Here is a 69,401-nt window from a genome sequence, read left to right on the forward strand (position 1 = left end):
TGCCACTTTCTTGTGATGTAGGCGTTTGCGTGGGTAATTGGAATTCACCCGCTCCCAGTGATGTTGGCGCCTGCGGTAGGTCAAACTGCAACTGCATCGGTTGGACAAAAAAAAGTTACTTCATGGATGACGTTGGTGGTTTACATTCACGACCATTGGCGAGTGGAGAGTACGGGCAGTTAAAGATACACGTTCGGTCGCGGCCATCGAATCAATACACCTGTACGCTGCTGATAACAGCAAGGCTGGTATGGTTGCTGCTATCGAATGACACGTTGAATTCGCAACTGAAATTGATTGCCGATTTGAATACCATCGAGCGGGAGTTAGCAAACCGCGGAAACCAAAACCAACAGCACCGCTCGCACACCAACGGGTACTTCACAAGGGAAGCAAATAACCACCTGATTAAAATCCTCATTACAGAATTACCATGCCATGATTGTTGCGCATTCCATTAATTTACCGTAGGTGGTGGACGTCGAACGTGAACCTCACAGATGAAACGGTTGGGGTTCAGGGTGTAGTTCAGCGGCCACATCGCGGTGGCGACGGTAGGCAATATGGCAATAATTCGGTGGAATTTATTAGATCGAAACGCGTCGGACCTCGGCTGGAAAGCGGCATCCGGCGGTGTTCTTGAAAGGAGGATATGCACTACAAATCGCCCCAAGTGTATGCAAATGCAGTGCACCAACGCATCGATGGAGTGGCCACACATTGGCAACCAATATTCGTGCTTAATGAGCCGATTCATTAGCACCTATAAAGCATCAAGCAATCCGGGTTTGAGGGTGAGAGGTTTGTGTCAGTTCGTGCCCGCATTGGCCCGGGGATTGAAGGCACTGGCTAGGAACACATGTATAAGCAAACAAGCTATATGATGCGCTCCGTTTGTTGATTCCAGCAAGCTACCCAACCGACGGTTCGCTGAGATCAAATGTCGGTGTTCGGCCATCGCAATTAAGGCATTGATTTTAGCGCCATGAAACTGTGTAACACCTTCTCGCGTGATTAGTGCAAATCATCAACATCATCGACATCGCCATCGCCATCGCTCCCCTTTCATTTGCAATTGTGCTTCAAACATTGGACTCCACGTTGGAATGAATTAAATGCAAATTGTTTACATTTCCCCGGGGACGGGGCTTTCAGGAAAATGAGTCACCAATGGGCGGGACCCCCCGGGAAGGACCTATGTGGCATAAGCTCCGATCACATCGTCGTCCCTGCTAAACAACGGGCGATCATTGCTGCTCACTATCGTGCATGTTTATCGGCGCCATTTGCCACGGCCGAAATTACCGGTACCAATTTTAACGGCTCTGCAATAGGGAGGTTTTTTTTAATGGTCGTGAGGCGGTGCCAAAGCGGAAGCCTCCGGAAGTGCCTTCCGGTGTTCAGGGCGCGTTCGGTGCTGGGTGATTGCTAAGAGTGTTTCCCTTTTTATCACGTCGTTTGTATTTTACGACGGCATTTTAACTCTCCAAAACGACGACGACACCGGCGACCGTCGCTTATCGCCTGATGACACACACATATTGCGCTCGGCGCACGGCGTGGCTCAGGAAAATCAATGTCAAGGTAGTTGATCATGTAAATAGGAGGGGCAATGCGAACGCTCTTGGGAATCCTCTTGCGAAATGGGAAAATGGGAAACGAAACTCATCGCCGTTGGATCTCTACGTGTAATGGGCGTAATTTTCGTCTCACCGAGGTTAGATCAATTTTTACGATATTTCACACCATTTTGCGCTGGCATGATGATACGACACCGGAGAGGTTAACGTGCGCCGATGGTAGAGTCAAAGGTTAATGAAACATACGATTACTTGAATTACGTTGATGAGATGAGACGGCGCATTACCACTGGATCAATATTTCACGCAAATTCCTTCCACTTTAAGCAAGCGACAGTAGGAATGGTATTCAGTTCCCATAAACGTGCCACATGCCTGGATGTCATCTCGTGAGACGGGTGCTTAAAATTGTGCATTTTAATTGCTTCCATTTGTTAATAATCACGAAAACTTACATCGCATTTGTAATGTAAAAACGACAAATATTAGCCGTTCGACGAAAGTGCACATTTCGGTCTCCGCCAACCTCCATACACGCGAGCTGAGATTCCAAACAAACGGACGTTTATCAAAATACGATTCCCATGTTGACTGCTCCCGATCTGTCGGTGGAGCATTTTGTTTATTCAGACCGGTTTGATACGATCTCCATCCCTCGTATGCAGATGTGCGCTTTCACACGCGTACTCCCACCGCCTAGTAGTGTTGGCTTCCCGGTTGACGCATTTCCTGCGATGCACTGATGCTTGGTGCGACGGCTCATCCCACGAGGCACGAGTTTGAAATTCCAACGTGTCTAATTCTGGACTACGCACCGCGAAATCCAACCCAGAACGGTTTGCAGTTGATAGTTCGGCTTAAAATCTGGCGACACCGGTGTTATTATTTGGTTCATTAACATTTATTGCACGAATCGTGCAAAAGATTGTGAAAACGTGTCGAATTAGTGGAAGAAGGAGCACTCGATGGCAGTTAGTTTGAGCAGCAGTTAGTGAAGAAAAATCTTCCAATTAGTTGAGCCACTGAATTACCTATAGACCACACTGGTGCTTCAAGCTGAAGAAATTTATTTTTCCTCACACCACTACTCGTGTGGGCATTCTGAGGGAAAACGCAAACAGCTCTCTGGAACCGCCGACCCCCATCGAGCAACTCGGTCGGTGTTCTGATTGAGCGGGGTATGAGCGACTAATAGCACCGGTTCAGCATCATCCGGATTTTTGCGAAACCACTGGTGAGGAGAGGTGTCCAACCGGGGCAAGAAAAAACGGTTTCCCTTTAATCCACCGGAATGATGGCGAAGAGGACGGAGCCAAACGACAGCGTGCTGACAGGAAATACTTTGACATTTGACGCGGTGTCACCAACATCCGACGGCCGTCCGTTGGTAGCTGCGACGTTGGCCACTGGCTGAGCTAACGTTTCGGCGAATCTATGCGAAATGGACCTGTTTGGGTGTGATGTTGGCCTGTTCTCGTCGCATTTGCCCCGACTTTCAGGTCGATCGTCTGAGCGCACGTTAAATCCGCACAGTTTTATTGGAACGCTGCTATTTCGGGGCGAAGTTGATGAGCCGTAGTGGGTTTGGCTTCGGTGAGGTGGTTCTTGCGCGTTTTTGTCTGCCTGAGAAGATGCTGTTGAAATATTTCATCAGAAACCTGAGGTTTTAGGTGTATCTCGCACCTATGGAACTCGCTTCTGATATTATATAAACGTTTTGTTAAGGAAAAAATATAACATAATATAGCTTTACAGGAAATGAAACATGGGTGTGATGTAACATGAATCACTTTGTGGTGTTGATTTCCATGCCACGTTTTTGGCCCCACGTTCGATAAATTGTTTCCTACGCAAAGGGACGGATTTGTAAATGTTTAATCCAAATGTGGACGACACTAATGGATTCGAAGCGATTCGATTAATTATTAATTGAAATGTAAATTAATCTAGTTGTAAAAAGCTGTTTTTGGAAATAAATTGACTGAGTCCATCCAATACGAATGGCACACAGCAAAAACCGTTTTCTTCTATCGTGATGATGCAAATTTAGAATGTTTTACAACTGACTGATCGATTGTAACGTTCCGATTAACCTATGCGCATAAATTATGGCCAAACTACTCAGATCGAATCAAAGAGCGAACGCCGCCCTATCCGTGCGAGCATTGGAAGAAACTGCTTCATCTTCCGCCGATTACTTTCGATCGTAATAGTATGGCTTCAACCCTGTTAAGAGCTCATGCCTAGAGCTACCTCTCTATGCCTACTACCTACTATGCTGCGGTCAACGTGTCGCCAGGCGGACTTGTTACGAGAATTTATTGGCATCTAGATCTAGATGGCTGAAGAACCCTTTTTTATTCAGCATGTAACCAAATCACTAAATTTATAGTGAAATGTCCTCGTTGCTAAATTACGACGGTTAACTTTAACGAAAAGTCGCCGCCTGAGTAAGGTCTCCGAAGGGAGTCGTTATCTTTTTGATCCCAACTCCAAGGCACTTCGCGATGCAAACCCCTTCGGGAATGACCCTAATTATAAGGACTGAGGTTGATTTTGTGCCATCAACCAGCTTCTGATGCTGTTGTTTCACTCCTTCAATTATGGGCCAACAAAACGAATCGGAAATTCCTTCCTGGAAAAATTGCCGCAAAATTCATTAGCCTAAGTTGGTATTTTTATGTTAATTCAATCCGCTTATTAACCATACTGTGCCGGATCGCTCGACGGACGTTAAGCGTCGAGTTTTCCTAGTGGCCTCCCGGACCCGGCCATCGATGTCCGTACCAATCGTTGCCATGGCATTGAAGCGAATCATTTATGAGCGCCGCCGGCATCCTATCGACCGGGGCTAGACGAGCGTCTTTTTGCATATTTCGCGAAAAGAAAGCGGTCGTATTTCGGCAATATTCGGTTGAACGCATTCCAAGGCGTGCGCGTGGTATGGATCTTATCCCCAAAGGACCTCACCGGTCCACTCCCACGCTCTACCTCGGATCCTGTAGCAGCGAAGCGGAACGGCGGGACACGCGCGCGGTACAAGTGAAAATATCTTAAGCCTCTTGTGCCCGCTGTGGCTAGTGCGGTTGGCGTCCGAGTTTCGCTTGGGCGGAAACAAAATCAATTAATTTATCGCAGCTTGCGGAACACGCTTTTTGTGGCTTGCAGTGAACGCTACCGGGCTCTCCGCTGGCGGCTGCCGGGCGCGATCTGGTGGATGAAAAGCGATAAAATAGTGGTTGAATAATTTCCTCGTAAAGCTGACCTCGAAGGACCCCTGGTCTGGCGAAGGTGTCGTGACACGGGCCGCAAACCCGAAGCCGTATCCGGCGCTCTTCGTAGGGCGAGTTTGTGTTGTACACAAAATTGAGCAGCAAAGTGGAGGAGTTCATAAAAAATAAAGTTATGCTGTTCGGCGGAACGCACCGAGTCTTTCGTCAGCTGAGGTTAGGGTGGGTGTAAGGGGATATAGTTTTTTTTTAATTCTGTTCCAGCAAAACCAGCCGTCGTTGGAGCAGGTGAATATTAATCACAGTTTGAAATCACGATCGGAACGAAACATTTAAAAAACTCCCAACAACGTTTCCTCCTGGCAATGGGGCTTTTTTCGGTTTCTTGTAGGTTCGCATGCTTGCTCCAGTGTAGCAAAACCCCAAACCTAATGTGCTCCTGCCACTAAAATTGCTCCCTTCTATTTTGAACCGTTTCCATACCATACTCGAGGAGAAACCAAGGGCCGCCCTTGGAGTTCGTCCTGTGCACGCGTGTATGTAGGAGCGGTTTTGAAGGAGGTCCTGCCGCCAGCAAGAGACGAAGAGAGGAATATTCATGGCAACGGTTGGGCCGTAGTTTGGAATTAACTTGTTTGCATTTGGTGTCGCTGTCGTATGGATCATGAATATTTAAACTTTGTCTACCCATCGGCGAAGCGCGAAGCGAGGCGTGCACGGAAAAGTTGTCCATCCGGGAACGGGAAGAAAATATGCAACTAGCACCACCTTTGGCTCGCAGGCACGATGGAAGGACCTGCAAAGGAAAAAAAACCGAGCGAGAGAGACCGGATTTGTCCGGCGAGAAAAGTGGCCAAAATGGATGTACCACAACTGGCGGCATTGTTTTTACCTTACCTTCGCCGCGCTGATAGCGCTTTCCATGCTTGTGCCACCCAGAGTGGTCGTGGTCGTGGTTCGACCGTTTATTGAGTGCTTTTTTATCAGTGTTTTTCCCTCCAGGGTGATATACTACCGCACGCGGACCATCGCACACACAAGCGCACACGTATAATTTGCATTAAATACTAAGCGATTTTACAGGACATCAGGTTTACTGCGTCGAAACCATCGCAGAAGGTGGACACACGGGCCTTGACAGCGAGGACGGTGTGAATCGAGCTTATCCTCCACCGGTTGAGTGGCTCCGTTGGTGGAGTTGTGGGGACTCGAAATTTGCATCCAAATGAAATGCAATTATGGGGCAAAAGTTTTATTCGGCTCGACGACGCACGACAATATATCTATATATACACATATCGCCACGCGGGTTGGCCCACGGACGTTTTCTGGTCGTACGCACAGTAAATGAGATTTATTGACTTTTAACAGCATGGTTTTTTTTTGTGCTTCACGCTTTGCAACTCCATAGTGACCCGTGGAGAGTTGATAACGAAAATATTCGAATTATTCAAATGAATCTCGGTCGTGAGCTTTGGCGCGCCAAGAAAGCGCATTGACCTGAACCGACAAGCCGTTTAGGGCTTGCGAAATATGTAATTGACTTCGTTATGTTTCGATTCGACGTCGCTCGAAACCATGAAACGCGCACAGGTAATGAACACAGTTTTCCGCGAATAGTCTGCTGGAGCGGTGCAAATAACATTCGAGAGAAATATTTTGTCTATCTGGTTATTGTTTATCTGCAGTGCTTCGTCAGAAATTGTGGAAATCGACACCGATCGCTCCCCGGGATATAACCGGGCGAACCGTGGTACTGTAATCACCGGTTTTATCCGAGAAAAACAGGTTTTTTCTGGTTCCACAATAAATCCCACTTTTCGAGCAGCGGAGCAGCGAACGCGAAAAGTATACTGTTTTATGGGTATCATTTTCCACCGGTATGATTGTTTGCGGGAGAAAATAGACAACCTTCTGCTGGAGTGACTGGAAAGAGAGGCGCCCATCTACCCAACATCGCACGAGAGACGTGTCTGCTTCAGCAGAATGAAACCGATTCCACTGGATGAAATAATAATATCGTTTCCGTTGCTTTCCCATTTCGCTTCCTGATATCGGGAATGGTTTCATCGTTGCAAAATTGTCCTCCTTCGCTGTGCCAGCAATTGGGGGGCTCTGGATGCCGAGTTCGACATCCTTTCGTTTGACGTCGAAGGATGCTCGATGACATCTCGGGAACGAACGCTCCGTCAAAGTAATAATTTGTATTTTTATACCAATCCGCCAGCAAACCAACCGGCCAACCGTGGCAAAGGTAGCTAAATTGAGCTCCATAATTCAGTGCTTGCTCGGAAATGATACACAGATTTTTCGACCGACGTCCTAAAAAAGGACGCAGGCAAAACCCTCGGAAGGTCGTACCTTTGCAACCTTCCATAAATAACGCCCATTAAGCATTTTTACTGTAGAGATATATCTTCATTACGCGACAAATCCCAACCCCGTCCGGTCCGCCGTTCACGCCCGGCTTCCGGTGTGAGGTTATGTGTTTGCGCACGGTTTCAGGGTCATCCGGCAGGCCGAGGACTGCACAAGAGTTGCGGTCGAGTCAAATCCCAGAACATGGGACAAATAGCTGTCGTGCTGCTGAAACTGCTGCAGAGAGCAGAGCGCATAATGCAGCGGAAGTTTCGAAGCGCACTAGAGTGGAGGATGGTTTTTAGCGATTTGGGACCGTTTAGGACATGTCCGGTGATTTGGGATGTCAGAATCAAAGTTTGTTCACTCTCCCGCTCGCAGCTCGGTGCGGTTTGCGATCCTGTGAGGTATTTGTGGTAGAAGTGCTTGAAGTGATCATTTACAACATTCAATTTCTTCCTGGATGGATAGTCCGAGCTGACCTCAATCGGTTGGAAGTCATTAGACGCCTAGTCTCCCTCGCCAGTGGACTCTCGGCATTCTGGTCATGAGGGAACGAAAAGCAACAAGCAACTGACACCCTCGCAGAGCGCAAGCAATACACGCAGCGTGGTTGCAGCTTTGCGAAGAGGAGTCCTGTTTGCTCCTCGAAAACGATGGCAAGCTCGAAACCCGAAAACGTGTGCGATGGGAACATTTGCACGGACCGCAGGTTACCGCGATTGTGGGAAAATTTTCCAGCGGTTTGCTCCACCACCGGCTCCAATGCAGCCGGGTAGGCTACCTCTCGTGTTCGGTTCCACTGGGGCATCCAGCAAAGCGTGTCCTTTTCCCACGGCAGAGTACCGGATAGGCTTCACCGGCTGGGTGGCCACCGACGCTGCTGTTGCCGGTGGTTTCGTGGCTTTTTGTCGTCTCGCTTCGCTTCACTTGGTCCTCGGTTGGAAGCAGCCTGGCGAAAGTTAGATAACGCAGAACGATGGGGAAAGTTTTGTACCAAAAATCGAGCCAACGCGCCACCCATCACGAGTGGGTTCCGGGAGTGACTACGACTCCTTTTTCCGGTACTCCGGTATTTGGAAATTCGTTGTGACCGCCGGACGACCGGGCGAAGGACGAAAAGGACGCTGGTGAGAGGGTGCGCGAACCACGGGGAGTTTAATTGTGTGCTATCATTTCCGAAAAAGTCGGATGTTTACGATTTTTATAATTTGTCCGTACGCCTTACCGGTGCAGCGGTCTTTGGTGTGGTCGCTTTGTGTGTGTGTGTGTGTGTTTTTTTTGCAATCCGGCTGACTCAGCACTTTCCGTCTCAAAAACGCTAGCAATGGGTTTGGTTTGGTACGGGTTCGGTCCAGTTTTAATGCTGGATGTGCTTTGTCCATTATTGTAAATAATGAGATGCTGAGAAGAGTAAAAAAAGCGAACAGCTACCCGCATGAAGCACAAACCCTCAGATACGAGATTGGAAAGTGCGAGAAGGGTGAAATAAGCTTTCGAATTATCTTTTTCTCTTGGGCCATCCACCACATCGGTGAATACCGGAGAAAGAGAAAAAAAACAAGAGAAACATCCGTCCCAAACCCTCTCCTTGTTGTGGCGACAATATCGCACGCGATTCCTTGTTTTCCACCTTCAACGGTCGGCTTGTGCTTTATCGAACCGGAAACACTCATTCATCGCTAGAGTTTTTTTTTGTTGCCCATAGCCTTCCTTCGACTGTTTGTTTTCGTGCAATCGTGTCGAGCAGCCACGATGGAGACGCCCGGTCAGGGTCTGGGGACACTCTTTCTTCGCTTTCCCAAGGCTTTGGCCCCTTAAGCGGGGATTCGTTTGTGTGAATTTTGCTCCCGGGAGTTTAACGTGCGCTGTCTCGCTCGGATCGCATTCCGAAGCAGCCATCGGGCTTGGTAGAAGCAGACAAAATGTCACTTAAAATTAAGTTTTCGAGTGGACTCTTGCGCGTCTTGTCGACTTCAGCACTGTCGTCCCAGGCGTGTGTTTTCGCTCACTGCTAAATGGATGTTGTATGTTAATTTTACACCCGCCGACATTCGCATTACGCGCACGGAGGTCCTGCCACGCAGGAATCAACGGGGCAAGGGCATTGCAACGCACTCCAGACGTTCGGCCATTAGTATGGCGACCATCGACCCGAAACCGAGCAGACCCGTTTTAGTCGCAGCAACCGCTGCGTTGGGTGTGTTTGATGAAGAGCTTCCGCTTTGTTGTTTGTCAAGTGGCGCACCACTAGCATCTACCTTTCTCTCTCTCTCTCTTTCACACACACTCGGTTGTCCCATTTACACTTGTTGGGAAAAGGGTGTTTCGTTCGAATGTGCCACTCGAGATGCCAGAAAGCATGGAGCAGCAGCAAAAGCAGTAGCTCCTAGCCACGAAGCTTCTTACACCTGAGTGAGCTTCGATTTTTGAACTGGACCGAAAAGCGATTTTCACTTCCGAATGGTACCGTGGGGGCTCTCAGGAGAAGGACCCTATTTGCAGTCACGATGCTCGAACGCAGCGTCCTTCCACTGGTCGGATTTCGAGCAGTACAGTTGGATGCTGAAGGGTTGGAAGAGCTTTTCTCGGTTGACTGGAATGCCCAACCGGTCCATCGGTTCATTGGATGCTCGGTTGACCGGAGGACTTTGGTTTTGGCGGGCAGGATATGATGTTTGGGAATACAATCTAATCACACTTGCTGGCAGTGACATGATGACTCACCTCGCCAATGTTCATTGTTGGGGTCGAAGAACGGCTCAAACATGCAGCAGTGATCTCGTTGGCGTGATGTTTGACTTTGAGCCAATGACACTCGGGAGTAGCGAGCTGTCGAAACAAAGCTACGCGTCCGGTGTCAAGTTGGGGATTCTGATAGATGGTCTCCACAGGCCGGATGTAGCGCCCGAGGGTCGTAAGCGAGCTATTTTAGCATCACAGAACCTTACACCGAATGCGCGCAACAAGGAAATGCCGCAGGAAGAGAGATTCATTCGACCCAGTGACTCTTAATCCCTTCCGCTGCAAGGGCGAAAATGACCTGACTTTCAAGCTTAGCAGCCCGTTATCATCAACGTTGCATTCCGGGACCGACGACACATCGCTGACTAATTGCATCAAAAAACGCCTGGCAGCGCCAGGCGATGAACAATGGCGACGACAGCGAGGATGAGCCGTTCGAGCCTGCGTCTAGCCGAGAAGGCGACCCATTTGCAACATGCTACAAGGCGAGAAAAGATCTCGGAAAAGACACACTTACCAGCTCCCTCAAGTGCACGGCACGGCACGGCAACGTCGGTGATGGTAAATTGCTCTAAATTGATTTACGACAGTTTCAGTGGCACATTCTGGCACGATTCGTGCCCGTGTGACACTTTCACGTGAGCTTCGGCCGGAAAGAGCAACGAGCAGGATTTGAAAAGACTTTCCGTTCCGTCCCGGACCGACAGCACTCGCTTGACGGAAGCGAGATCCCAGCTGGCGAACCGTCTCCACTGGTAACGTCGGCTTACGTGGACGAGAGAAGGCCTACTTGGATCGCGGGTGAATGGCGAGAAATAGTAACTAGCTGGTACCACCGCATCGTCGGCTGAGTAAATGCCCTCGAGCGATGGCGGCATCGGCGGCGGCAGCGTTCGACGAAGAAAAGGAAATCTAATGGGAAAAGGAAGGCGCCCGGGCGCCGGGCCAAGGAAATGGGATCCTTCATAAGATTGTGAATATTTATTTTGCTTTCCCGGTACCGGGCGCGTGTGTTCTGCTCCGCGTCAGTCTCGACGTGCTGCAGCGGCGTGGTCGTCCTCGCAATCGCGCGGGAAGGAAAACAAAACACAGCTTAGTATCTTGGTCTGCTCCCTCGAGCGCCGGGGAATCGAATCCGTGCCGGGGAAAAAGCCCGCAGGCAAATCAGAAACGCGAAGGGATGCCTAACGACTGTTAGCGAATCCTGTTGCCGGGGAGCATGAAATGTAATCAAATAAAAACGTGAACGTGAATCGAAGCGCCTTATTCTAGAATGATGGCGGCTTACTGAATGGGAAATGGGAATACCTGGCGGTAGCACGGAGCAAGATCAACGTACAGAAATCGTAATGTTATTACTAATAGTAATAATAATAATAACGCGAATAATGGAAACAACCGCACGAGGCTTGTATGCACGTGTTGGGAGCGAAGCCATCTCTAGCCAGCGAAGGTTTGGCGGAGCATAAAAAAGGGCCCAAAAGCCCTTGAACGGCAGCCTAACGAAAGAGGCTGCGCCCATACTAGGAATAGAAGTAAAGTGTTTGGTCGGGATCAGGGCTGAATGGTCGCTGAATGTGCAGGGCTAAATCCACCGGTCTGGGATTGGATGAAGGATGGCGCCGACGGCGATTGTGACCGGAAATGTTCGAACGAATCGAAGCAAGGAATCGCTTCCTAAAGAGCTTGAGGAGTGCTCGATGGTGGTGAATCGGTATCGATGATGAGTTGCGCAAGTTATGTTGAGCATTATATTATCGCGTCCTTTCCCGCTTTTTATAATGGCATACTGCTTCATACGTCGTTTCCGTTCCGTAGTTCCAAGGCCCCAATCGTCGTTCTAGACGGCTTGAGCTAGCTTGAGAATCTGCGGTGGCTACGGTGGCCCTTCGAACGAAAGCGGAGAAGTGTTCCCTCGCGTACCGTACCATTTGATTTTTTGATAAGATGAGTTCGCAAAATACAATGTAATGCACCGAGACCGGGAAATGTGGGGCGAATGTGGACGAACGGTCGAAAACGAAGCACCCGGAGAGTTAATAGAGATTCCGACGAGCCAGTAACTCTCCGGGACGAACCCGGATGCCGACACAATTGGAAGTGCCATCAGAGCTTTCTTCCCAACGGACTTCGGAAGAAACCTGACTTCCGAGTCAAGCTTTGCTTTTTGCGTTGACGTCGTCGAGCGGGAAATGGGCTCGCTTTCAACAATGGCCCTCCGTTCGTATGTTACAATGCGGGCACGTTCGAGGAGTTTCTCAAGAACAGGGCTTCACCTGCCACGGCAATTCGATGCCCTGCTTGGGAGCCCTTCTAGCCGACCCACACGATAAGGTGGACTTGTGGCTGAATAGCTTCCATTCCCCTGCAAAGGGTTGCCCAACGAAAGCGTTCTATCGCTGACTCGCTGAACCGTGCGCGTTGCGGGTGGAACCTTTTCCCTTCAATTGGATCCACGGTACCGTGACAATGGTAGAGCCGAGCCGTACGATCGGCACTGGAACTGACCGGGACCGGTGGACCTCTTAAATAAATCTCAATTACGACGACACGGACCACGGTAAATAGCTTCTCACGTTTCGTCGTTTGACGGCACGGCTCCAGCAAGCTTCCTACATCCCAATTACGGGGAACCAGCTGGTCGAAGCCAGTCGATCGCAACGACTCAACGGCTCGGTTCCACCCCGTTGGAACCACGATGGATGGTCGCGATTATTGCTCAATCATTTCGACATTTTTCATTCATTCGCTCGCTCATTCGTCTCCAGTGTCCTGCCCGTCTTTGCTCGACATCACGTGGCCGACATTTGCCGTGACTGTGGCCGTCTAAATTGCAATTTTATTTAGCGAATCAAACCGCGAACCGCAGCACCCCAGACAGCACGGAAGAATCCTCTTCGTTTGATGCGTTCCCAAATGCAAATGTGCAGTGTTGTTGCAGTTGGGGCGCATATGTTCCGCTGCTGACACCATTCGTGCAACCGTTGGTGCAGGTTGTGGACGAAATTCAAACCAAACTTACGGCACACCATCCAAAACGGAACATGGAACAACCTGGCACGAATGAAGAAAGGGAGTCAACTTAATTGTATGCCAAAAACACGTTTCCAGAATGTGCTGTGTGGTTTTTCCCCCTACAATATGGAGAATGGAGTAGAAACTCTAAGCGTATGCTTAAAGTGTAGAGCCATGCACGTTGTGAGGTTTTAATACTGAAATTATTGTTTTCCTGAGCACACTTCTTCCCTGGAAGGAATCGTTGCTAATACAGGTAGTGTTCCATCACAGTCAGCATTTCCGTGAGTCGGTTGCAGGTTGTACGTTATCAAAACATTTCTTCAAACCTGAGCCCTCATCACGTTTATTATGTTTTCTGCAATATGATCTTACACAATGCATGTAGCACGAGCGAAGGCGATAGTTTGGAGCGGCTGAGATGGCTGAGAATTTTCAATTGCGTTGGTCGTTTCCATTTCCTGTAATTAAATGACCCCTTTTCGCTCGTGCGTCGAAACACACGCTTTACAAAATAAAAACATTGTGGTCTCTCTGAAAGAGCCCTTCAATTGTGTCATCACTATATGGAACTGAACGTAATTCAAAACAGGAATATGTTGCCTCACCCGATAACCGATTGATAGATTGAGAGACGATAATAGTCAGAGTGCTCGTTTTCATGAAAATCCTGGATTTGACTGCAACGAAAACAAATTTCCGTTAGAAAACTGACCCTTTCTATGCTTTCGATAAGAAGAGCACAATAAGAGCCATGATGCGCCCCAAAATAGAACGAAAGTTCAACGAATGGCGGCCACGAAAATGACGCCCTGTTCACAGAAATCGTTCCGAGATTGCAAAAGTGCAGATGGTTGCAGATGAGTAGTTCGCAGAAATTTTCGAGCAAAAGTTAAGATTGCTTTCGCAATCTGTTGGATGGATGTATTTGTCATATTAATTTACTCATTTTCCGATCCCTTTCTTGATGAGGAAACTAGTTTTTCTATGCGTCCAAAAATGTCTCAAAACAATTTTCTCTTTATATTTCAGCACTCCTATGCACGAGCTTCTGGGTGGTTCAGTTCGCTGCAGCCAGAAAATGTTATATCTGCGGAGAAGGTGCCGATGGACCGTTCCGAACGCTGCCAACGCACCACGGCCAGAGTAGCGTTCCGACCGTCGAAGGCACTTGCGAGGACTTTCGACCCGAAGAGAAGTATGCCTTTGATTGTCCACCGACATACACGAGTTGTTTAACACAAGTCGACGGTAAGTAGTACACATTTGTGCAGTACAAAAAGTATATTTTCATTTAAACGCTCCTCTCATACCAACAAGTTTGCCCTTGAATTGACCCCGAAACTGCTTGAGCCCTTCGCTGATAAAGGCGTCATGAGTGAAATTTGACAAATTTTGTGGCTTTTTATAACCGCTAAGCGGAAAGAGAGAGGCTGTACTCCGAAGCTGCACTACACTCTGAGTGACATTACCGAATGATTTCTCTTTTTATCTTCACAAACATAATCGTAAAACAGATTTTTAAATCGGTTCATGCGTTGGCCATTCCAACTTGAAGGTCCCAAACGAACCTTTGGCAAAAGAGCAGAGCGAACTCTCGCATGCTGCCCGTTGGACAAGATGCTACATTACGATTATGATGGTGACAAAAACGATAATGATCACGACACCACCGTCCAGCTAACCATCGGATAGCGACAGCGAACGAGGACGATGATGCTGATGCTACTGATGATGACGAGAGTCTGCTCTTAACCTTCATAAGCGAGAAAGGAAAAGAGAGCATTCCAAGTGAAGATGGCTAGTGCACTTGAGGGTGTCTTTAACGCTTTGCTATGTGAAGTTCACTCTGCACTGTTCGAGTCACCATTCTATACCAGCGGATCTGCAGATGTCTTTTTGAGCGCGGCATCTACCCCTCATTAAAACACGTCAAGCGTATTTTTTTTTTGAATAAGGTGGCCCTCCTGCACAGAGTCTCGTAACGCCTTTACGTTCAGATGGTTTCCATGGAAGGGAAACGGGGATGTTCGAATTAATGCAGTTCCTAAGTTTCGTCTGGTTGGCCTTTGCGACACATCTGGTATGTCGTCTCCACAGTGACCTATTCCCTTACAACTAGCGAGTGAGGAATTCTTCAGTTCTGACACGAACCATTCCAGGTTCATAATCACGCTTTCAATGATATTCAGACATACTACAACATCATAAATTCTTATCATCATTATTATCGATTGTACTAAACACACCAAAACTCGATTTTGGTGGAGAAATTCTCCATTTATTTCGTGTTCAATAGTCAGCGTTGGAGGACCAGCGATTCTTGGTGCCTGGACCACCGGCTTTGTCCGATTGGTTCCTCAAAAACTTTAGCCCAGCTTCAATGGATGCTTCCAAGCTTAATTTACTTTCCGGTGCAGTTCGCGACCGATGCCGACCTGCGACGACATCCGACGGTCCATAGTATTCGTACGTCGCTGGAGGCTCTATCTCCGCTCCCGTGTTGCGCTGTTGCTGAACTTTACACGGGCCGTTCTCTGGTTCCTCGGAGTCGCTCAATTCGTTACGAATCGGGACTGGAGCTGTCCGCTTAGCCGGTTGGCTCATTTCCACAACATTTAGGTTGCGCCGTTTTAGTTCCTTGGGTTGGGAGTTCTTTTTGGTCGTGAAGTACAAAGCTCGCACGTTTGAATCTTCTTCCGGCAGGGGAATGTTCTCTAGAGATATAGATTGAGGTGCATTTTCCACAGCAGCCTCCATCGGTGGCATTGGACCAACCAGGGGGGTTTCATCATCGCTCGCTTCGGATGATTCCGATTGACGTCTGTGGGTGTCCTGATGTGGTGGTTGTCCTGATGTATGATCCGAAGGATGGCACGATTGATACCAACGTTGAGTGTTGTCATATGAAACACCTGCAGGACGCGATCGCTCATCGGTTGGTGGAGGAGCAAATTCTGCGATCCGTTCGCTTCGTTTCAGATCGTTCCACTCATGCTGCGACAGAATGAACCGCTCTTTGGCCGGGACCCATTCTTTATCTTCGGGATTTTGCTCCTTTCCTTCGTCCCATGGTCTCACGTGATCTGCCCGCTCGCGTTCTCGGCGACGTTCTTCCTTTTGCTTCTTTTTACGCAGCTTTTCTTCGGCTTTCGAACGACGCTTTTCCTCATCCTGATCGTACAACGGTTCGTGCTTTGCCTCGTCATTTTTCTGTTCCTCTTCTACTTCCGGTGGCAAGCCCAAACGAGCCCGTTGTCGTGCACGTGCAGCCTTCACCCGATCGCTGATTAATTTGTCTCGTGCCATTCGCAGTGCTTCACGTTCCTTTTGCGCCTCCACCGTTGATTCACGGATCGTGTCCAGCTCGTCCCGTTGCCGGTTTCGTTCTTGCTGATCGGTCGAAAACGCGTAGTATCCAACACCGTGCATTCGCGCCTCTATGAAATACAAAGATCAATCGAGCACATTATTCATCGGAACACATATAACGTAGTTCCTACTAAGCATCCCGTCATCCACCCAGTGCATGATTTATCCATAAACTAGTAAAATGTAACGTAACGATCAGCAATACAACCTCCTATCTTACGTGGTATAAATGTTCCACATTAAAAGAAGCAGTGATGTTCGAAATCTGGTTTTGTTCATCGCATTTGCCCGTTCTGCAAAAGAATATGAATATGAATAGTAATCCTCTAGCCGATGCAAAATTGTACGTTCCCGTCGGTGCGATTCCGTATCTGACACTCGTACAGCGAAATGCGAAAGAAGCTCGACCCATCCAGTGATTCCACTGACCGAGGGACCCGGCTCGGTAGGGATTTTTGTGCAAGTTTTTAATTAAATTACTCCCCTTCGACCCACCGGACATTGCGTTGTATAGCGTTGTTGAGAAACGAGCACGACCGTGCTTCCGGTTCAAAGAAAATCTTCATTCTATTCGAAGATTACACACACTTACGAATTGAAGGGGGGACGAACGTTGAGAACCAAACGGAAACTGAGAATGCACAAAAGGAAAGCACAGCTGGAAAGAGCTGAAAATTGCAATCCACACCACATCCGACTGCCGGCAGTAGGGCAGGATGCGAAAAATTAGTTCAAACCACAGAACGGTGCGGTTGCTGGATGGGAGAACGGTTGAAAGTCACATTTATTACGTTATATTGTTTCTGGTTGCCATCATCGACAGACCCGCACCATGTTGCAATAATGGTTCGTTTACACGGATCGAATACCCAGAGCGCGATTAAATTGGATTTCATTAGCAACTCGTTTTTGGCGCGGGAAAAAGATTGCATTTTCCCCATTTTAATCGCCCATTATTGCCCCTAAACTCGTGTCCTGTGTCTGACCTCTGGCTGTGGCACACTATTGTGCCGTTGCGTCGTTTCCATCGGGTTTCATCGTTGCCTCGCCGATTACCCAGCGTCATGGTGGGGTTTGGCTGGTTTTCCCCGGCAAGCAGCGCTTTTCCTACGCTTCTCGCGCAACTCATTCATCGTTGTTCCGTATTTATCTTACCCCAAAAACTCGCCTTATCTATTCGCAAGCGAGTCAAAAGCCTGTAAAAATTAGCAAGCCCTGTTACAGCCAGCATCATCGCACATCGCATCGGTGGTATAGAAAAGTTTCGTTTCACCTTCCTGGCACCGTGAAAAGGAACGCCCACCCCCGAAGGGCACGCTTCTCGCGATGCGCTTCTATCTCGCCGGAAACTTTTCTTCTTTCCGAAGCGAAAACTTTCGCCCATTTAGGCATCAGGGCTTGGCGTTCCATAAGGGTCTGGGATTTCTCCTCCCCACAGCCACCATACCATGCAAGCAGTTTTCATTAACAAACCCGAGAGCGGGAGCGCCGTAATGGCCGGAGCCGGAATACACACTCCAGTGCAAAAGTCGCATGAATGTGAGGAAACAAATAAGCCCCGAAAAACGAATAACAACCCTGCATCCTGGCACACTCTTGACGCGGGAATGTGTCACTCGCACCGTATGAAAGGGAAAACGCCAGTAATCGCGATGCTGCCTCAATGTGTGGTAGCCGTTTGTGAAGGAGGTGAGGTGTGCTTCTTGGATTCATACAAATCATTATCATCAACAGGCTTCTGATAAAAGGCAACGGCAAGTGTGTAATCTTAAAACGAACACGCACGTGCGCACCAACAACCATGTAAAAGCCCTGTCCATTGCCCTAAACTCACACACCGCATGATGAAAGGGAACGAAAATTTAATTTTAATGATATTCCTTTCGAAAAAGCTCCGTTGTCAACGTACAGAACGCAAGTAAACGTCCTTGCCGGGCCGTCCCAGTGAAGGCACGATTCCTGTTCGATGTGACACATTGAAAATCGCGCTAATGGTACGACATCTTAATGGACTGCGTGCTGCGCTGTCTTACGGTTTCACTCATCCCCGGTTACGTCCTTTCCAACGGTTGTGCTTCGATGCGAATTTATGTTCCGCACATTCCACACACATTCTCAAGTGGCTGGCATCAGCCGGTACGGTTCTAAAATCCTTCCGCCTATCTTCGGTTCACGTACTTCTGCACCAAGCGTCCTACTAGCTCGCTCGCACTCTTCTCCGAGGCTGGTCGATGACAAGCTTCATTTTTAATGAAGATTGAAAGTTTATTAGCTCTGCACGCAACGCACTGGCCAGAAACCGAATCTAAACCGGAATGAGGGAGCTATGTACCGGTGTTTCCTTCATTAGAAGCAGTTTGGGGGGCTTTATGGGTAAGGACAACAGACGGAAGATGGAAAATCGTGTAATATTTAAATTATATTCGCACCATTACGAAACTCTGCGTGCTGTGTGCGGGTACATTTACGACTAAATGTGCACACGCGTCGTTCATGTACAAGTTCATAGAGCTAGCCATCTGAGCACCTGCTTGTATTGGGAGTTGAGCATAAGTGATTTGGTAATTGAAAAGAACATCACTTCCTAGCCAAAGGATCTCCAATAATGCAGCAAGAATCATTTTGGCTAGGGCGTAATCAAATTGCATCCAAGTATCGGTTCTATACAGTGTGTACGTTTCGTTAGGAAGTTAACTACGATTTCGGATTTATTTCTCTAACACTCAGTAGTCTAATAAATAAATACTTGTGGCACGGTTAGCTCAAAGCTTCTAATACCTCTGGAGGACATCGTAACAGAATGGTTTTGTTTTGTGTCTTGTTATCCCTCCCTCCAATTCCCCATTCAATCCTTATCAACAATCCTTTACCCCTTCGCCGCAATCCGCCCAAAGCGTTGGAACTAGCCCTTGTATGCTAAGGCAGACCCAACCCAAAGATTGGGAAGCCAATGTAACCTTCAAATGGGCTTCTGGTCTTAACTCAATGTTCATCCAAATATGTCCTTAACGAACTTGTGTCCTTTCCCCCTTAGTCAAGTTCTCTCGAATGCTAACGAACGTGTGCTAAGTTCAAGCTCAGCTTGCCATGAAATTGTAATTCGCTTCTCTTTTTATATCTTGGTTGATTTATCTATGCTCTGGAGGGCTGCGGCATTCGTCACGACTTGCAAGCAAAATTTATTGGCATTTAATTGTAGCGTTTGCACTTAAGACGGGCCGCCTCGAAGGTGTTACGGTGCCCATCGATGAAGGTTAACGAGTTCGCAGAGCATACACCCATCGATACGGTAGCTTTAAAATTGAGACATCGTCAATGAACCGCTGTCTGGTTTATTAACAGCCATTGGCGCGCCCTAGTACTTTTTATTGAAGGCACTTTTGCTCATGGGTCTCCTATTTTTTTCGTTGTTTTTTCCCCCGTTCCAGGTGAAATCGAGATACGAACGTGCGGCGAAAACCTGGCCATTAACGATTGTAAGAGCGCAAACAGCATCGACTACTGCTACTGCAGTACGGACCTGTGCAACCAGTTGACACGCAGCGAGATCCGTCGTTCAATCGAAACCTCCCTGCTGAATGCACACCATCGCAACCGGCTCGGTGGTGTCGGAATGCATCATCATCTACCGCCCAACAACAGTGACGACGAGGATATGGCCGAGTCTTCCGGAATGGACGGTGATCGAAGCGAGATGCATCGCACGTCGTCGCAGCAGCGCCACCGGGACGTTCTGCACAATGGTGGCGCAGTTTCTGCCCCAGGTCATCGAGATGTTACGACGCAAATCACCATCACGCTGAAGCCGGTAGCAACGGCTGCCGATCGGCGGAACAAAGATAGCATCGCCGCGGATGACTCCAACAACGCCACATCAGCCGATCGTAGCAGCGCAAGTAACGCCATTCCAAGCACCAGCACCAGCGCAGCCCACTCGCAACGTATGGGCTCTGGGTCTGGCTTTCCCGTCAGTTGCTTCGTTTTTCTGATGGCGGTGGTCGCATCGAACCATTTTCCGGTGTTCCAGAATCGGTACTAAACGGCGCACTAGCGAGCGCCAAGCCATTGGCGGACTTCCGATATGTAATTTGAAACATTGCAAAGCCGCACGACTGCATTCCAAGAATGAAGCAACATGCCGGTCTCAACGGGCTTTGGCAAGAAGCGAAGCGGTTTCGTTTGGCGTTATCTGTGATGATGCTATGCGTCTACGTCGACGATCCCGCGGCTCCGAAACAGAACGAAAAAACACAAACCAACGGTAGCAAATTTTCCTTTCGAGATGCGTATAATAAGTAGCGTGTAGTAGTATCCTTTTTCGGTTCGGTTGGCAGGATCCTTAGTGATTACGTTTGAAAGAAACTGCACTGCGCTGCATCGCAGAGATACCGCAAGTTCGATGAAGCACCCTTGCTAGGTGTCATGTTAGATGAAACGATTGAAAATGTCGCGATTTGGTCGCTTTGTTCCATTGCTAGTCGCTATTAAGGCCCCGAGAAAGTTGTTAGGAGCAAGGGCTAGAACGTTGTACATAGTTGTAAATACCGTAAAAGCCACTGAAGCTACCACTCCAATAGCCACCATTTGCATTCGTCACCGACTAAATAGAAAGTCTACCGAGTATGTTAATGTTCTATTCCTCTACGGAGGAGGAGAAACAATCGTAATATCAGAGTAAAATGGCAACCCGATGCCACCGACTACCTGGGGCAAAGAACAGTCAGCAGAAGCAGAATCAGAAGCTGCATCAGTGTCGAGATTAGTCAAGATTAGTCGCGTGCCATCTTCCCAATTTGAATCTTGCGTCTAAGAGACGCTCCCATAGCAGCTCCATGGGGTTATTTCTTTCCTCTTTCGTTTGATGTTTGCTAAAACGAATTGCTCAAGCCCCAACCCATTAGAGGTAATAATAAACTCGTAAAGTACGAACAATGTTTTCTTTCTAGTGACCAGATAGGCATTCACATTCGAAAGCAACGGACAGTATTGCAGTAAACATAAAATGGCTGTGTGTTATCAACACAGCAATTCAAAAAGCCGTACGTAACAGCTTGAGTAGAATTGAAAGAGATATAGAGCAGAAGAAAATAAAATATATCCAAGCGATTGTTCGAATTTTTCCTACAAATATCCAAGTAGAGAAGGAAATTGCAATTCTGCAGATTGTATAACGAATTACGACAGCAATCGTCGGGCAGAGATGCAACACGGTTGTACTAGATGTTAGATTAAACACGGACATTGAATCGACTAATAGCTATCCCGAAAATCGTAAGCCGTTTGCACGATACAGTGAAAATAAATCGCCCCAAAACGTGGATAATGTGATTTGGGAAATGAACGGCGGACGTCCTAAGTATTCGTTATCTGGCACACCTTTCCAGGGGGGGCGCTCAAACAAACGACATAAAATCTTCTTTCCCATACACAAAACCTAAAACGCATTTATTGTGCTGCGTGTTAAACGTTTATTGTGTTATTCGAAATATCACACGGGACGCCAGGGACTGAACGTCGGTCCGAATTCGTAAATCCGTTCAAATGGCATCAGCTGCAGGAATGATGCAGGTGAGTACACACACGGCCAGCGCTATTTCCGATAGTATTATGTTTGTGACAATCAGTGGATCTGCCAATTATCACTAACAACTAGCGGCTGGCCGTGGGGGAATGCAAATTTGCATAACAACTTTCGGAAGTGCGTATTTGAAACCACAGGCGGTGTGACCCTTTTAACTCGCGCTTCCTCGATCAAGCCATCAAGCCACCATCCAACACCATTTAAGTGAAGCGATTTTGCCGCTTCATATATAATTCTACCCCTTCTTGATGCCCTATCTATGCAATCACAAACCCACCGTACGTTAATTCTCGCCCTCCTTTATCATTGAAAGGGTTCGTTGGCTAAAGCGAGCAAACTCAATTGCATTAGCCGAACCATTTAGAAGGAAGCTGGGAACCAGTGAGTTCGTATCTTTCCAACGTTTTTTACATGTTACCGTACTATATAATGTTCAATTATTCACATGGTAAAAAATATTGCAAAGAATAATCAAGCCATGGACGTTGGGAATGTTATTCAACGTAGTTTGACTTATTGCGAATGATTATTTTAAAATAGTTCAAATAAAATTTAGTTGGCATATGCTACAAGTTGTTAACAATTAAATTTACTTACCATCGAACAAAACATCTTGGTAATGCATTGAGTCCTTTTCCAAATTGGCTTCCTCCTGCTGGGCCCACTGTTCTCTCATCATTCTGAACCGCTCACCAACGTCCTCTTCATTATTGGCCGCGGAAGGCATAGGTCCCACGATTTCCCCTTCGTCGTCGGCGTCGTTTACATCATTTAGGTTTCTGGTGGCGGTCTCTTCGGGTGCTTTTGATGCTGAAGCCACTGTGGTGGATGGTCGTTCTAAATCTTCTCTGCGTTGTCCCTCACGGGGTGCCATTGATTTTTCCAGGTCTTTGTCTCTGGCTAAACATTCTTTCAAGTCTTGCTTGAGACATTTTCTTGTGCGGCCTAAGCAATCCGTGTATTCAACCCTAAACAGACATAACACATTTCGTTAGATGTGAGTACGTTTTAAAGCAGAATCTATACTTACCATTTGTTGTCACTTTCTTCCTCTCCTTCACTTCCGTAATCCGAAGAGCTTGCGCTGCTATCTTGTGCCGAATCATCGGACAAGATATTAACTGATTTCGTGTCTTGCTTTTTCTTATTGAACATCACTAAACTATTTTCATCACTATTCAGTGAACCACCAGAAGCTACCATCCGTTCGTAGTATTTTGCTTTAGCTTGCAGCATTTGCTTTGACCGTGCCAGCTGTGCTGAGTCCTCTAGCTCAACGACGATGGGGCGTATTTTTTTCTTTTTGTCTCCATGCTCCATGCGTTTTTCGATTCCATCCTCTTTCGATTTTGTTGCTTTTTTCGGTACAAAATTTTCTACGGATGTGGACGCCTTCGCTCTTCCCACTTCTTCTTGCTTTCGTAGGAGCTCCGCTTTCAAACTAAGAAGCTGTTCAGAAGATAAAAAGATCCTACTGTTACATACTGCTCCGATATTTACGAGATGTTCCAAGGGGCGGTAAAAAGTACTTACCGAAGATTTATCAATTTCAATTTTACGATTTGGATCGTTCATCCTGCGGCAATTGTTTACGCTCTATGGCTCTGATTGACATTTCTCCGCGTCAAACAGCTGATTGCAACCAACCGTTTGACAGTTCAACAAGCCCACTTCAACCGTGTACCGCTGGCAAACAACACGTACCTGCGGTTTCTTTCAAAGGTTTGCATTTTTTTTGCATCTAAGGTAAGGCCGTTTTGTTTTTATTGCAGTTAAACTTAGCTAGGTTGAGTAACACCCTGTTCTTTTGATTCCGCAGGCATGGTGCGAGTGCTCTTCGTGCATCCCGATTTGGGTATCGGTGGAGCGGAACGACTAGTCGTCGATGCTGCCCTCGCATTGCAGAGCAAGGGCCACACGGTCAGTTTTCTAACCAACCATCACGATCCGAACCACTGCTTCGATGAGACGAAGGATGGGCGTCTGCCGGTCATGACGGTTGGGGATTGGCTGCCGAGGGATATCTTTGGAAAATGTTATGCCGTCTGCGCATACATTCGTATGATGTACGCAGCCTTCTACTATAGCTTGTATCTGTCGAAAAAGGAACCGGTGGATGTGGTATTCTGTGATCTAATTTCTTTGGGAATACCCATTTTCCGACTGGCACGCCCAAATCCAAAGATTCTGTTCTACTGCCACTACCCAGATCAGCTGCTGTCTAAACCGGGAAGTGTTTTAAAGCAATGCTACCGTTTGCCACTCAATTATCTCGAGGAGGTGACTACGGCGCAAGCGGATGGCATTTTGGTTAATAGTAAATTCACTAGCCGTGTGTTTAAAGAAACATTCAAACGTATTGCCACAGATCCAGATGTACTGTACCCGTCGTTAAATACCCGGTTCTTCGATGAAACCTCTATCGAAGATTCTGACCATGTGGTAAAGCTACCGAATGATGCGTTTGTATTCCTTTCGATAAATCGGTACGAACGTAAAAAGAATCTTCCCCTCGCGTTGCACGCTTTCAAAGCACTGCAGGAAAAGGTATCCCCTGTCGAATGGCACAAAGTATGCCTCATTATGGCCGGAGGATACGACGAACGAGTGCTCGAAAACGTCGAGCATTATGACGAATTGGAGGAGCTGGCCGAAGATATGCAGATACGCTCGAAAGTACGCCTTCTGAAGTCTCCTAACGATCGGCAGAAGCTGTTCCTTTTGCACCGTGCACAGGCGCTAATCTACACTCCGGAATTCGAACACTTCGGTATCGTACCGCTGGAGGGAATGTACCTCTCGAAACCGGTAATTGCAGCCAACAGTGGCGGTCCAATGGAGACCATTATTCACGACCAAACCGGATTCTTATGTGAGCCTGTTCCGAAGGAGTTTGCCACCGCAATGGCTAAGCTGGTAAAGGATGATAAGCATTGCGAGCGTATGGGAGCAATGGGCCGGAAACGTATACAGCAGCGCTTTTCGTTCGAAGCCTTCAGCACCAAACTAGACAACGTAGTAAACGATCTGATCCAGCGGGAGGGAGAGAAGAAAATCAAATAGCATAGGTGGTGCCTGCCACTGTCCACTTTACTGGCGGTCCAGGGCATGACAAGATTTTCGTCAACCTACCCTTGGTATCCCGGCTGGCTGGCACTCGAGTGAGGCAACGAAATGACTGAGCAAATTCCGAGTCACAGTTGCAGATGCGACTGCAAGAGTTTTAATTTAAATTGCGTATCTCTGCCCACACGAAATACTGTGGCTATATGTAAACGATGGTATCTTGAAATACGTAGTTGTTGTGATTGCCAGCTTCTTCCTAGTGAGAAGAATTAGTTTCAGTAGTTCAACAAGTTGTAGTTAATGTTTTAGCTCTTTCAAATAAACTTCTATCAGCACGATTCAAACCTAACATGTGATATTTGGAATGATAGGATCTTTTAAATATGCAAATTGGGTTTGAATGTGGTTTCATTTTATTAGTTTCATTGCATCGCTTTTCCATTTATTGTTCTGAAAGAGAAATGCAAAGAAACGTATTTAAATAATTCGTAAATAATAAAACATTCAAGTTCTATATCGCACCATCGATTTGAGAGCGTTCTCCGCATATAGCCGTTCCTCAGTTCCAGCGTCCAAGCTGTTCCGATAGTTCTCTAATTCGGCCCGATCTTTGAGTAATATCAACGCGTCCACAATTCCGTGCTTAGAATGAACTTTTCGCGCCAGTGCCAGTCTACGTTGTGGATCTTCCACCTTCCCAAGAAACGTGTTCAATATCGGGTTGGGTGCATGAAGAGAATACAATCGCAGTATCGTTCGGTCGACCGGAATGTTGATTTTGAAGGATTTTTGTTTCAAATTGAGCCATGCTTTCTTCTCAAAAATATGATCAAAATCAAGCCACGCCTGTCGCTTAGCTCGCTCGTTTAAGGCAACCCATTCGAACTGAGACTGTGACACTTGATGGGTTTCGGCCAGTTTAAACGGATTGTCGTTCGTTTGCAAAGATGTGTCTCCCCATTTGAACTTCCCGCAAACGTAGTTAAGCGTTTCCAGCACGGATTTATCCTGAATTGCTATCACAGCGCTGCTACCTCCCACCGAGTGTAGCTCCGACGATTGATATTCTAATCAAAGACCAAAGATTACATTAACAAACATTTTTCGCACATCGTTTACACATCGGTAACGTGACGTTAACGTTCATACCTAGTAGATTGATATAATTCGCAACCAATTGCGCATAAAACGTGTTTGAGCCAGGCTGAGAAAAATAATCGCTATAAATCTTTTTTAACCGTTGATGCTTGATACTGATGTTTGACGTACTGCAGACAAATATAGAGAACTGAAGTAACTAGAAAAAAAGGACACATGTGATCAATTTAACTCAAATAATCCTACCTTTTTTGTGTTCACTTACGCTCGCTTCATGATGTCTCCCCAGAAATCTGGAACAGAAGGATGATTTTATTTTTTTTATTGTGTTACGACGGACAAGCCGCCAATGAAACATACAAAGGGCATTTACTCCCTTTATTCGCCTTGAAGGATGATTTTAAGCGAAACGAATAAATGTGTCAGCCTTCTCCTGTTTCGATACTTACACCAACAAGTCCGTGCATTCTGAAACCTTCAATCGTAACGACAAATAGTTGATATAATGATAAACTGCCTCCGTCCGGGTTTGCAGCAACGTGTAGAATAGCTTCTTTTTGAGGGTACGATCTAAAAACAGAATTACTTTCAAGATCGCGTTGCCACACCCGGAGGCTATGGCTTCATCAAGCAGTTGCTCCTTTTCGGCCAACGAACGAAACATCTCCAGAGAACAAGGTTTGCCGAGAATTAGTTTTCGAATGACCGACTCCGTAGGTGGCGCATAATTAAATTCTTGTATCTTTTTCCGCAGAAGCTTCACTTCCTCCTCCAGTGAAATGCCTTTCGGGATCGTCATTTCATCGCGCGATTGTTCCTGCAGTATAAGCTCCAGATTCTCATCCGAAATGATTGCTTCCAGCGGCAGATCATTCTTTAAATTCACGTAGCTCGCTTCCGATGAGGTATCCTCACCGAAAAGACTCCGTTTGTTGTGTGTTGGGATTTCAAGGACGGCCACCTGTTAATCGAGTCCAACACAACGCTTTAGGGTAATGCGAGACAATAATACCCACCGATATGCAGATTCGTACTTCGTCTTCGTCGAAATTAAAAGATTTGTTAGCAGAGTCGTTCCAATAGTCGTCATCTTTGGACTCCATCTTCTTGTATACACAAAAGTTACAAAAGGTAAACAAAACTCTCTGCAAAACATTGGAATTTACCGGCGAAACGAGACAGAACGATGAGCGTGCGAAAGAAAAGGATAGCTAGTTTACGTATGGTTTGTTTAACTTCGAGCGTGACGTTAGTGACGGTTATGTTTGTAGAATATTTTTCACCGGCGGTTAAAAGCTAGCGAAACGCATTTTATACAGATATAACTTATAATTGAACGAGATTAAATCAATACATCTCTCACCGAACATTGAAATAAAATGAAAGAAATCTTCCAGTATTCTCAATTTCAGTTTCTCAACGTGGCAGATCGATCCTAATCTTATGATTCTTTGATATACATTTTTAAAATATATTGTGGTTCAACTGTGCTTTAGATTGTATTCCGACTACGATACAGCACGAGCTAATATAGTAAGTGTCGCGCACCACACTTGAATTCAAAAGTTGTTGCAATTTTGAAAAAACAAACGCTTAAATCGGATCAAGCGTTTCAGGCATAGTAAACGCTTCAACATTTAAGTTTGTTCTACTAAAAAACAGATGGCGCCTTCTGATTTAAAATTATATTTTCTCTACAAAAAAAAATCACGTGTACACTCTACGTTTATCGGTTTTGCTGGAGCATTGTAACTTGCTATCAACTTTTTTATTTCAGTGACTGCTTCAGTGAGTATTGCATGCTTAAAGGTAGTCCATCGTCAACCGATAGCATGGTTGTAGTTAGAACAAAGAAAAGTTTTATCAAAATAATTTTGTAAGAAATGATGGATGGCTCTGAAAAGAGATGCAGCACAATTAAAACATATTAAATAAATGGTTTGATTGATATTAATATGTCATCAACGATTGATAGACATGATATCAACGTCGTTTGTATTCAAAAATCGTGTGCTACGTTTCACGTTTTCACATCCCAAAAAAGCATCAAAAACATGAAACATGCTAGGATTTTTTTAAATTACCCAACACATCAACTACAAATTTTCAACTACTATAACACATAAACGAGGATAGGGTTGGCATTCTCGTTCAAAGAAAAAAAAACTATAAATTGAATAATAATTGATTGATAAAATGTATAATTTGCCGCGGATCGAATGTCTGACGTTTATGCATCAAAACAAATGCTCAACCGGCGAGTTTGATGTCTGCAATATGCCACTTTGGTTCTCTCATTACCAGCTGACAGAGGGATATAGAATAATAATAACAAATAGTCATAAAAAAGCTACTTGCGACAACGTTTGCAATTGTGGGTCTAATTTCGCAAGTTGGGAATACTCGCTTCGTCACCGAAGTGACCACACTGCTGTGAAGATTGACATAGCTAATAAGCGAGGGATCTATTTGTAGTACCCGTTAAGTTGGCTCGTAGTGTTATTGTTTTAAATAGTGAGAAATTCGCAAGTATGGGTCATCAACCGGTGCCGCACAAGTCCGACCGAAACATGATGGAATTACCGAGACTTTCTCGTGCTATGCGAGTCAACACTGATTTGGACATTCCCCGGAACCTCGTGCCTGATGCTAAGGAGCAAGCAGCACTGCAATTATTTCGCAAAAAAGAAGTTACAAGGTAAATATTTGGCAGAACTTAATGACTTTCTGATTATTGAGACCTTGTTTCCGATTTTACGTGACAGCGGTGTATCATGGAAGGAGTTGAAGTTGTTCATTAACAGCAACATGGATAAAAAGCTGAGCGGTATCCTTGGTAAGCAATTGCGAGACTTGTGGGAAATGAGCCGCGAGATGGTTGGATCGGAAGAAAATACAGAACTGGTCGACGAGACAGCCATACTGGTGTTGCGGTTATTTCTCGATCAGAAAATTGTAATGATGAAGCACTCGTCAAAACTAAAGAAAATGTTCGGCCAGGTACCAAATGCTCTGATCAACAAGCTCTGTACGGTAAGAGATATGAACCTGTTGTGATGTAGATGGATTACTTACGCGTTATGATTTCTTACTATAGCAAGTGTTTGAAATCAGCCAAAACTTGAATAATGATTGCCGGGATTTCCTAGAAGAGAAGGAAATCAAAGACAATGGGCAAGAGGAAGAGATGTGGGGTGACCATATACAGTGCCATTTGGTGTTGGACAGAAAAAAGGTTGACCACAGCAAGCTGACGGATCTCACTCCACCGAATCCTTTGGACAACCAGGTGGCCCAGACGTTTTCGATGAACTATGATGCCATTCCAAAGACGGTCGAACCCGTGGCGGGTTGTTCTAGGACTATGTCTGCTGCACAGCCGCAGGAAAAGTACACTCGAGCCTGGCTAACTCAGCAAATCCCGCCCGATCTGGTGGACAATCTTATAGAGCTGCTGAAATCTGCTAAAACAAACGACGAGCTGCAAATGGACCTGTTTGATTTCCTCGGTATGGAGTATTTGGATGTGATTCCTGAGATATTGCAGAACCGCAAGCATCTGCTTGAATCGGTAAAATCCCTCAAGCAAATCAAAGTGATGAAGAAGATACAGCAAAAGCTAGAATCTATGCAACACGCACCCTCATATCTGATGCCAGTGACGATACAAACAGAATCGCAGAAACAGCTGCGCAAGCAGGTGAACAAAGAACAGAAAAAGCTGAAGAAGTTCCTCAATGATCCTGCGGTAGAGAAGGGCGATTGTAAAGAGATAGATCCGATTCAATTACGGCAACACTATCAGAAGAGCTTGTTGCTGGCGTCTCAGATGGCGCCAATGTTGTTGGCGAAGGCGAAAGCCACGGGTCTCCCGGTGCCGAAAGCGTCAGTGAAACAGGTAAAATATCCGTATGTGTATGACTCGAACAGCGAAGCACGTAATCACGTAGGCTTTATTGCGGGCAATAAACTAGTGCTTCCGGAAAACGTGGAACGTTCTGATAACAAACTGTTCGAAGAGGTGAAAATTCCTGCCACAGATCCACCGCCATTGTCGATTGGTAGCAACAGGATCAAGATAAGTTCGTTGGACGAGATCGGAAAAATCGCATTTAAAGGTTGCGAAGAGCTCAATCGCATCCAAAGCGTTGTATATCCTGCGGCGTACAACAGCAACGAAAATTTGCTTGTGTGCGCCCCTACCGGGGCCGGAAAGACCAACGTGGCCATGCTAGCGATCGTGCATGCTATACGGCAGTTCGTGGATCAAGGTGTGATTCATCGCGATAAATTTAAGATCGTTTACGTGGCTCCGATGAAAGCACTCGCGGCCGAAATGACCAGTAACTTCGGTCGACGGTTGCAACCACTTGGAATTGCTGTGCGGGAGCTGACAGGAGACATGCAGTTGACAAAAGCGGAACTGCAACAGACTCAAATGATAGTTACTACTCCCGAAAAATGGGACGTAGTAACACGCAAGGGTGCCGGAGATGTGGCTTTCATCAGTCTCGTGAAACTGCTCATCATCGACGAGGTACACCTGTTACATGGCGAGCGAGGACCTGTTGTGGAAGCGCTCGTTGCCCGTACCCTGCGACTAGTAGAGTCCTCCCAGAGCATGATCCGCATCGTTGGTCTGTCTGCAACGCTGCCGAATTATATCGATGTTGCTCGGTTCTTGCGCGTAAATCCAATGATAGGCTTGTTTTTCTTCGATTCGCGCTTTCGTCCTGTTCCACTTAGCACAAACTTTATCGGTGTGAAATCATTGAACGCCCTGAAACAGCTGTCGGACATGGATACTATCTGTTACGAGCGATGCATCGACATGGTACGGCAAGGCCACCAAGTGATGGTTTTTGTGCACGCCCGAAATGCTACCGTGCGCACGGCTACTCTGATCAAAGACCTCGCGCAGCAAAGGGGCCACATTAACTTGCTCATACCGGACAGCAATCCCGAGTACGGAAGCGCCATAAAGGTGGTGTCGAAGAGTCGCAACAAGCAGCTGGTAGATCTGTTTCAGAACGGCCTGGCAATGCATCATGCGGGAATGTTGCGCCAGGATCGGAATCTGGTAGAAAAATATTTTGCAGACGGTTTGATAAAGGTGCTGGTCTGCACGGCGACATTGGCATGGGGAGTTAATTTACCGGCCCATGCGGTCATCATTAAAGGAACGGAGATTTACGATTCGAAGCACGGAACGTTCGTGGACTTGGGTATTCTAGATGTGCTGCAAATCTTTGGCCGCGCAGGACGACCGCAATACGATAAGAGTGGTGTCGGAACTATCATCACGACACACGACAAACTCAACCACTATCTGTCGCTGTTGACGAACCAGTTCCCGATAGAATCGAACTTTATCCAGTGCCTGGTGGATAATCTCAATGCTGAGGTAACCTTGGGCACCATCAGCAACGTGGACGAGGCAATCGTGTGGCTGAGCTACACGTACCTTTTCGTGCGAATGAGGATGAACCCGCAATGCTACGGGCTGAATTATGACGACCTGCGGAATGATCCTGCGCTTGAGATTAAGCGTCGGCAGCTAATTCACACTGCCGCCATGGCTCTGGACAAGGCACGAATGTTACGATACAACGAGCGCACAGGTGATTTGAACGTGACAGATCTCGGTCGAACGGCGTCACATTTCTACATCAAGTATGACACGGTGGAAGTGTTCAACGAGTTGCTGAAGCCGATTATGAACGATGCCGACATTCTGCAGATGATGGCCAATGCTCACGAGTTTCAGCAACTAAAAGTGCGCGACGACGAGATGGACGAATTGGACGAGCTCACGCATGTTTGCTGCGAGGTGCCGGTCCGTGGTGGCAGCGAGAACATCCATGGCAAGGTGAACATTCTCATGCAGACGTATTTATCGAAAGGGTTCGTTCGATCGTTTTCTCTCATGTCTGACATGTCCTACATCACACAAAATGCGGTACGCATCGCGCGAGCGCTTTTCACTATCGTGCTAAGGGCGAACAATCCCATTCTAGCGGGACGCATGCTTAACGTAAGCAAGATGTTCGAAAAGCAAATGTGGGAGTTCCAAACACCAATGTATCAGTTCGGTATCATCCCTCTCGACGTCGTGGAAAAGATCGAAAAGCGTGGCCTTAGTGTGCTTGCGTTGCGCGATATGGAAGAAAAGGAGATTGGAGACTTCTTGCGCAACCATCGGTACGCCAAAATTGTGAAACGTTGTGCTGAGGAATTTCCGTTGCTCGAAATTGAAGCGACTCTGCAGCCCATCACTCGAACGGTTCTGCGGATAAGAGTATTTATTCAGGCGTCATTCCGATGGAACGATCGGGTGCACGGGAAGACGGCCGAATCTTTCTGGATATGGATTGAGGATCCCGAGAGCAACTATATCTACCACTCGGAGTACTTCCAGATGACGAAGCGGCAGGCGATCCGCCAAGAGGAACAGGAACTGATAATGACCATACCTTTGAAGGATCCTTTGCCTCCCCAGTATTATATACGAGTAGCCAGCGACACCTGGCTAGGTAGCAACAATTTGGTGCCACTTTCATTCAAACATCTCATTCTCCCGGAAGTTCATCCACCTCATACCGAGCTCTTACCTCTGCAACCACTTCCGGTGACCGTGTTGAACAACAGAATGTATGAATCGTTGTATAAGTTCACCCACTACAATCCCATTCAGTCGCAGATTTTTCACTGTTTATACCACACGGACAACAATGTACTGCTGGGGGCACCAACCGGATCCGGTAAAACGATTGCTGCCGAAATGGCAATGTTCCGTGTGTTTCGGTTTCTGCCAGCCGGTAAAGTGGTGTACATTGCTCCCCTGAAGGCGCTTGTAAAGGAACGAATGGACGACTGGAAGGTACGAATTGAGCAGAAGTTAGACAAGAAAGTGGTCGAACTGACTGGCGATGTGACGCCAGACATTCGCGCGATCAAAGAATCGTCCGTGATTGTGACTACGCCCGAGAAATGGGACGGTATCAGTCGATCGTGGCAAACTCGCGATTACGTGCGTGATGTAGCGCTGATCGTGATTGATGAAATCCATTTGTTGGGTGAAGATCGTGGTCCAGTGTTGGAGGTGATCGTCTCGCGAATGAACTACATTTCATCGCACACAGAGAGAACGGTTCGCATCGTGGGGCTCTCTACGGCACTTGCAAACGCGCGTGATTTGGCAAATTGGCTGGCGATAGATACGATGGGATTATACAACTTTAAGCCGTCGGTCCGACCAGTTCCCCTGTCCGTACATATACAGGGCTTCCCAGGTAAACATTACTGTCCGCGCATGGCCACTATGAACCGACCGGCGTTCCAGGCTATCCGACAGTATTCTCCCTGCACCCCAGCGCTTATCTTTGTAGCGTCTCGAAGACAAACGCGACTCACAGCGCTAGATTTGATCGCATTCCTGGCGGGAGAGGACAATCCCAAACAGTTCTTGCACACGTCGGAAGAAGATATGGAACAGATCCTGATGAACGTACGAGACAGCAATCTGCGGCTTACACTAGCGTTTGGTATTGGCATGCATCATGCTGGATTACAGGAACGAGATAGGAAAACTGCAGAGGAGCTTTTTTTGAACAGAAAAATACAGATCCTCATAGCTACGGCCACGCTGGCGTGGGGAGTAAACCTTCCGGCACATCTGGTAATCATCAAGGGAACAGAATACTATGATGGCAAGCTAAAACGGTACGTAGATATGCCCATCACGGATGTTCTGCAGATGATGGGTCGAGCTGGACGACCGCAGTTCGGCAACGAGGGCATAGCCTGCGTTTACGTGCAAGACACAAAAAAGAATTTCTACAAAAAGTTCCTCTACGATCCGTTTCCGGTTGAGTCAAGTCTTCTAGCCGTGTTGCCGGATCACGTGAATGCTGAGATCGTTTCGGGTACTTTGCGGACGAAGCAAAGCATCCTCGACTATCTTACGTGGACGTATTTCTACCGCCGATTGTTGCGCAATCCTACGTACTACGGATTAGAGAGTACGGAAATGGAGCACATTAACTGTTTCCTGTCCGAGCTGATCGAAAGTGTGCTCGATAAGCTCATACGAGCCGGTTGTGTGATAATGGAAGAAGATAATCGATCAGTAACGGCTACATCTATGGGTCGTATTTCTTCATACTACTACCTGTCACACATCACGATGCGCCACTTTGCTGATACCCTTCGCCACGATATGAACATGGAGGAGTTGTTGCGAGCGATGGCTGACGCCGCAGAATTTGAAGAACATCCCGTTCGTCATAATGAAGATTTATACAACGCGTAAGTTTGATGAAAAGTATCTCTCCGTCACAACGGCTTGGATACCGCCAAACAGCCTTTCTTATACGCATGTATCTTTATATCACAACTTTTTGCAGCGATCTAGCCAAATTATGTCCTCTTAAGGTTGATTCCTTGTCAGTTGACAACCCACACACCAAAGTGTTTTTGCTTTTGCAAGCGCACCTATCGCGAGTGCCCTTACCAAATTCAGACTATGGTACGGATACTAAATCAGTGCTTGATCAATCAATACGTATACTACAAGTAAGTAAGGCACGCTAATCTCAGCCTGAGGTTCGCCTCCACGATACAGCCAGTGCAGTAAATTTTACAATATTATTCCGATTATAGGCCATGGTTGATATCAGTGCCGAAAGAGGATGGCTAGCAACGACATTGCAGATTCAACAGCTAATGCAATGCATAATACAGGCGCGTTGGCTAAACGACCCCATTGTCTTGACGTTACCCAACGTGGAAGCATATAATGCAGATATCTTCAATAAATTAAATACAGGGTAAGAAAGTTATGAATCATTTTAACAATAACATACTACATCGCGACGATGTTGCAATAAGTTTGATTACGTGATTTTTGTTTTTTTTTAGCTTACCATTCCTAACACTTCCTGGATTAAAAGATAAATTCCACCGAAAGTATGAAAATTTGGCAGGCCCGTTACGGCAGGAGTTTAAAGAACCGGAAATTGAACAAATTTACAAGGTGATAAGTGAGCTGCCCTCAATCAACGTGCAGATGTCGATTCGCGGTCCTCATGACACCAACAAAGATGTTGATCGACCTGTGCAACAACCTATGACCCGCGATCAGTGGATGGAGCTTTATGCGGATCAAGAATACGTGGTTTGTGTGCAACTCATAAGACTTGGATCACTTGAATCCCTCAACGTCCATTGCCCCAAGTTTCCAAAGGGCAAAGATGAAGGGTGGTTCCTAACGTTAGGTCATCAGGATGAGGGTGAAGTGATAGCCTTGAAACGTTGCGTTTACCGAAGCAATCGAAGCACCCATCAATTGTGCTTTTATGCACCATCACGGATTGGTAAGTGTAATGCTGCGAAACAATCTAATGCTGCTGAGAAGAAGTATTGGTGATTTCATCCATGTTTCGTGTTTCTATAGGACGTTGCATATACACCGTGTACCTGATGTCCGATGGCTACCTAGGATTGGATCAACAATATAACATACAATTCGACGTTGTTCCTTCTCCGGACAGTATCGAGAGTGGAGTTCGGCAAGCGTTTAAAAAGGATGAAGGATTTTGGTAGATGCGTTTGTGTTGAACTGATATATGGAGCAAACAAGATGAAATACAGGAAATAGCCAATAATAAGTGGCACTAACTATGTTACTTTAGAACTTAAATTCGGAAAAACGAGGAAAGAAGGTGAGCAGAAAGCCTGTGTTAAAAGAGCAACATAAAAATATATTGTTCAGTTCAAGCTATACTCCAGCAGCAATCCTGATTTGTAATCTGTTCCGCTGTGTATACCGATTTGTATTTAAAATAATCACCTATATGAAGGTTCATCGAAGAACCTACCGGTAATTGAGGTCAACAATGGTTTTATTCTTACATTTGTTTAAGGTCATGTTTATATGAGTGACTGAAATAACTCGTATAACAATCATACGTCGAACTGTTAACGGTATTTCGATCACATCTAAATCACGATCGTGCAGCATCAGTACTCATGTAGCTCAACGTTGTTAACTAACTATATTCTAGGCCTTATCTGATGCTACCGTTTATTGTAGTTTTTTTTCCGCTATGGCACATGCCGAGATCTGGTGGTTAGAACCAGCGTTGTTATGTACAATATGTACTACTCTTTCGGTATTTGCAACTAACTTACTCGTATGTGTTTTTAGCGAAAGTTAGCACTTTGTTGATACATTATGCAACCAAGTATTGCATCCTGAATTACTGTAGCTGCAAGTAGTAGAACTATGTTTTTTCTGCTTTTACATTTTGCATATTAAATAGAAGCACAACTATTATCAACAATTAGTGCCCCCTAATTCTAGGAGCCTTTCTCTCCGCTTGTCGATTATTAGCTAGATGAACTTAATGGTGACCTTGGTACAAGTAAACGTTAAAAGTAATATTGTCAGTTAAATCTAGTTCAATCCTGAGACTACACCGATACGCTGAAATTCTCGGGTGCCAGCTAATTAACCATACTCCACCATTACACGTGCAATGAGCGAATTTCATAATTTTGTAGTTTCCGAGTCACACAAAGATTCTATGACGCGCTTCACTTCTTCGTGGTCCTCTGTTTGTTCTTCAATACCCTCAAAAGTTCCTAATTTTTCGCCAACTTTAACGCGCTGACCGGGAAACAAGTTAAATCTGTGAAAGAGAAAATTCACTTATAATTCGCACCATTCAACATACACAACGCTTGACCATGTACACTTACTTGAATTCTTTGGGAGCTTCAAAGATGAGCACGATCGTACTACCCATTCTGAATTGTCCTACTAATTCACCCTTGTCTAGGTATTTATCTTTCGGTAGCTCCAACTCGTCGTATTCCTTTTTTTTGTGGCTACCACAGGCTAATCCTACCCATTTATTGGTTTTCAGCTTTTCATCCATAAAAATTTCTACAGACCCCACGTTGGTCGCTCCTAAAATAAAAGTAAAAAAAGAGCCCATAAGTTTAACATATCGCAAAAAACTGTTCCCCGAAACGGATTTGCAATTTTCACGCCACATCCCAACTCGCTTCCTGATTATCGCTAATCAACCACCATTCATGGCGCTCCAAGAGATCCATCGATCGTACGATCGTACGACCCAAGATCTCGCCTCTAAAAAAACCCGGATCCCGCGGAAAATGACTGCCTTGGCAATTGATAGTGATTGTGGTACCATCGGAAGGTTAATTCCTTATCATCTTCGCTCTCACCTTACCGGTTGGTGCCAGTTTATGAATGAACTCTTGATGCCCGATAAGCCATACCACAGGGGGCTTTTTCATTACAATGACTAGATCCGGGAGTAGAAGTAGAGTAGCCCTCATAGTATCAATCCTTTACTACTTACCCACGGCAGTGTAGCTGAAGAATCCGTGTTTCCACTTGCCGATGTACACGGCCCGCTCGTTCAAACAAAACAGCCCTGGAATCCATCCGGCAATCTTTGGACTGACGGACAGCAACTCGCCAGAAAAGTGCCTGCGAACTTCCGGCTTCCAAAGGGCAGGCGAATGGAACCGATGGTAATCGCCCGGCGCTAGGTAGATGACGCACTGATACAGCACACTGTCAGGAGATGATTTTTTCTTCACTTTCTCAACCATTTCCGTAGCATCGCTATTACACCACGTGGGAGGCCCCAGAAAGGCTTCTAAACTGTACGATACCCCTTTCACCTGGTAAGTAGCAAAGAGAATAGAACTTTAGTAAGGTGCACTGGCGTATTGCGAGGATCATGAAGGCATGTACCTGTTCTATTTGGCTGGAATTGGCCGGACCGAAGTGTAAAATTCGTCCATCACACGGGGAAACGAAGCTGGTATTTGGATCGATAGGACGCGCATCTTCCTTTAGAGGACGGGTGAAAAACTCTCCTAAGCTACGATAGTCTCTGCATTGATAGGAAGTAAGAAGCGAACGAATGGGTAGATCAGCACATGGACGGAACAAAAAATAGACCGGAAGCTGTGTGTTTATTGTGGGTATGATTTTGAAACTATTTTATCGAATAGTTTGGAAAAACCACTCGCAAAGAACGAAAGCAGAATAAACAAAGCTTTGATTTGTTATGGACGGAACAAAATATCACACCAAATAAGTACATCACCAACAAAGCAAGTTACCCACAAAGATAGGTTAAGCAGGTTTAACATAGGAAGAAAAAAAGAGACTAGTAAATTGGAACTTGACACTAAAAACACAATAGCCAAGCTCGTCATGGAACTTCCAACACCGAAATCAGCTTATGAAGAAAGGAGACGAGGATACAAACGATGCTTTTATTAGTAGGCTTTGCGTTCACTGACACTGAGCATTCCCGAGTGTTGTGAATGAAGATAGCTAGTGCATTTATTAAACGGAACAATATTACCTTCATCATCGTTCTATCTATTTTTCTATCTGCAAGTCGCACTGGACAACGTTATACTTGAAAACCGTTAATATTCAACTGTCGTTACGATTTGGATACTACCTGGAAAAATTCACTGCAAACGAATGCCATCACCCAAAAGTGTACTTACTTGAAGTTGTCTGTCGCGGCTTCTTCCATCTTCACACCAAACGTGGTGGAATAGAGACCATACACCATGGGGCGCACCGGTTTTGGAACCTTTCGATCGGCCATCCAACCCCAGCAGCGGCTCATGACGCGCAATGGCAACGAGCAGTACATTTTCGCCTGTCCGAGAGATGCACATGGTCAAGGGGTGAACTATTTGCAGAAGCACAACGCCTCCACTTACCTGCCATTTTGCTGCGGTGCGGGGAAGGCCCTTCTTATCGAGTTCACGATTATGAAGGTGCCACTTTGCTGCCACCACCATACAGATACCGATTGGCGTCCAACGAAGGAACACACCACGCCAAGTCAGCCAACCGCCGGCTGCTAGTAACCACCAATCCAAAACCGATAATATAGTCCAACCTGCTCCGGCCTTCCAACTCCACTTTCTGTAAATTTTATTACGCGATTTACCTGTCGTCGACTGATGATGGTACTGATGCTGGTGATGGTGCTGGTGGTGCTGATGCTGATGTTGCGAGTTGGCGCCTGACGAGTTCGGTTGCGGCTGCTGTTGCTGCTGCTGCTGCTGGTGGAGCTGTCTACTGCCGTAAATTGAACGCTGCACAAAAGTCCATTTCGTAGACCACTGTTTGGGGTTCGGTTTTAGGTTCACTGCTCTGGAGAACCTGTCGAGGATGGATAAAAGCCAACCAATGGCGAAATAAACGTTAAAAAGCGCTCTTTTCTGGTAGACGAGGATCGCCATCATTCGCCTTCTGCTCGGATCTCAATATCTGCTGTCGGGGCCGTAATTTGCCACTCAGCGCATTTCGCACGGCCAACTGAGACGCGCCCGCCAACAGAAACAATGCGCGCGTTTGAATTCACTCGCTCAAGTCCTCCGTACAGTCCTTCTGCCGCGGCCAAGCGACTCTCAATTGGTTAATTTAATATCAGCGACAACGATTGGCAAGATATTTACACGCTCACACAGACTGCCGCGCACGTCGAGAAGCTCCTCAGTGCGAGATGTGCGCGAAACGCGAAAATCTAATCACACCACACTACTCCAACGCCGTTGCATGATTATCATCCGGCTCACGGTAGCTGGTCACTGTACTGGCAACTGGTGTCACCCAAGTCCGTCGCGCGAGGTACGCCCGAGGACTGAGCATATCGTCCTGCAGAACACCGGCCATGTGCCGCTGGGACGGAAATAAACCCCGTGCAAAGAGAGCCCGTTCACGCATTCCCGCGGTGTGTTCAAATATACTCCAGCCACGTATCACGTGTTTCCACAGTGGACCGTGCGGTCGTACGAAGCCCGCGGTCGACCAAAAAGGGACGGGTGACGTTCCTTGGGAAAATACGCCATAGCACGTGCTTCGCGTTACGCCAAACTCAGCGCGATACTTTCGTGCACACTATCGCGGAATACATGCACTTGCACTTCGCTCTTCGGTGGACAAGACGGCGGAGACCAGAACCAACAACAACTACAGCCAGGGGCAACTATTGTAAATCATTTTATCGATTTTAGCAACAAGAATTTTTTTTCGTTTTTGCAAAGTGGCCTGGTGTGGCTTCCTTTAGGAGGCCTAGGCAGCAATCTCCCCGTGTGTCAGTATGGTAACGTGCACCGTTGAACGCCAAATGGATCCACCCACGCAGGGTGCACATTATCACAAGCAGAACTGATAACACCGTCTGTCGGTTAGAAATGCTTGCAAATTTGATCACTCGAGTTCTCAGCGAGCCAACAAATCGTTATTACTCACGTTCAAGGTGCGTTAACATGCGTTAAAAAATAAAACCGCGACAGGTGTACTGTTGATTTGGCAAATCGACTATTGCCCAAAAACAGCGACCTTTCGCGGAAGACCACGAGCAACAAACTGGCCGCTGGGGGGAAATGGGACGCCCTTAAGTTTTTGGCGATAATTAGCCAGTGTTATCTGTGCTGGCAGGGCTGTAACGCCTCTATCCATATCGAGCGAAATCTGCTCGTATCATTATCGCGGGTCAGATATCGACGACTAATCACGTTGTGGATTTCTTTGAAAAGGGACCCATTAGGTGGAACGTTTCCTGTGCCTGTTGCACAAAAAACCAAAACATGAACAAACTCATAGTAGAGTGCAAACAGTGAGGCACTTTCATGAAATGATCTGACAAAATCGTTATCGAACGCGCCGAAACGATTCATAATTTTATTATTTCCGCCGATAACACGTCAGCTCTTATTTAGATAGTCGAATATTTTGCAAAAAAGCTGCAGAGATAGAAGAAGATAAAGAGATAAATCGTGGGAATGTTTCATTTCTATGAAAAGTACCTTGAAATCCAACCATTATTACTCCCTATTTAATCGTAAAAATATTATCCTTTCTGCAATGACGACCATAGTTTCTAATAGACCATAGTTACGTCCGCTTAAAAAAATTGTAAGTGTTTGAATCTTTCAGTATAGACAAATTAACGAAAAAATGGAGAGAAAGATAGAGAGAAACTAAACTAAAAATGCTGTATAGAAAACAACAGTCTATATGAAGAAATGTTAAGGAACTGGAAAACCACTCAAAATATAGCAAATCGTCCAAGCTCCAGCTGATAAAATGGTGAGCGAGGGAAGGAGAGGGTGCAACGTAACTTGCATTATCGGGTTTAAGGAGGCCTGGACTAATCAACCACCCCATGCACACACATACGCAACCCGCATATGTTTTACGATCGAGCTCATATGATTGTAACTAAATTCCACGGTGGTTCCAACCCGATGTTGTTGGGTTTGTGAAGCGGGTTGTAACCACGTGGAGGGTAATCTTCATCTTGCCAAACTCGAATGGGGGCCCGAGAACGGTTGTATAATCGCTGCAGTTGTATGAGGTGCGATTTCGAAAGCTTTTTAAGTCTTTTGTGTAATGCGGGAAGGAGAAATTTCTATCAACCAAGAGCATGTCTGTTTAGATCTTCACAAAACAGTGACAAAAACATCATTATTTTTTGACAGTCAAGCACGGTCCCTCTTATCATGAGCGTGAATGTGATCGCGAACAAAAAGAGAAAATAATTCTTTGTTTGGCCTTTGCGAGGCGTTTCAGGGTCTAGACGACTGAATAGTTTTGATCTCATAAGTTACTAGCTAGATTCTAATACATCATATACTTCGAGGGGAACTTACAGTCGATATTTTGGCATGAACACCGCCATCGTAGAATCTTTGGTCCGATCGAGGCAATTGATGAAAACGTACTCACTACTTTCACGCACTTTTACGCACTGCTGTCTTCAAGTCGATCCTCTCGCGCTCAGCCGCCCGGAACGATCTGATGTTTAGCTTGCGCGATTGTTGCTATTTAAACCATTCCAGCCTGATAGAGTTGAATGCACTCTACTCTAATGCTCAACCGTCACATCACAGCGTGTTGATTGCTACGCGTGGTTTAAATAAAAATGCTTTTAATGCTTTAAATTATCGTATTCGTAGATTTATTTTATGTTGAGATAACTTGAACTCTTTCTTTTCTTCTTGATAGGTAAAATCACAGATCAAGCTATGATGTTTGTCACAAAAAACAATCATTAACTGGAGCTCAGAAGCATTAAATATCACAAAGTTGAAAATTATGAACAGTGGTTGATTCTTTAATTAAATTTTCGTACAATTTCAATAACATTTAATGAAAATACGTCTGCAGTAAATGTTTGATTCTCGTTGATATTTTGACACCCATAATCACGCTTTGACATATTTTGTTTGTAGTTCTTAGATCGGCAGGTTCGTCCATAGCAAACCTGACTTTTGCAACTTAAAATCATAAATGCAAAATTTTTCAACAAAAACAAAATTGAACTTCAATTTCTACTAATCTCTCTCGGTCTTTGAATATTATTCCACGTTGAATGAAACAGATTTGTTTGACAAGACCTCGTACAAAGTTTTTATGAAATGAATCATTAAAGTGCTCGAATAACGCATGCTGCTCGAATGATGCATGATTGGTTCAACATGTCTGTATTTGAAATATTTTCCAGAATAATAATTTCAGAAACGTAAATTTGGATAGCGATGTACTATGAATGCTTGTTTTATTAGCAACAAATTCACATTCGAAAAATATCTATAAATGAAGAAAATCTTTTTTTTCAATTGGTTTTCCACGACTTTTTCACTAAAATTTGAATTCCATGCCAATTGCATCATGAGAAAAACGCATCTGCCATTCCGTACAGCATTAAGTACTAACGTTGCGATTATAGGTGCATATTACGAAGGGGATAGGTCGCGTTTTATACGTTTTTCACAACGGCGGCATAAGCAATGTTTGGTTGAAAATCATCGGATGCATCATCAACGATAATGTCAGCATCTATTCAAATCAAATGGCCCGGAAGCAGCGTGAATGGCTGTTGGATGTTTCTTGCAAATGGTAAGAGATTCTACAATGAGCCACGTGAAACACATTTAATTTCCATCTCCCCAAGTTCATCATCTAGCGGTACTTTGCGTCTATTTCCATCGATGGCCCGGCTATGTTTTACATTGCTCTGCCAGAAGATACCAATTAGACTGCAAATTGCGCGCTTAACACAGCTGATGTTCGTTGCACATTGCACCCGAGCAAGGTCGTCAAGATTGCAAAACTGTATTCGCGACGCATGGGGCTCACGGGAAAAAGCAGCATAAAGTTTCTTTTTGGAGTAGTGTTGGTGGTTCCTAGATTTGACGACCGAGTTTGATGCAGTGGCTGAGCCCCACCAGCATCCACGCTTCAATCGATCGGCCACTGATCATTCACTGTACGGGGCGCGTAGCGAAAAGACCACATGTCTGGTGCGTTCGTTGTTCAGTTTCGATTGCGCCTTCAAACGGTTCACTTGTAGCGGCTGCGATCTCCGCACAGCCTGAAGAGACATCTTGGTAGTGGATTTTGTCGCGAAAAAGCAATACTACGTTTGGGGGGATGTTGTGATTTTATGCATTGAAACAAGTGAGCTTCGTGGACACGTGGACGTTTTCGTTTGTGCATCCGGCGGTGTGTGTTATTACAACAGTTGGACGGGAACATAGTGTGTTGGCTGGACTTTTTTTCGTCTCCAGGTGTGTGTGTTTGTATGTGCTCGCAAATTCGTTGATTGTTTTTTTTTGCGTTTTCGTGTATTTCTGAACGACAGTTGGCTTCCTAAAGGTTTAATAAATCGAGCAATATTTGTCATAAAACATTAGCAAACTATTTTAGCTTTGTCATGAACCTCTTAGTGACTTGTCTAATCGCGCTCCATTCCAGAACATAAGCTGACCGATGCGAATGCGTATATTATAAAATCCACTGCATAAATTACCCTCGCGCAAGTACCGTTAATTTTAATATTCACGTGATCCCGCCCTGCGCGCCAGTAGAAAGCCTTTCCCAGCGCACACGTTGCCCTAGTCGGCAGGGTGTGCTATTCGCCACTTGATGAGCTTCCTCCAGGGCATTCTATAACTTGAAGCAACACCTACGCATCGCCAAGCCACCGGCATGCAAAACTGGTCCTTCAACGTACCATTAGCGCATCCTCTCGCGTTCGCGTGTAAATTCGCGTGCATACGTACCGCTCGGAAACGTGTTGTACAACCAATTTCTCTCGGGCCTCCCATGGTCCTACCAGCGGGTCGGAAGGGGTTGTTTTGATGTTTTATTTTTCACCCACCCTCCCCACGGGCGACCGGTCGGGCAGGTTCCATTTTTTTGTTTCATTGGCTCCAACTCCAAACCGTCTGTTTCGATCGAGTGGATCCGGTTAGAGTGGCGCTGTGCGAACTACAAGGTTTGGTCTAGCGCTGCATTCGGCAGGCCAAACGCGTGACTAGCGGAAATGATGGGCTCGCGTACGTACAAGATTGCGGCAATTACGTGACGCGTTCAAATTGTTATCCCAAAATTTAGCGCTAACACTGAAAAACATGATGCCCGCACTCGCTCGATGGTGGAGACGATTTCTGAAGCCGATCCGTAATCCGTGGCCTTCGCGTTGTTGTGGTTTAGGTGTAAAATATTCGCCCGGTCATGCCATCGAAAGCCCATCCATCATAGGGGCACAGTTGAAATGCCAACCAAAGTGTCGAAGTTTCGCCATTGGTTAAATTTATGCCCCTCACGATCGGAGGCTGTGAGCCTACATGTCTCCATGAACTTGATCCTTCCACCGGCTCCCCAGGAACCTGCTTGACAAGAGAGACCAGATTTCAAGCATACAACGAGTCTTTTTTTCTTGAGTATCCGATAGTCGGTGAAAACACCTCACCTACTCGAAGAAATCTCTTTCGTCGGTGTTGGGGTTTTCCTGGCAACGACTACGAATTTGCATCACCGCTCTCCAATGATCCATCATCATTCCCCTGAGTGAGAATCGATCGTCGAACAACACACCTGGCAGGCAATGGGTGAACTTTGGAGCGATCGGCGTATGATGAGGCTGTCGTGTATTTGCGTAGAGTGTGATCGATCGCTCGATAGTCCGTGGGAGAGACGAACCTCTATGGACGAAAGTAACAACGAATTGTGTCTCTAAGCAGCCACTATTGCCGTATTGTTATCATGAAGCAGACGTCGCTCGCTCCCACTACAGGCATTTGATCTAGCGGGTGAGCTCGAGCATGTCTCTAACGTGTCTATTATGAGACGATCAGCAAAGGTACAGCCGGTTGCGTAGAACCATTAGCTTGTCAGGCAACTCGGAGGCGAGCACGGCCCGTGGACACTAAGCAGCGTAAAGCGCAAATTGAATTTAAGGGTCGCCACTTCTCGAAAGCCGCTTCCATCTATTAGATGGGCAGAAGATGTCGACGATTAGCCTTGACCGGTGGGTTTGCTCTCTCATCTGTCGACCTGGAAATGGAAGAGACCGATGAAAACCTGCCGCTGAAACTAATGAGCCTCTCTGCACGTTTTGTGCCGGGTGTAGAATTGTGGCTCATTAGAATTGCATTTATCGGTGATTCTAAGCGATTGCAATTTATTACACCAGACCTGCACCCAAGTCGATGATGGTCGGGCGAAAAGTCACCGTTCAACAAACATCATCGCGGTTTGAATCTGTCGTCAAGCGTGACTAGGGAATACGAGATCGTGCCGTTTAGCCCTCGGGCCACGTGTGAGGAGGAGACCGTTGAGAAACCGACGGCTGGTAAACAAACCTTGAACGTTGCAGCTGAAACCCGGCAGGGCGATAGCTTCACAGCCGGTAGGGGCTTCAGAATGAGTATTAGCGTCGTCTCAGGGCGCTTCGCAGCGAATCTGCTCTAGTGGAACTGCATGCCTTAGTGAGCAACTTCAGCAGTAGGGTTGTTGATGATGATCCCAGCGGCGATACATACTTCTAGCGAAAGTGAAAGGGAATGCGTTTAAATAGACAAGACGAGCATTTTGAACTGTCGTTTTTCTGGCGCATACCGCCCCAAGGCTGCTATGAGCGAGAATCAAAGTACAGCTCAGCTGTTGCCGGCTGACCGGTCCAGCATTAAGGGCGGTATCGCTTTTACGACTATGCAACCCGTGGCACCAATTTGGAGGGACAGCTTCATGGAACCTTCATGGAAAATTAGTTACACCTGATCCGAAGCGCGCGTCTCCCGCTCAAGCACGTTCAAGCAAGTCTCCATCCCCTTCTCACCGGAGCCCCAGAGGGTATTGTGTTGCGGTTCGAAACTTTCGAAATTGTCGCCAGAGTTGCTACGCTGTCGGTCAAAAAGGGGTTCCATGTCAATGGCGCACAACATGGCCAACCCCTTCCCGAGAGCTGTTGTTTCTGAATGGCACAGCCCTGCGCCTGATCGAACTTGATCGAACCGCACCGTGGTAGCCGTTTGCGTACCAATGCGAAATTCTAGCGTGCTGCGTAAATTACTGTACCTATTGCGTAGGCAATGACTCCACATGGTGGATGCAGCGGTTGCATAAATGATGGAAAGCCGAGCGAACTGCCTTCGAAGCATGTACATTTCCGATTGGCTTATCTCGCGTCACAGGTGATTGAGACTATTGTGGCTGATCCATTGACGTTACGATTGGAAGCGACAGTCCAACTTTGTCTCTCCAAGAAGACACGAACCCATCATAACATGTTGTTAGTTTTCATTTGTCTCAGACGTTCCTGTAATCAAAACACGAACGAGGGTCATCTTTACTCATTCTCGTTCAACATCGTACGGCGCACGTACTACTGCCCATGCCATGGGGGGAACGGTCAATGGGTGATCATTCTCGCCGGGGATTTACGAGAATCCGTGTCCTCCGCCTTATCAAGCACCGCTAAGCCCTTGTCTGTGCATTTTGAATTGATCGGTCTGTTGGCCTCGTTTTAATTTGTTTCGTTTTATTTCCGCTTCTTTTTTTCATGCCGATGCAGAAGTCTATCTGAACCTGACCATACAGACGGTTGATGAAAAAATGTCTTTCCTGTAGTACCCGCGGTGACCGTGAGTAATCGTCATCAATTGGGCAACGCTCAGTGCCCGGACCGATCGTGCGCCACGCGCAGAAGTCGATCGATTGTCCTTATCTCTTCCACGGACAGCTTCAAACGGGTTTCTTCAAACAATTTACGTACCCAACGGCAACAGCATGGGGTAGGCATTGTCAAACGATCGGTGATCGTTGAAGTTCTTATCTAAAAGAGAAACGGTGTAATTTGTAATCGAAATATGGTTTTAACACGTGCGCTTCTGATTATTCATGCGTTTTTCAGCAAAACGGCGTACACCATAAACGGTTCCGGAGTGACCGTGAATGGGCGGATTGAAAAAAAGCCTCGTCCTGATGAAAACCGTGAGGGCGATACAAAGGGTCACCAGGAGGTTAGCACGTTCCGCCGCATCTTGCCGCAGATTCTGGCCAGTACGGCCAAAAACTTCCTCTTGCTCGATCTCGGCATGGCTGTGGCGTTTCCAACGATCGCTATTCCAGCCCTGCGAGGAATAAAAAATCGTGCCCCGGACGAATTCCTGCACTTCACCCCACAAGAGGCATCCTGGTTCGGTACGACACCCGTACTAGCTACAAAGATCCTTTGGAAACAGGACTCACCCCAAATATCGTTCCTTTGTAGCAAGTATCGCGTACATATGTCAACCGGTGGGAAGCGTTCTCTCGGGCATCATTCTTGAGCCGTTGGGTCGGAAGCGGTCCATGATTCTGGTCAACATTCCGCACATAATTGGATGGCTTATGCTGCACTTCGCTGGGTCCTTGGAAGAATTGTTCGTTGCGGCAATCCTGCTCGGCCTAGGCGTCGGGTTTATGGAGGCACCCATCGTGACGTACGTCGGAGAAATTTGGTGAGCGATGCTGAGTAGCCCAGCAGTCACGTTCATTTCCCTGCTAATGAGAATGTCTTTCTTCAAATGTCTGCCTACAGCCAACCATCGATACGAGGCATTCTTACGTCCTGCGCCGGCGTGGCAGTAATGCTTGGATTCTTCATGGTGTACCTGTTGGGAACAGTGACCACGTGGCGCACGACCGCAGCTATTTGCGCCGTCATCCCGATCCTCACGATGATTGCCATTTGCTTCGTCCCGGAGACGCCCATGTGGCTGTTGTCGAAGCACCGTTCTGAGGATGCTCTCAAATCACTACAATGGCTCCGTGGCTGGGTTTCCCCCAAAGCCGTCGAGCAAGAATTCGAAGAGATGAAGCATTACAGCAACAACTCAGCGAAGTGCGCATCCTGCGAGAAGACCGGCGTTACCACGTGCCAACATCCTCCACTGTCGGAGTGGATGAAGCTGAAGGAGCTGACGCGCAAGCGTAACTTGCGCCCGTTTGTGCTTGTGATGCTTTTCTTCGTGTTCGGTCAGTTGAGCGGGTTAACTGGCATGCGACCGTACCTGGTACAGATCTTCCAGGCTTACGGCGTGCCACTCGATGCGAATTGGGCAACGGTCTCAACCGGGCTGCTGGGGCTGATCGCCAACATCGTGTGCATGATCAGCATTAAATTCGTGGGAAAGCGCCGGCTCGCACTCACATCTATCTCTGTAACAGCGTTGTCGTGCATTTCGTTGTCGGTGTACGCTTTTAAAACATTCCCGCGTGGTTGGACTTCGTTCGATAGCCATCCTGAAACGAGCCACGTCACAAACATGGGCTACATTCCGATGGTTCTATTCTTCATGTTGGCATTTTTCACCAGCGTTGGTGTACTGCCCGTTCCTTGGATATTGCTCAGCGAGGTGTTTCCATTCAGGTAACGCATAACTAGCCAATCTATTGTTGCGACCGGGCTAAAACCGTAGATATTCTTCCCATTCACAGAAACCGTAGCCTCGCATGCGGAATTACGGCTGCGCTGCACTACGTCATGTCGTTCGTCACGACGAAAACTTACTTCAATCTCGAGAGCGCATTTTCTCTCCCCGGCGTGATCCTCTTCTACGGTGTGATGGGTGTCATCGGGTTTGGTTTTGTGTACTTCTTCCTTCCGGAGACGGAAAAACGCACGCTAGAAGACATCGAGCTCTACTTTTCCGACAACAAGCGCAAACTTACTGACATCTACATTCCACGCCGCAACCGGGACGAGGAAATGGTGGCCGTTGTTTCGAAAGGTGTAGAAAAGAGAACGGAAAAGCTAGGCATAGACAACGTTGTATTTACGGACAGCGAAAAATAATCGTAAAACGTTCTTAATCTTAGTCTTATAAGCTTAGTTATATTTTATAGACGATCGTTATGAGCGAATCGTGACAGACTGGACCGACGAGGGCTGCCTCCTTCATTCGATCATGCTCATTTCTTAACATATGCCATAACGAACAAATAAAGTACACTATCCTTCTCTCAATTGGTGCATCACCTATAGCTGCTGTCTATCATTCGCTGGGAGAAATATTCTGTGCAGCGCAGATTAATGTGTCGTGAATATCCTTGGCGTAGCCAATTTGTAGCTTCACCACCTCCAGGTACTGGTTGTACGTTAGCGCATTCGTTTCCGGAGGCGGAGGTTGGCTGGTGGCCACAGGAATAGGCAAATACTGTTGCGATGAGGTGCACTGTTGCATACAGAGCTTTGCTGTTTTCTAAAGTATGACCAGATCAGATGAGCATCAATATTCATGCATGTATGACGAAACCAGTAAGGACTTACCAAGTTTAGCTCGATCTGATCACAAATCGAATAAAACTCCTCGAGATGTTTGTCAAATCGTGGCCCATTGTTCAGATCTACCGCTTTGCTGTGGGAAGAAGATATTCCAACCAAATTTCAATGTGAGTGTGTTGGGAAAAGAAGATATGGTTCGAACTTACGATCCAGCATCCGCAAGAGTGTTTTGCTGTATCAGTTGGGCGGCCGTTTTGATGGATGTAGACAAGGCGTCTCGAAGAGGGCCCACCAACACCTTCACCTTTGCAATGTTATCCACCTTCTCAGTTTGTTGAGCCTGAGCAGCTTGGTTATGTTGCTGTTGTTGTTGCTGCGCCTGTTGCTGGTGTTGGGCTTGTTGTTGCGCTTGCTGTTGTTGCACTTGCTGCTGCTGTTGTTGAACCTGCTGCTGCTGTACTTGCTGCTGTTGAGCTTGTTGCATTTGAGGGGACTGCATCATTCCCGGAGACACTCCGACTCCGCCGGGACCTGGCATTCCAACACCGCCCACACCACCTGGGCCTCCTGGCACACCGACGCCTTGTTGCTGCATCATCATTCCCATTTGGTTCATCATTTTGAAAACAGTTTCGTCCCTTGAAGCCAACCAAACCGCTACGAATAAGTTTGTCAGTTGTAAGATAATTGTAAAACAATAACATATCACAAACGAAAAGTTTATACAAATTCAAAATACACGAAATAATAAGCGTTTGAATACGATTTCTTACTTTGAATTGCGAGATGTTACTTTTAGGCACAAGTTCGTCAACTGCAATCAAAACAAATGAATGCAGCCGCAACCAAACACCCAACAAGCTGAGATAGCACTACTGTCAGAAACGGAATTCTGGCTGTAGGAAATTCGAGCAGTTTTGCAGCGTCATACATTAGTCATACAGCCGAAAAATCGACCAATTATTCGACATCAGCTCCATTAGCCGAAAGCAGATCAATTTTGAAACTACTCGTTGATTCGTTTTAACTTTTATCTTAATATAAAAATCTTCTTCTGTAATATGTTTTCTATCTGTATTTGCAGTCTTAAAAGCTGTAACATAATTGACACCATTCTATGGCGATATGAGGTAGTAGTAGAGTTCATATTTCTCAAAGACACCGTAAGGAATTTTGATACACCAGTTTTTTTTAAATTATTTTTTTATTTTCATAATTTGATTTTTTTTATTTATTGAAATACGTCTAGATCATATTTTGCAAATATATTTTAAACGTGGTCATCTTCGGATGTTTCATATACCATGTATGCTGCATGCATCTTATTATTCATATGTAAGTCTATTTTTGCTAGTATAAAAGATAAAAACTATTACATATGATATTTGATAATTGCTTAATTTAATTTTATTTTAGGTTATTACACATAACTTAAATAGAATCAAAACATCAAGCCTTCAAATTCTCACATTTTAATCTGAATAACAGAAAGCATGTCTTGGGAACAATAATTAAATTGAATTGGTTAGTTGAAATAACTGAATTTGGACATACGTTGCCAACCAAACTTGCAAAAGTATGCTTTTCAAAGAACTTTCATTGATTGAAAAAGCAGCCAAAAATTTGTATTGGAATCCCACATTTCAACACGCAGGAGATCACGGTCATGCAAGGACGTCAAGCCCGTGGATTAGCGTGCGGAAAACTGAGGAGTGCCTGGGAAACCATACATTTGAAGCAAGCCATGAGAACGAGCTTTTACGCCCGGCTACGGTCACAAAAAATGTGTCAACGGTTAACATGCTGATAACAATGTCAGCATAACATTATTTCCATCCAACGCATTCGGTTAACCCGTAACGAGTGTGTTGATGAGATAAAGTGTGTAGTGTGTACCTTCCATTAAACCAGACCAACGCGTCAGCTTATCATGAAACGTTGTCATGTATTTCATGCACAGTCGACAAGAAGAACGATTCTGTTTTTAGACGGGTTAATGTGTGCTAATTTGCCACCGAACGAGGTGGTTGTTATTACCATGCGTTGTGTTTGGCAGCATATGTTTATTTGGCACATGCGAATATAGTCAGCCTCAACAGCAACCAATGCAAGGAGCATTTTGGGATCGTACGTATTTTAGACAATGGCATTGCATTTCCATGTTAATGTGGAAGCAAGCGCTATCCGATAATGCTTATTGAATAAAATTGTACTTGTCGTATTCCATACGTATTCTATCTGTTTTTTGAGGAAAGGCACACAAAAAATCCTTGAACCGAAAGAGGGCCCGCCACGGGGCTCTTATTAAAACAAAAATAAATAAAATCGTACATAATTGGGCCGTTTATAAACATGGCGTGGCGATGGCCTCCTGCGTCAGTACAGGTGTGTCGCATTTGCGTACGCAAATTGGGCGAGACGATGGTACGGTTCAGATACAGTCTTTGCGTGCAATAGCTGCCTCCCTAGTGCGTCGAACCGTCTAACGGGTATCAGCATGGGGCCACAGCGATACTTTCCGTGGTACAGAATTTGAATTTATATGTGCGAGCAGCTTCAACCGGCCGCAGAGGACAAAAAATAAAAGGATTCATACCAGTGCTTGATCGCTCTCGTCCCCGGAAACGGTTTCTTCGCCATGTCCTCGTGTTTCCAATGCCAACGGGAGCGCAACGCTGGAATTGGGTCAATGTGGCAGGGTGTCCTAGCAGAAAAAGGGATTCTTCTGGACAAAGCCGATTCCCGTTTTGCGTCTCTTTTTTCCCAGCGCTGCCGAACTGGTAACTCGCTCGCGCGCCCACTCCATTCGTCGGGGCGTTCTATAGTACGAGTAGATCTCCCACGCACCCACACCCCACACCCATTCCCACACACACCCAAGCCCGACCGTTTTCAATGCCGATGTCTCTTTTTCCCTGCGGCAGGTCGAGTACAGCGACGAACACCGCACGGCAAACACAGCTGGCGTACACGCGGGAGCATCGTAGTAGGCCCACGTTTCACTGCTCACCTGCTGCGTCCTGTAGCCTTGCGTGAGTTCTCGTTGCGACCTTGATCCTTCGTGCGTCGTCCTGCGCTAACCGTACACCGTTCGTCCTAGTCCTTAAGCGGCCCACACCCGTCCCGCGCGCTATGGCAACCGAACCGATCTCGCTTCTGGTCGAGAGAGAGACGAATTTTCCAGCCCTCTCGCGTACACGTGTGTGCGTGTGCGGTGGCAAATGAACATTGGAGATGATGGGTAATTTTACGCGCCATCTGGGCGAATGTGTTCATTCCGTTCCGTTGAGGTAACGTTTTCCACCGAGCTCTGAGCGCCCGGGGAATGGGAAATTACGACTTTGCCGTATTTTAAAGCCCTCTCAGATGATGATTATCGAAGACCGGGAAGTGCGGCTGAAAATGGCACGCAATGCTACCGGATGGGACGGACTGGATGGGAAAAATCTTGGGAGAACGTGCTAGAGGAAGCTGGTTGGCTGAGTAAATCAAACTGATCCGCCGAAATCCAAGGCGCAAATTTCGGTTGCTCGTTTGGCGCGAACTCGAGCTCACCTCCGCACGATAGGCAATCGGCAACCGGTGGCCTGTTTTGAAGAGGAACGGAACGGGCACGGAAGTGGGAAACACAAAATAGCATAATCATGTATAAATTAGTTACATTTCGAATGAAACGCCAGCACTGGGTATCGTCGAGCGGATGAACGATAATGGCGATGGTTTGCGCCGTATCGGTTTGAGAATAGAACGAACGGCTGCTCGAGCCGGGGAGGACTAATTTGAAGCATAAACGGGAGATTATGAGACGTCGCGTGTGCTTCACGCGCTGTTAATGGAGCCCTGCAGGTGGTCCAGCTAGCAGCGCGCCTTCCGAAAAATGGCTGCCACGGAGGGAAAAGGTCGAGATTTTAATGGTACAAATTGGCTTTTGTTTTCGCTTATTTATCGCCACAAAGCCGTGTAATGAGCACAGAATAACGCGTAAATCAAGCTTCATCGAGGAGAATCGCTATTGCCAGGAAACAATTCGGGTGAGCATTATTTTATATGAAGTTTACAGAAGCTCCTATACTGTGCTGTTTTATATACAAATCCATTTACATGTATATCCCTCCCGTATACGAACGCCCCTAGCTGTGGGTCGGCGTCGGTTGATTAGCGCAGCACTTCCTGCGTGCGGCAAGGAGCTGTGTGTTATTTTGGTAACTTTGTTGTCGCATTTCGAAGGAAATTTCTCGCATTGACGTCATCTGCCGGAATCCTCCGGGAGAACGATCCTCCCGTTCGGGTATCGATTTCATCCTTCTGGCAGCTCTCGCCCGAACTCGCCTCGATGCTTGAGAGAAGCGCATTTCGAAGAAATGGTAAAAAAAAACAAACAAACAAACAGATAAGCCGAAGTGAGCATCTCACCTTTCATCAATCATACCGATTGACATGACGCCACGCGATTTATGTTGATTTCGTTCTGATACGAAGTGAAGCAAGTCTCGAAGCATGTTCACGCAGAAGATTCGATTCCACGCAACACCTTGTCGAGCATGTTCTTCCGGCCGCGTGTATCTCACGCGCCTTGGTATGCTGATTCCCAGGATACGGCTCTATTTTGCTGAGGCCCCGCGAACATTGGCACCGGAAGGTACCACTGGTGGTGCGTTGCCCGGAAACACGTCCTCCAAGGACCTTCCAGCAATCAAGCAGTCGCTTCAGGCAAGGACGAGAAGGATCTTTGCAGCCTTCGTCCAGCAAGGCCATTCGATTTCACAACCCAAGTGAATGGCCAAGTGTTTGGTAAGAAAAGCACGCTGGCAGTAGAGCGTTGGCGCAAAATGCGGAAAACTGTTGCTCACACCTTGCAGTCTTCGCGGGAACGGGTTGGTTGGCTCGAGGCGCCGAAAGAGCCGTGGCCGGATCCGGCACACATTGGTTTGGCTCTCTCGCTCTCGGAACCAAGCACGCAACCGGATGCTCATCCGTGATGGGTTTTCTCCGCGCGAGTTTCGGGCGGTCGGGCCGAAGCCCTAAATTTTCCGAGCTCGAGGAAATTCTATTTTCGTCCTCGTGACACCGCAACGCTAGGGACCAGCGGGCGTGAGCCGCAGAACAGAACCTGCTCTTTCGAAACGCTCTGCGTCAGGACGAACCAGAGCGAATAACCTGTGAAGTGGTTGGCGCTTCTCTTCTGGTGCGCTTCACCGGGCGCCTCGTGGCCAGCAATGGCAGCAACAGGCGAAGCAACAGTTAGCAAGGGCACAACCAAAGCACCGTGCCGAACGCGGGACTCGGGTGTTAGACGTGCCTACGGCTCGGTGAAACATGTTGAGATTGAGCAAACGAGCACGAACGAACAGCTGCTGGTACGCGCAGATAAACCGTAAAGGACCTGGGCCAAACCCAAGGCCGCCGAACCGTTCACAGTAGGATGCAAATTCGTCCTATCGCGTAGCAGTTTCAAATCGATCGAATAGAACGACCCGAACCGATGGCCGTTGAAGAACGTTGAATCGGACGAAAGCGCGGCGTTATCCGCGTTGCCCAGAACTTCGCGATGCTTAGTGAATTAAAATAAGGGTCCCTGGGGCGTCTCCAACTGAACCCTGGAACCGCGATGTCAATTGGATGTCCATAAAGTTAGACCCAAATTACGAATTATGATAATTGTGCCGTTAAGTGATTAAGCTCTACTGCGGGCCCGCGGCTTCTATTCGCTGGGTGGTTGAGTGTAAAAAGTAAAAGTGGCAGCAGCTGACAAGAATTCCCTGGCCGGGAAGCAAAATCAATTCCTTGGTGCTCGAGTAGGCTGTATGTCGAAAGAGTAGGCCTTGACACCGGAAATTCATCCATCGTGCACGTTAGAAGGTGGGGCAGGGATCCAGAAAAGACCACAGCATAAAACCCCTCGGCCTGTCGGTTGGGGGACAGCATAAAACATAAATACGTAATGTGCTGCTAGTGTGCTGACACCGTGCCGTGGCGTGCCACGAACTCGTCAGAAGTCGGAACAGCGCCACCGTGAGAGCAGCCAGCGAGAGCGTGAGAACAGTGGACGAACCGACGTGGGACGCCGATCCTGGTGCGAGTGTCCTCGTTGAGGGAAAGTGAAAATTTTCCTCTTCCAGTCGTAAGTCATCCTTCGAGCGCAACAGTCCTGCTTGGTGTACAGCACCAGAGGTGCGGCCTCTGATCCTTTGGCCACTCTGGCCGCATGGCAGGTGGAAAAGCTTTTGTTCAAAATTGGCCATCAGCGGAAAAAAGAGTAGTGTGTGAACCGTTTGGAGTGCTTCCCATCTTAATTGTGGACATTTGTGGCACAACACGCGACCGAAGCACCTGCGGTATTCTGTGGTGTCGTAGGACGTTCCCAGAATGGGATACCGTCAAGCACGGGGCTAGGTTTCTAGTTGCCCTCACTGCTGCTGTTTCTTGTGAAGTGACACACGAACCGGGGGCGCCTGTGTGTGGGTGAGACTGTGCGGTGGTGTGTGTTTTCGTGCATGCTGGGGCCGTTCACACCGGAATCCATTATTGTGCTGCCCAAGGCGGTGGAACCCGCCTAAGCTCGTAGAGAACAAAACCCCGAAACTTCATTCTTTCCCAGGGTAAATTAGATATATGGCGAACGTGCTGAAGTTTCTACTGTGGGTCTCACAGCCACACAGGGCTACGACAGCAGCAAATAACATTCGTACCGTTGAAGGGATCGGTGTGCAGAACCACCTGTCGATTGCAATTAAATTCTCTCATTAATTTTCGCACCTCTTCGTCCACACGGCTCCCAATTGGATGTACTTTCGCATCAAGACCTGGATGGTGTTGGAGCAGTGCATAATTAACCCCAGGAGCTCCTGGGATAGGCGATGTTTCATGATCTCGCTATCTGATGCTACTCACCTCGGCAGCGATAATCATCGCGCGAAGCTGGCCTTTATTTCACCAAATGGAACCGTAAACCTCAGAAGGGTGTTTGCAGCCGCACCCGCTGGAACGCGGTTGGCGTTTATTTTTATTTCACTACTCTTCCCACAAACCTCTCGGGTCGATGGAGGCGCCTGGTACGTCGTTCGTACGTGTTGGGGCGAACATCTCACTAGCGGTCCTCGTAATGGTGCTGTTGCGAACGGGAACGTCTCGTATTAAACTCGACGGTGACGGCGAATTTTAATCATTTTGCACGCTGTATTCCACTTTCCAAAGTTTCATTTCTTTAAAAGCATCACGGTGAGCCGCAGAAATGGAGAGAGACAGAAAATGGCGCTGAGTTAGTGGTCTGCGTGCCTTCCGATAATATGAAGCCGCAGGCTACGAACGCTTTGAAATCCCCAAATCCCCTTGTTCGAGGGATTCCGCGAAAATTCGTAAGATTGCGTGCTTGAGCTTCGTTCTGCGCGTCGAGAAGCTGTATGCAAACCCGTTCCAAGGTGACGGGTTCCATCCAAGCAGCCCATGAATGTGTGACGCGTGACAGAGCAGATCGAAGCAGGGCTTGAAACAATGCGCAGCTTTGAGACTTTTCCCCAGGTGCCGCAAGGCTGACAGTAGCGCCCACTAGCAAGGACAGCGACGCGCTGGATTGAGTGTAACCTTGCCCAGATCCGAGTGGCCTATTTTACCCGTGCACGGCAAGGTCAGCTGGACCTGGAAGCTGGACATCCCCGACAGTGTCGCGTGGACCTTGACCGCGTATTGTGATCCATGCTCGATTGCTCACTCCCGGTTCAACTCCAGGCACACATGGAGAGCACAAACGCAGCGATGGCATTGCACGTTACACAGCCGATCTGCTCGGCATTTTCCCGTGTGTATGCAAATCCTGCGTATGCATCCTTCGCTCAGCTTTTGGCCTTCGCTCGTTGTGCTGTGCACGTGGAAGAGCTGTTGCGTGCTAGAAATGGTTCAGCGGAAGTATTTTTCCACGTTCACCTTCAGACGACGTGGATGTTGCGCGAAAGAGGAACATCACGTGTAGGTGCCGACATAACACTTCATGGAAGCGCAAATTTATGCTGCTGCTGGTAATGGACTTATTTTCTTTATGACCATTGTTAATATCAATCCCGTGATTACCTTGTGAGTACTTTTATCTGGCTCGCTCATCGCATTAACGTGTGCGCGAAACTCACGTCGGAGCACGAAACGTAATTTCACGTAATTTTTTCGAGTACATTTGGTTTCATTTGAGCTTATCACCTATCCGCAGCTCATCTGTTCCATCATTCATCGATTCTGGCAAAAGTGTTTTGCGAGCAAAGCCGGCGATGAAATGACCAGGCTTTCAACAACAGTTCCCACTGATTTTTGCAGTGCTTCAGTGGTGTGGTCGCGCATACCACCAACGATTGTGAACGAATAAGCTGGATTGTTAAGCTTTTCTTTCTTTTGCTGGCGATAACGGCTACTATAAACGGACCCGAACTTCTCACTCTCGCGAACAGTCGAAAAGGCATTTGCCACCTCGCGTAACATCGGTCCGGTCGGCGTGCCACCATTAATCATCCTTCCGAAGTGTCAGGATCGGGAAAGAGTCTAGAAGATGCTCACCATAAGACAATCGATGGCCCAAGGAAAGAGTGAAAGTCTATTGACCAAACCGGAAGCGTTCGACCGTGAGGAGAAAACAGCGGTGGATGATAGAATGAGGTTTTCCACGTCGCTACCGTACGGTGATTTAATTTGCCAGTAAGAGCTTTAGTTTCGCAAAAGGATGGATTTATTTATAGCCCTTTGCGAGCTCTCGGGCGACCGGATGTGGCAGTATTGAAGGATAGTGGTCGGTATCAATATTGGACTTGTGGAGAGATTCTTCACTGATTGAGTGTTCACTGATTGTGCGCTCCTTTCAGCGTATCCTACGACGACTGCCAATACGTCGCTAGCATATCCAAATGTAGCAAATTTATGCTGATGATATCGAATTTCCTAGTGATAGTCGCACACGTCGCAAGAAGAAGCATTGATTGATCTACTTTTAAAAAGGTTGCCAAATTGCGACCTTCGAATTTGGTGACTGCTATCTAATTAATTTTTCATGACGTCAAACCCTCCACATTTAAACATCGCTTTCGAGGGCTCTCTATTCAGCTCTACGAAACTTTACGAATTATTTACTTGTCAACAGACCGATTGGGGCAAAGAATATTTATGGCACACAAAGAACCGTGCCCGAAAATTAGAGTTTAATTAGAATGTATCTTACATTAGCAGGGACGGTCGGAGCAGGACGGAGCACACCGCCTTTAATCAGCGGGAGGAGACTGTTTTCCACGCCCTCAAGCCATTTCTTCGCTGTTCGGTGGAAAGGAAGTCGACGGATGAAAAGACAGTTACTAAACATATACATACAGGAGCAAGTATGCGTTGGGTCATTACTCCGCAAAAATCCCTGTCGGTAAGCTCTCGGAAGTCGGATACCCGACAGCATCCAGCCACCCAATTCGTGCTTCCCTAGTCGTTGCCCTACGTGAGAGCATTAGAATAGATTTCATCGACATCCAGCATCATCCTGGCACCTGGGGTGGAGGATTTGCTCAGATAGGGAACATCACGACATTGAAATGACAACAAATGGGAGGTGGGCTTTGGTGCATGCTCCTGATGCTTAGGGTGCTTGCAGATTTTACAACGTACAGGTTGATAACAAACTAAATATATCCTTCTCTTTACCAAAAGCTAGGGTTACTTATCAGCTGTTGGTGAAACTGTGTGACGAAATTGGAGAATTTGTACAAATCGTCGAGCTGCTGGAGCGTCGGTATAAGAAAAGTTGAAAGTTCCATAGAAGCTTTAAAGCGCATGAAGGGTGAGCCCGGACAAGGCTCAGTTTATCGTACTTGTGTTCTACTTTACGCTGTAGACACTTTCAACAGAACCGAAATGTCGTGTAGAAAATTGTCCAGTTTTCTGCTTATTTTCTCACTCAGGACCATGAGTATACAACCTTGCTGGACTGCATTTGAACGGTCAATGGTTGGATATAAACGAATTTTATTAACGACTGTAACGATGGAAAAATGGCCACTTGAAGCGTACAACCAGGGGACCGATTCCAGTTTGGCTTTAGCCGTCGTCCAATCGCAATCGTTTCCTGGAGGACAACCTTAATACCACTCGATTGACTTTAACAGCACTCGCTACTGCAGCACTCGATTCTACCACGACCACGCTACATTTAGTACCGTGATTCGCGCCCATAAACCGCTTTAATGGGCTTGTAAAAGCCAACAGAGTACGAAACTTCGAAAAGCCCTACGTGGCATCGCATAAAGCGAGCCATCTGGCCTGAGTGCATTGGTTGGGTGGGAAGGCGAGCTGAGCTGCGCGAATAAACAGCAAGGAATATTGCAATATTGAATTCTCACGAAGGCCGACCTCTTGGAGTTGTCGATCGTGGGAAAATCGTCAACATCCGTCGCATGCAATCGTACTCCTGTTGTGGAGGATACATGCTCTGGGGATACGATTTTTGGCGAAAACGGAAAACATCACGCACACAAAAACCCACCATCGAGCGAAGGAATCGATATTAGTTTAATGCATACCAATGAAATTCAGTTTTTTATTAACGACCCAATGGAAAGCCGATGAATGGTTCGTTCCATTGTTTTGGACATTTGTATCGATGGAGGATGTTAGACTAATCTCCTTTTTTGATTAACTTGAATTAAAGCATAAGGGTTAAAGCAAAACTCAATCGCGCTCCTTGGCACAGATTGTTCTATACTTTTGCAACTGACTTTTTTGCAATTCGTCTAATTCGTCGTTTATATTTGCCGAGGACAACGCTAACGTCAAACAGCGTAGAAACCTCCAGTCTAGTGTTTTCAATCGCTTATCGTCTGTTATCGGTTACATTGTCGGATGCTTTCTCATGTCAAACCCATTGACAGAACTATCAAAGTCGGTTGTTAAAGCAATAGCAAAACTACCTGAATACAGAAGCAGAAGCTCCACAACACCCTGATGATGATGATGATGTTGATGCTTTAGAAAAGAGCACTTCGAGCCGAAGGTAATGAAAACATGGGAACGATAATGCTCTTAGTGCACTGGCTTGACATTGCAAGCCTCGTGCTCCCTTTGATTCAGAGTGCACAGTTCCGGCAAGTCCTGGCAGAAGCTGTTGTAGTCAGTACGGTGCGACTAGCAGTTCCTTGCCGGTGTGGCATGACGAAGTTGACACTTGTCTTTGGTATGATTTCCGCGATTCCTCCGGAAGCCATGCGGCTGTCGCTCCAGATTTCTATTGTTTTTTAGCATTTTACGGCACCGTTGAATCAACAGCGGAGGAAATAATGACTGCTTCTGTTTGCTGGATTCACTTAATGAAGCTTCGTCATTGTCGTCTCAAGCGGTGCTCAGGCCACAAGGGTCTACCGTACATCGCTCTATTATTGTATAAACTGTTTTATTATCACTCTAGAGTTAGTTGCTTTTTTTCGAATGAAGCGATGTTTATAGGAGCAGCAAGCAATTTAAATATTGTAGGCACGACAAATCGATTATCTCACTGAATTACATTAACCCTCTGGCAATGTCGCAAGTGTAAAGGACGCTGAACAGAATGTCATGTCCATCGACCACCATACGACTCCATTTGTGATATTTGTGTGGGGAAAAGAACACACATCACAAAACGTACATATATCTAGATTGGAAAGCGCCGTAATGGGTTGAGTCTTTTTCGTAGCCATTATTGGTTATCGATTGAAGCCAATGAAATATTATCCCCTAGATAGGAAGCACATGTATCTCATTGCTCTCCATCAGCATTGGCTTTCCGTGCTCTTGAATTGTGACATGGGTACCAGGGGACGTTAGGGAACGATCGAGTTTTCTCACAACCGGAAATAGGGTTTGGCGTTACAATTGTCTGGTAAAATATGGTTCGACTTTGCCAGATGGACAAACGACGATTAGGTAGTCTTTTTTCAGATCAAATTTCCCTTGTCACGAGTGAGTTTAGCGATAAGCTTTGGATAAAATTTAACGAGGTGCTGTTCTTCTGCGAGTGTAATAGTTAATTCAAATGCCACTGGACAAACCCCAAGTGATAGAGGCAGTATTACGCAATACGAGTGTTCCCACGTGTTGGAAGAAAGTTTTATCCCATAAATAACTGAAACAACTCGTCGTTGTGTGAGACGAGCTGTGGAAATATTTTCTCAAACACCCTAAAGAGTAGATGGAGCGTCAATCAAAGGTGACCACATCATACAGTTCGGAATAATGACTTGGAGAATGCGTCCTTTTGGTGGGGCTCAACTTTTCCTGTGCCACTTTTTGGGGTTAGTTGCTTTGTGGTTAGTTTGGCTTGAGCTTGTTTTCTACACTCGCAGGTGTACGTAATGTTACATATACCACCACAAAATTTGTTTTGCAGGAGCAATGGAAACGGTTCTGTTACCTTGAGCAGATGCTGAAGAGCCAATCAACAGCATCCCTTGGCAGTCAACTACCCATTGAAGCCGTGGGAAAAAATAAACCTTCTTCACTTCCCGCGAAGCTAGCGTGCGAAAGGTTCATTTGTCTCCATTAGGACCTCCCTGCTTCGTAGAACAACAGGGTCTGGATTCGGAATCTTCGTTCGTTAACTGTTATGGTGGCCACAAGGCGATCTCGCGCAGCTAACAGCGCAAACGAACTTCGTGACTGTGGGCAAATTTGCGGGCGTGGATGATGGCGTTGGGGATGCCAGCGGCTCTACTTGATGGTTCCAAATGGTGCCATAAATCCGGTAATTTAATACCAATCGGTGTAAAGATCTGACGCGAGGGGTGAATTGAAACCTCTCGTGGCGAGTTGATCGAGTGTAAATGGATTATCGTTATGGGTGTTTATACTTCTTCCGTGCCCTCGAGAGATTTATGCGCAGTCTAGAATTCGAAGTGATTAGCTCAAAGCTAAGCGCAACAGCACATATTCTATTGCCTCCGACTCCATCGTCAGGAACGGAAAAGACTATACAAGCTTTCCGAGAAATTAGCCACCGTTCGAGACCACCAGCCTTTTTTTCTCGCGCACATTAACGGCTTTTATATGATGGTGCTGTTTTTCCTCTGGCAGGAGTGATAAAATGCGCATAGCTAATAAAGTTATTCACAAGCATTGATGAGCACACAATTTTCGGCCACACCAAGGATGTCGGAACGAGCTTCGGCCGAATTCGTTTATTTATTTGCTCCTTCTTTGTATTTTCGTCGTTAGCGCCACGTCATGATTAGCGTAGACTAGGAAGTAGCGGGCCCAGTATCGAGAGCGAGACCCATCTTCAGGAGCTTGGTAAATAATGGACATCTGAGGGCTCTACCGAACTTCTTCGTCTTCGACACCGAGTCGACCACACACCAGCGTCACACCGAGAAGACAACAAAGTTCCGAGCTTTCGGCGGAGGCGTTAACGGCGGTCGGCGAGGGGGCTGAAACACCGTGCCGGGCACAATGGCGTTTTCTCATTGCCATGGCATCGGCTGCTGGCTGGTACTGCGCCAGCTGGTCGGGCATCATTTGGGCGAAAAGCAGCAAACCTGAACAAACAAACAACCACACTCGTCCATCGGCGTCCTCGGTGGAGGCGGCAGTTAATGCTTTCCGCAACCGCATCCGATGGCAACGAAGACGAAGTGACAGTGGCTAAACAATGCGTAGGGTTGTGCGAGTCGAGCTGCGAACTGTTTTGACAATCGAAGGAGGCTGAGAGGGCGATAGAAGGCAGCCAACCTAAGTCCGGTACGTCCTCTGAAGGCTCACGACGGCTCCGGAAGGTGCATGTGCTTTACTGTGGGAGAAAAAGTGAAGATGACGCTTTATCGACGAAAAACGACGATAGCCTAAAGGGCAGCATAACCACCAAGTGACATAAAACATGTCGAAAACATCCAGACTAGTGGTCGTTTGTGAGCAAAGCGAGTATTTCACCATTCTCACCATGGTTACGCGAGAACAGTATTAGGGCGATCGTGAGATTGGAGTTAAAGTATCGAACCATTCTATCAAAAAGTTCAATTAGTAAATGTCCAAAAGTGTCACCATAACAAGAGCGCTGTTGAACGGAGTGTGTCGGTTTATATTTTGCGAATAGTTGTACGAACGAAAGTTCAGTTTGAACACTGCATCGATGCTCAGCCCAAAAATGCAACGTTCTGTGCGTGTAAACGAAAACCAGCTGATTATGCTGTCCGATCGCGCGCAGTATGATCACTCAATGGTAAGTCGTCATGAACAGAGGCTCAACATATCAGCAACTTAACCCCAAACATTCACCATATCAACCCTCGTTAGCAGTATAGTTCATTTAAATTCAAACTGAGAAAAGTATTACTAAGCGTACCGTTGTACGGCCATTTTTCGACACGAGTATGGTGCTCTCGACAGGATAATGGCTTGGTGGTGATGTTTCACCAGCATGTGGCTCATATTTGCATTGGCACAAACATCATACGAAAGTATAGTTCATTTTCAAAAAAAACTTTGCTACCACCGTGGGTCGAGTGCGGCCGGAGAGAACTCTGAAAACTTTTCTCATAACACTAACTCACCAGTTGCCGGGTGAAAACATATTTTCCTCTAATTGAGCATCGTCGTCCTTGTACGATCGCATCCTTGTAACTATAGCTGGTCCCATGTGCTTGCCGCCCGTTCCTAACGGTGAGTTGAGGCAATATCAATTTAGAGTACGACGTGTTTACCCTAGAGAGTGGATGATACAAAAAAAAACAGATTGAAACGGAAACCCGTAAGAAAAAGGCAAATTGTGCTTCAATGGATTTGGGAAACAGTTAAAAAAAAGGATGCGTTTTGGCTAATAGTGTGTTTGGAAATAGTATTCCAACTTTGTTTTCACTTGAGTTAAAAAATTTTGTCGCAAAAGTCACACAAAGTTACAAACAAATGTTCAATGTTTACAATCCATACGGTAAGGTATTGTAATTAATTTTATCTCTTTTTCAGCATGGACATTTACACAAACGCACTTCCGATAATAATAAATGGCAGATGCGATGGTTCGTGCTCTACCAGGTGAGTAAAGTATTTTCGACCTGAAAAGCGCTGTGACTGAAAATCACTCGATGGATGTAATGTCCTACGTGTATTTTAATAATGCAAACTGTGTTTCTTTTCGCAGAATTTACTGTTTTACTATGAATCGGAACAATCATCGCGGCCTTCCGGACTCATATTCCTGGAAGGCTGCTACTGTGAGCGGCTTGTTTCAGCCCCCTCGATATCAGGACCCCCTATATCAACTAACACCGGCCAAGCTCCCAAAATTATAAAGGAAGAGAAATTGCAGGTATGTGTACCAAGTGCTATAAATTCTAGCGTAAAGTCCCATAGTAAACAGTGTTGGCATTGAAACGTTGCCAAAATCGCGTTTGCGTAACGCACACTGATATGACTGTCCTACACCCAAACGAGGACAGTCGCTTTTATTGAGCACATTGCTTTCGTTTTCCGTTTCCGGCTTGGTTCCAAGGCTTTGCTGGAAGACTAACTAGTACCAGCTGTGTGTATGTAATCCTTCCCGGTTATCCTGTCGTAGTAAGCGACGATTCGTATCTTGCTCAGCAATCCGTGGTTGATGTGAAAGCAGCGGAGGCGAATGTAAGGACAAGAGATTGGAAGAAAAATTAATATATGAGACCAATTTATCACAGCCGCATTTTATTGCCTCCACGTGAGATATTCGTTTCGTTTTATGATACGCCGCATCGTTGATCGCGCAGAAATGTGTGACAATCATTGTTAGGCGCACTTATTCAGTGCGCGTCGCTCGGCAGGTGTTAGGTTACACTTTATATAAATGAAACATAAACCGAACGCTCTGGAGACCATCTGTGGGGTACGAATATGTTTTGCTAGGCGAAAATAAATCAACGTGTACAACATAAAAAGAAAATAAATTCCTAATTTTCCTAAGTCCTGCACGAAGGACTAAGCAATCCCTCGTTGAAGTATACATTTTGACAGGCGTACAACTGACTGGAAATTCAAGCATCTCTTTATTAAAATACCTACATGAATACATTTAGGCGAACAAAATTAAGGGAATTATATACTTCTTTTCGACCTATATAACGGACCTTTTCGAAGATGGAACAATTAAGACGCGCGAAGAAATGATCAACAAAACATTCAGATAAAGTTCACTACGAACCTGCGTCACTTGGGGTGAGCGGCGTGCCAGACATTTATAAGTTCTTTTTAATAACTTGCAATAGACAAATCAGAAACATTGAAAAACGTAACAAACAACTTTCAATGTTGTTTTTCTGCGTGAGCCGTTTTTTTCTACAAGAAAAAAACATCTTATTTTCTTTTCCTGGACAAGAGGGAAAACTCCATCGAACAAGGGTCTGACGTGCGAAACGGAAAGAAGTGACAACCCAAAGCCAGCCCACGTTCCGAAGCTAGATATAGTCGTTAAAATCGAAAACTTTTTCCTCTTAAGGTTACCTCGTGAATAGAAATAAAAATTCATCGTTCATTTGGGGACGCATCGGTTGTTGTGCTTGTGTTTTTCTGCCAAGGGGATTGATTAGTTCCGTAAAAGCAAGAAAGTCATGGGAATAATTTTTTTTGTGTTTTTCATCTCGTATCAGAAGCGAATGAATGTAAATGATAGCAAATGAATTGCAAAAGGCAATCGTTTGCTAAATCTTCTGTGTTCCTCTCAATCTGAAATTTGGTTTCAATTTCACCTATTATGTTCTCCTTCATCATGATTAATTCGTAATCCTTATGAGTTGAACGGCTTCGACGAATACGGAGATTATGTTTTCAATTCATGAAGAGCGTCTGCTTCAAAAGATAAGGCATTTCCAATAGTATCAATATAAGATACTTCATTAAGCGTAATTCAGATTGACTGTGATCAGAGATCAGTGAAGCACACATTTATTTCAAATCAATAGTTAAAGTAAGTATTATGTGTTCTACAGAAAAACAAATCCTTCTAAAAGTGTTGTTAAACAGAAAAGACAATCTTTAAAAAAAATGATTCTTTTACGATATCTGGAAAAGTAATGAGTTTCAAATTGAAACTTGTTTAGCTGCAAAACATGGAAAGTTTGAGCTGTCTAGTGAAGCATATTAGCTTCTTAGAGGTTTAGATGTTATATTTGTGTATTTTTGACCATCATAACATGATTTGAGTAAGGAAATTGCCTCACCTCATAAAAAGCAGACTTGTTTGCATTTTTGACTATACGCAAGAATGACTTCGGGCGAAAACAGTTTCAAGATGGTTGCAACCTGGGTAAAGCTAACTGGCAGGCACGATACCTGAGACGAGTGAAATGTTACAGTGGATACGTTTCCTTGCTTTATGGACACATTGAGTTAAGGCCCAACACATTTTACGTAAAATTGTTTTGCTCAAAATCTTGTTCTCTTCAGCGTGAATGATGAAAGTGAGTTTTCCTGCTCTTGCGTTTATAAGTATGTTAGCGCCAGAAGAATTTAATCAAATTCGCTCACATCTTCCAAATTACAAATATGTTGCATAAACAACAGTGCTCAAAGTGCTTAAAAATTAATCTACTCACCCTCTTGCTACTCGGCAGCTTACTGACCAGAATTCTCAATGAACTATGGTTTGTAAATTTACGCCTGGGACTTTCACGTGCCTTAGATAGTGTTCCTGCTGGATAAATTTTGCAACGCACCTTCTTTTTCCCAGTCAAATTCGTGAAGAACGAGATCCCTGTTAGAGAACGTTATTGTATTTTTACTGCTTTATTATCTGACCGGCACACGTGGTCTCACGAAGAGGTCGAGTTGGTTATTTCCTGGATCTCCCAAATGCCGCGGTGCTAACTGTTGAGAATGGTTGGTCGAGAGTGGCAAGCCTGTATGATACTGCTTTTTCGTTTCTTTTTTGCCATGGTCATCTGTGTAGAACAGTGCGATTTCCTCAGGGTATGCATGCCAACAAATGAGTGCAAACAGCGCGATATGGTACGGTAGTTGCCGTCCTAAAAACCTATGGAAAATTTGATTACAATTCATCTTGTACGTGGGTTCTGTGGCACCAGCACACTTTCTTCGTAGCGTGGCATGTACACCGAGCGAAAAGGAAAGCTTTGTATGCTCCGATGAATGCGGTGTATTTATAGATTCATAAATCTGATCTGCACAAGGCGCACCCGTTTCTACAGGTGTAATATATCATTTTAAGGTTCGATGCTCGTGTTCGAGACATACAATCGAACTAAGGATTCTCGTTTAACCCCAAACAATAGCACATTGATTTACAGCATCGTTCAAGGTACAGTAACCAAGAAGTCAAATGTTTAATTTATTTTAGCTAATGTGCGATTGAAAAAAATCAATTATGCTAATCTTGTTGTACATGACAAGAGGATGATAATTCTTTGAATAAAATTGCCATCATTTATTGTTATGTATTTATATAACATATATGTATATGTTGAGTGGTTTAACTATGATTTCAGTAATTATTTGGTTGGCTTACTATACTGATGGTTTAAATTCTTGCTTGTTTTTTTCAGCATTGCTTCACTATTTGCTATCGTCGAGAAAACCAGAGACAGTATGAATTACGCGCTGCTACCGAATCAGAGTGCTCAGCCTGGATCATCGCTATTCGAGAGGCGAGGTAAGCGTTTGAGAGATGAGCTGTTTTCATTGGCCTGTATTCCACCCCACTGATCGACCTAATATAGAGGGGCCTGCTAAAGTGTGCTTGCTTAGGCTAACATGGCTACGGAATAACTTTACATGTTTAATGAGCTCCTTTCTTGCCATTAAAGGCACGGCAATAAATCCGCCTGTCGACTCTTACTCTCCCATTGTACGTGTCCCCATAGATGAGAACGTTTCTTAGTTTAATTTTTCACCACATCCCATGCATATTCATGAGAGTGCGGGAAGCCGAGTGCAGAGCGCTCTCACCTCCAAGCGCCCCTCAGCTGATTGCATTTTAATTAGTACACTTGTCGGCTTTGAAAGCGCTCTCTGGTTAGGTGCACTTGCGACCTCACTCCAGCTGAGGGGTAGCTTCTGGGTCTCCTTCCAACTCCTTCCGTGTAACATTGGCTCATATATTCCTGTGCATCTTCGACCTCTTATTCGCCATGCCCACACGCGCCCTTGAATAAACACCGCCAGCTTCAACAAACTGCTGCTTCAGAAGGAAGAACTCGAACAGAAGCATGTCCATCTGTTGCAAGTGGTTGAAAGTGAGAAGACTGCCAAATGGCAGTACACACAGCAGTGCGAGGAACTGGCGTCGGAAATACGAAAGCTTCGAACCGAGGTGAGTGTGTGTGTGTATGTGTGTGTGTGCTGATGTGCGTGTTTGTATACTGAACGAGGGGTCACTGGAGGGTCGCGCAAGGGAAGCAAAAGGTTATTAATCGCCCTTAGTTTTTGCTTGACTTTCGCTTCCCTCCACTTCAGCGACGCCGACCGGAAGCTTTTCCGGAAGCATTCTGTGGTTTCTGGGCGGGAGCAGGTTCGCTGGCTTGACAGCCAACAACCGACAGCGGTTGGGGGCGAGAGAGCGAGGGCTTGTTTGCACGATGAGGGCGAGCACACTTAAGAACTAATTATTGTTTTGACTTTCCTCGTTTCCGGTGTTGGCGCGTGTCGACATTCAATCGTCGTTCCACGATATTTCCTACGGCCGCCATTTCCGGTTCCTGTTGGGCAGATTTGTGTGCTCAGGAAGGAGACACGTTCCAGCTACTCGGCCACGCCAGTCGGA

At 46.2% G+C, this 69,401-nt stretch overlaps 8 protein-coding genes across 8 annotated transcripts in view; 4 read left to right on the forward strand and 4 right to left on the reverse strand.

Moving 5' to 3' along the window:
- Window positions 1-15,220: 15,220 nt before the first annotated feature.
- LOC128730774 (coiled-coil domain-containing protein 174) lies at window positions 15,221-23,456 on the reverse strand. The gene is made up of 5 exons (XM_053823853.1): window positions 23,415-23,456; window positions 22,912-23,330; window positions 22,479-22,849; window positions 15,844-16,368; window positions 15,221-15,780 (listed from the first exon to the last, which is right to left on the reverse strand). Exons 1-5 carry the CDS (start codon window positions 23,454-23,456, stop codon window positions 15,221-15,223), a joined length of 1,917 nt encoding a protein of 638 aa, XP_053679828.1.
- A 246-nt stretch (window positions 23,457-23,702) lies between these two features.
- On the forward strand, window positions 23,703-25,229 carry LOC128731389 (alpha-1,3/1,6-mannosyltransferase ALG2). Its single transcript, XM_053824504.1, has one exon. The coding sequence runs from the start codon at window positions 23,703-23,705 to the stop codon at window positions 24,942-24,944; it is 1,242 nt and encodes a 413-aa protein (XP_053680479.1). The 3' UTR covers window positions 24,945-25,229.
- A 126-nt stretch (window positions 25,230-25,355) lies between these two features.
- LOC128720266 (vacuolar protein sorting-associated protein 16B) lies at window positions 25,356-27,148 on the reverse strand. Its single transcript, XM_053813927.1, has 6 exons — window positions 27,080-27,148; window positions 26,495-27,006; window positions 26,311-26,338; window positions 26,097-26,244; window positions 25,470-26,014; window positions 25,356-25,397 (listed from the first exon to the last, which is right to left on the reverse strand). Exons 1-6 carry the CDS (start codon window positions 27,146-27,148, stop codon window positions 25,356-25,358), a joined length of 1,344 nt encoding a protein of 447 aa, XP_053669902.1.
- Window positions 27,149-28,615: 1,467 nt separating this feature from the next.
- On the forward strand, window positions 28,616-35,648 carry LOC128720071 (activating signal cointegrator 1 complex subunit 3). Its single transcript, XM_053813718.1, has 7 exons — window positions 28,616-28,743; window positions 28,811-29,078; window positions 29,143-34,352; window positions 34,451-34,619; window positions 34,707-34,873; window positions 34,965-35,419; window positions 35,500-35,648. Exons 1-7 carry the CDS (start codon window positions 28,616-28,618, stop codon window positions 35,646-35,648), a joined length of 6,546 nt encoding a protein of 2,181 aa, XP_053669693.1.
- Window positions 35,649-35,835: 187 nt separating this feature from the next.
- On the reverse strand, window positions 35,836-41,803 carry LOC128730805 (phosphatidylserine decarboxylase proenzyme, mitochondrial). Its single transcript, XM_053823884.1, has 7 exons — window positions 41,775-41,803; window positions 38,832-39,279; window positions 38,610-38,767; window positions 37,837-37,978; window positions 37,436-37,763; window positions 36,807-37,017; window positions 35,836-36,736 (listed from the first exon to the last, which is right to left on the reverse strand). The coding sequence occupies exons 1-7, from the start codon at window positions 41,801-41,803 to the stop codon at window positions 36,595-36,597; spliced, it is 1,458 nt and encodes a 485-aa protein (XP_053679859.1). The 3' UTR covers window positions 35,836-36,594.
- Window positions 41,804-47,199: 5,396 nt separating this feature from the next.
- On the forward strand, window positions 47,200-49,249 carry LOC128721228 (facilitated trehalose transporter Tret1-like). The gene is made up of 5 exons (XM_053814962.1): window positions 47,200-47,204; window positions 47,324-47,613; window positions 47,684-47,912; window positions 47,993-48,823; window positions 48,892-49,249. Exons 1-5 carry the CDS (start codon window positions 47,200-47,202, stop codon window positions 49,247-49,249), a joined length of 1,713 nt encoding a protein of 570 aa, XP_053670937.1.
- Window positions 49,217-50,297, reverse strand: LOC128722033 (mediator of RNA polymerase II transcription subunit 29). Its single transcript, XM_053815845.1, has 3 exons — window positions 49,885-50,297; window positions 49,724-49,811; window positions 49,217-49,655 (listed from the first exon to the last, which is right to left on the reverse strand). Exons 1-3 carry the CDS (start codon window positions 50,295-50,297, stop codon window positions 49,449-49,451), a joined length of 708 nt encoding a protein of 235 aa, XP_053671820.1. The 3' UTR covers window positions 49,217-49,448.
- Window positions 50,298-63,788: 13,491 nt separating this feature from the next.
- The window catches only part of LOC128731306 (ras-specific guanine nucleotide-releasing factor 2-like), a 22,896-nt gene continuing 17,283 nt past the window's right edge, over window positions 63,789-69,401 (forward strand). Inside the window, exons 1-6 of the mRNA XM_053824415.1 lie at window positions 63,789-63,878; window positions 64,622-64,690; window positions 64,797-64,964; window positions 68,185-68,291; window positions 68,804-68,951; window positions 69,348-69,401. The exon at window positions 69,348-69,401 is cut by the window's right edge and continues 439 nt beyond it. Coding sequence (XP_053680390.1) covers window positions 63,789-63,878; window positions 64,622-64,690; window positions 64,797-64,964; window positions 68,185-68,291; window positions 68,804-68,951; window positions 69,348-69,401 — 636 coding nt within the window. The remainder of the gene's footprint in view (window positions 63,879-64,621; window positions 64,691-64,796; window positions 64,965-68,184; window positions 68,292-68,803; window positions 68,952-69,347) is intronic.

Source organism: Anopheles nili, chromosome 2 (assembly GCF_943737925.1).
Source record: "Anopheles nili chromosome 2, idAnoNiliSN_F5_01, whole genome shotgun sequence".
Lineage (NCBI taxonomy): Eukaryota > Metazoa > Arthropoda > Insecta > Diptera > Culicidae > Anopheles > Anopheles nili.

Bases quoted from the DNA above. Each gene is read 5' to 3' on its own strand.
- LOC128730774 (XM_053823853.1), bottom strand. From the start codon at position 23,456: ATGAACGATCCAAATCGTAAAATTGAAATTGATAAATCTTCG. The intron at 22,850-22,911 runs GTAAGTATAGAT...ATGTCTGTTTAG, and splicing joins GAAGAAAGTGACAACAAATG to GGTTGAATACACGGATTGCT. The intron at 15,781-15,843 runs GTGTTTCATATG...ATCATACATCAG, and splicing joins TGAGCGATCGCGTCCTGCAG to GACAACCACCACATCAGGAC.
- LOC128731389 (XM_053824504.1), top strand. From the start codon at position 23,703: ATGGTGCGAGTGCTCTTCGTGCATCCCGATTTGGGTATCGGTGGAGCG.
- LOC128720266 (XM_053813927.1), bottom strand. From the start codon at position 27,148: ATGGAGTCCAAAGATGACGACTATTGGAACGACTCTGCTAACAAATCT. The intron at 26,339-26,494 runs GTAAGTATCGAA...CTTCTGTTCCAG, and splicing joins GAATGCACGGACTTGTTGGT to ATTTCTGGGGAGACATCATG. The intron at 26,245-26,310 runs GTAAGTGAACAC...CTTTTTTTCTAG, and splicing joins GGAGACATCATGAAGCGAGC to TTACTTCAGTTCTCTATATT.
- LOC128720071 (XM_053813718.1), top strand. From the start codon at position 28,616: ATGATGGAATTACCGAGACTTTCTCGTGCTATGCGAGTCAACACTGAT. The intron at 34,874-34,964 runs GTAAGAAAGTTA...GTTTTTTTTTAG, and splicing joins TTCAATAAATTAAATACAGG to CTTACCATTCCTAACACTTC. The intron at 35,420-35,499 runs GTAAGTGTAATG...GTGTTTCTATAG, and splicing joins TTATGCACCATCACGGATTG to GACGTTGCATATACACCGTG.
- LOC128730805 (XM_053823884.1), bottom strand. From the start codon at position 41,803: ATGGCGGTGTTCATGCCAAAATATCGACT. The intron at 39,280-41,774 runs GTAAGTTCCCCT...CATCCTCGACAG, and splicing joins TTCATGCCAAAATATCGACT to GTTCTCCAGAGCAGTGAACC. The intron at 37,018-37,435 runs GTAAGTAGTAAA...CTTTTATTTTAG, and splicing joins CTTCAGCTACACTGCCGTGG to GAGCGACCAACGTGGGGTCT.
- LOC128721228 (XM_053814962.1), top strand. The intron at 47,614-47,683 runs GTACGACACCCG...GTTCCTTTGTAG, and splicing joins ACAAGAGGCATCCTGGTTCG to CAAGTATCGCGTACATATGT. The intron at 48,824-48,891 runs GTAACGCATAAC...TCCCATTCACAG, and splicing joins AGCGAGGTGTTTCCATTCAG to AAACCGTAGCCTCGCATGCG.
- LOC128722033 (XM_053815845.1), bottom strand. From the start codon at position 50,297: ATGATGAACCAAATGGGAATGATGATGCAGCAACAAGGCGTCGGTGTG. The intron at 49,812-49,884 runs GTAAGTTCGAAC...TTCTTCCCACAG, and splicing joins ACTCTTGCGGATGCTGGATC to CAAAGCGGTAGATCTGAACA. The intron at 49,656-49,723 runs GTAAGTCCTTAC...GTCATACTTTAG, and splicing joins ATCAGATCGAGCTAAACTTG to AAAACAGCAAAGCTCTGTAT.